Source organism: Stegostoma tigrinum, chromosome 8 (genome assembly GCF_030684315.1).
Source record: "Stegostoma tigrinum isolate sSteTig4 chromosome 8, sSteTig4.hap1, whole genome shotgun sequence".
Classification (NCBI taxonomy): Eukaryota; Metazoa; Chordata; class Chondrichthyes; order Orectolobiformes; family Stegostomatidae; genus Stegostoma; species Stegostoma tigrinum.
The window spans coordinates 2,510,136-2,582,224 of NC_081361.1; the positions used below are offsets into that span (position 1 = coordinate 2,510,136).

The 72,089-nt window shown below is 46.2% G+C and overlaps 1 long non-coding RNA gene across 3 annotated transcripts; it reads right to left on the reverse strand.

Annotated features, from left to right (window-relative positions):
- Positions 1-33,304: 33,304 nt before the first annotated feature.
- On the reverse strand, positions 33,305-45,370 carry LOC132209885 (uncharacterized). Of its 3 annotated transcripts, XR_009446026.1 has the most exons (4): positions 45,265-45,370; positions 44,741-45,129; positions 44,174-44,315; positions 33,305-40,265 (listed from the first exon to the last, which is right to left on the reverse strand). It is a non-coding gene; the product is annotated as an uncharacterized LOC132209885 (long non-coding RNA). The 3 variants fall into 3 exon arrangements; XR_009446024.1 differs by having other exon boundaries at positions 44,174-45,129; XR_009446025.1 differs by having other exon boundaries at positions 33,305-40,287; positions 44,174-45,129.
- Positions 45,371-72,089: the final 26,719 nt, after the last annotated feature.

Below are 72,089 nucleotides of genomic sequence, written 5' to 3' on the forward strand. Positions count from 1 at the left end.
TGGAAGGTATGTTTGGGCCCTTGGATACTGGGGAGGGAGGGGGTAAATGGGCAGGTGTAGCACCTTCACCGGTTACAGGGGAAGGGCCGTAGGGCTGTGGGGAATTGTTGGGGGTGAAGGAAGTGTGTAACAGGGTGTCCCGGAGAGAACAGTCCCTGCGGAAGGCAGGCCTGTAATGCTGCTTGGCCTGCTGTGTTCATCCAGCTTCACACTTTGTTATCAAGGGAGAGGTGGTCTGGTGGTGGCATCTCACTGAAAGTGGCAGAAGTGGCGTCTGATGATCTTCTGGATGTGGATGCTGTTGGGATGGTTGGTGAGGCTAAGGGGAACCCTATCACTGTTGCGGGAGGAAGGAGAAGGAGTGAGGGGAGAAGTGTGTGAGATGGATCAGACCTGGTTGAGGGCCCTGTCAACAAAGGAGCTGGGGAATCCTCAGTTGAGGAGGAAGGTGGACTTGTCGGAGGCTCTCTTGTTGAAGTTAGCCTCATCTGAACATATGTGCTGGAAACGGAGGAACTGAGAGAATGAGATGGAGGGAGTCTTTGCGAAAATAAAGACCGGAGTTTGTAGGCCTTCTGGAGCTGGGAGGGTCTTTCAAAACATGTCAGGGTTGTGTGGGGGTGCAGTGGGAATATCACTCACTGGGCTGTGGTGTGGCAGATTGTGTTTAATTTGCATAAATGCAAGACATTTACAGGATTTTACAGGAAGGAGGGTGTGAGGACATATAGCCCAGGTAGCTGTGGGAGACAGTGGATTTGTAATGAATATTAGTGGCCAGTCTATCCCAGAAATGGAAACAGAAATGTTGAAGAAGGGAAGGTCAGAGATAGACCAGGTGAAAGTTTGGGCAGGGTGGAAGTTGGAAGCAAAATATGTGAAGCTTTCCAATTCCAGACGAGAGAGAGAAGCAGTACTGATAATATCTCAGATTCTCCAGTATCTGCAGTTCCTACTATCTCCGATGATATCATTGATACAGTGGAGAAAGAGCTGTGGGTGGAGGAGGGTAGCAGAATAGGACTGGGAAAAGGAATGTTCCACGTACCCAATGAAGAGACAGGCATAACTAGGGCCCATCTGGGTGCCCATGGCAAACTCTCTACCCTGAAGAAAATGAATCTCCCCATCACAGGCTGGTCTGCAATCCACACTCCCACCACCACCACCCCACGCCTCCTGCTGCCCGCACAAGGCAAACCAAGCTCAGGGTCTTTGCGAAAATAAAGGCAGGAGTTTGAAGGCCTTCTGGAGATGGGAGGGTCTTTCAAAACATGTCAGGGTTGTGTGGGGGGTGGGAATATCTCTCACTGGGCTGTGGTGTGGCAGATTGTGTTTAATTTGCATAAATGCAAGACATTGCTTTTGGTAAAACAAACAAGGGCAGGGTTTATACAATTTAAATTAGGGCCTTTGGTAGTGTTGCAGAACAGAGACTCGGCTATCAGGTATAACTCTTCGAATTCTGTGTCACATACAGACAGGCTGGTTAAGAAGGTATTTCGTTCGTTACCTTCTTTGCTCAGGCCTTTGAGTTTGGGAGTTGGGATGTCATTTTCACATTGTACAGGATGTAGGTGAGGCATCTTCTGATGTACTGTGTCCAGTTCTGGTCGCACTGTTATAGTAAGGATAATATTAATCTGGAGAGGGAACAGCAGAGATTTACCAGGATGTCGGTGGGAATGGATGGTTTGAGATATAAGGATTAGATTAGATTCCCTACGGTGTGGAAACAGGCCCTTTGGCACAACAAGTCCACACCACCCCTTGAAGCATCACACCCAGACCCATCCCCCTATAACCCACACACTCCTGAACACTACGGGCAATTTAGCATGTCCAATCCAACTAGCCTGCACATCTTTGGACTGTGGGAGGAAACCGAAGCACCCGGAGGAAACCCACGCAGACACGGGGAGAGAGTGCAAACTCCACACAGACAGTTGCCCGAGGCTGGAATTGAACCCAGGTCCCTGGTGCTGTGAGGCTGCAGTGCTAACCACTGAGCCACTGTGCTGCCTGTGCCAGGACAAGGGGTGCCATGGGTGTCACTGCCAGAGAGAGATGGTCTGGAATCGGTTTAAATATGAACAAATGGGATGGGTTGGATATATAGATAGAGAGGGGCAGATAGAGACACAGTGCCATGGAAGGATGTGTTCGCAAGTTTCAGAATGCTGACATGTAGACATACTCCCTTACACCGAAAACACTGCATGGGTCCAACACTGTCGCCTGATTCAATCCGGATACATCACCACTTCAGAGTGTTTTCAGAGGCTGGATAGGCTGGGACTTTACGGACTTATGCACAGGGAGGATGAGGGGTGAAATGATTGAGGCTTCTAAATCATGAGGTGCACAAATAAGTTGAATGTCGGTTACCTTTTCTTGGGGATGGAGGATTTCAAGGCTGTGGGGATGTTTCAAATTTTGAGGATCAAACATTTTAAAAGAGACATGAGGGGCAATTATTTTACAGAGAGTGGTTCACGTATGGGATAAAATTCCACAGGAAATGGTGGAAGTGAGTGCAGTTACAGCGTTTAAAAGACATTTAGATAAGTACATGAGGAAGAAATCAGTTTGGATGGTGTCGTGCGCTGCTGCCCTCCCAGTCCCTCTCTGAACAAATCCCTGATGGTGCCCATCCCCTGCTGCTGCCTGTGCAGTGGCGTGTGGAGGCCAGCAGAGGGAGGCATTGCATCACATCAAACAGCACAGAGACTGTCAGAGATAATAAAATGTGAGGCTGGATGAACACAGCAGGACAAGCAGCATCTCAGGAGCATAAAAGCTGACGTTTCGGGCCTAGACCCTTGATCAGAGAGGGGGATGGGGTGAGGGTTCTGAAATAAATAGGGAGGGAGGGGGATGCGGACCGAAGATGGAGAGAAAAGAAGATAGGTGGAGAGGAGAGTTTTGGTGGGGAGGCATGGAGGGATTAGGTCAGTCCAGGGAAGATGGACAGGTCAAGGGGGTGGGATGAGGTTAGTAGGTAGGAGATGGAGGTGCGGCTTGGGGTGGGAGGAAGGGATGGGTGAGAGGAAGAACAGGTTAGGGAGGCAGAGACAGGTTGGACTGGTTTTGGGATGCAGTGGGTGGAGGGGAAGAGCTGGGCTGGTTGTGTGGTGCAGTGGCGGGAGGGGACGAACTGGGCTGGTTTTGGGATGCGGTGGGGAAAGGGGAGATTTTGAAGCTGGTGAAGTCCACATTGATACCATTGAGCTGCAGGGTTCCCAAGCAGAATATGAGTTGCTGTTCCTGCAACCTTCGGGTGGCATCATTGTGGCACTGCAGGAGGCCCATGATGGACATGTCATCTAAAGATTGGGAGGGGGAGTGGAAACGGTTCATGACTGGGAGGTGCAGTTGTTTATTGTGAACTGAGCGGACGTGTTCTGCAAAGCGGTCCCCATGCCCCCGCTTCGTTTCCCCAATGTAGAGGAAGCCGCACCGGGTACAGTGGATGCAGTATACCCCATTGGCAGATGTGCAGGTGAAGCTCTGCTTAATATGGAAAGTCATCTTGGGGACTGGGATATGGGTGAGGGAGGAGTTGTGGGGGCAAGCGTAGCATTTCCTGCAGTTGCAGGGGAAGGTGCTGGGTGTGTTGGGGTTGGAGGGGAGTGCGGAGCGAACAAGGGAGTCACAGAGAGAGTGGTCTCTCCAGAAAGCAGACAAGGGTCGGGATGGAAAAATGTCTTGGGTGGTGGGGTCGGATTGCAGATGGCGGAAGTGTCGGAGGATGATGCGTTGTATCCGGAGGTTGGCGGGGTGGTGTGTGAGAACGAGGGGGATCCTTGTTGGGCAGTTGTGGCGGGGGCGGGGTGTGAGGGATGTGTCCCGGGAAATGCAGGAGATGCGGTCAAGGGCGTTCTCAACCACTGTGGAGGGAAAGTTGCAGTCCTTGAAGAACTTGGACATCTGGGATGTGCGGGAGTGGAAAGCCTCATCGTGGGAGCAGATGCGGCGGTGGCGAAGGAATTGGGAATGGGGGATGGAATTTTTGCAGGAGGGTGAGTCGGAAGAGATGTATTCTAGGTAGCTGTGGGAGTCGGTGGGCTTGAAATGGACATCAGTTACAAGCTGAGATGGAGACTGAGAGGCCCAGGAAGGTGAGGGATGTGATGGAGATGGCCCAGGTGAACTAAAGGTTGGGGTGGAAGGTGTAGGTGAAATGGATGAACTGTTCGAGCTCCTCTGGGGAGCAAGAGGTGGCGCCGATACAGTCATCAATGTAACGCCGGAGGAAGAGGTGGGGTTTGGGGCCTGTGTAGGTGCGGAAGAGGGGCTGTTCCACGTAACCTACAAAGAGGCAGGCATAGCTGGGGCCCATGCGGGTGCCCATGGCCACCCACTTTGTCTGTCGGAAGTGGGAGGAATGGAAAGAGAAGTTGTTGAGGGTGAGGACGAGTTCAGCGAGGCCGATGAGGGTGTCGGTGGAGGGGGACTGGTCGGGCCTGCAGGACAGGAAGAAGCGGAGGGCCTTGAGTCCATCTGCATGCAGAATACAGGTGTAGACGGAGTGGACATCCATGGTGAAAATGAAGTGTTTGGTGCCAGGGAATTGGAAGTTCTGAAGGAGGTAGAGGGCATGGGTAGTGTCACGGACGCAGGTAGGGAGTTCCTGGACCAAAGGGGAGAAAATGGATTCCAGATAGGTGGCGATGAGTTTGGTGGGGCAGGAACAGGCTGAGACAATGTGTCGACCAGGGCAGGCAAGTTTGTGGATTGTTTGGACATAGAGCAGTTTTTCCACCGCCTTCGCCTCCACGCTTACTTCTTCAACCGGGAACCTAACCCTCCCTCCACTGATCCCTTCACCCGCTTCCAACACAAGTCCTCCTCCTGAACACCACCCCTAGGCCTCCTGCACTCCCTTGACCTCTTCGTCTCCAACTGCCATCGAGACATGAACCGCCTCAACCTCTCCACCCCTCTCACACACTCCAACCTCTCCCCTACAGAACGGGCAGCCCTCCGCTCCCTCTGCTCCAACCCCAACCTCGCCATCAAACCCGCAGACAAGGGTGGCGCAGTGGTAGTATGGCGCACTGACCTCTACGTCGCCAAGGCCGAACGCCAACTCTCCAACACCTCCTAAAACCGCCCCCTTCATCATGACCCCACCAACGAGCAACAAACCATCATCTCCAACACCATTCATGACCTCATCACCTCAGGGGACCTCCCACCCACAGCCTCCAACCTTATTATTCCCCAACCCCGCATGGGCCATTTCTATCTCCTTCCCAAAGTCCACAAACCTGCTTGTAACTGATGTCCATTTCAAGCCCATCGACTCCCACAGCTACCTAGAATACACCTCCTCCCACCCACCCTCCTGCAAAAATTCCATCCCCTTTTCCCAATTCCTCCACCTCCGCTGCATCTGCTCCCACGATGAGGCATTCCACTCCCACACATCCCAAATGTCCCAGTTCTTCAAGGACCACAACTTTCCCCCCACAGTGTTCGAGAACGCCCTTGACCGTGTCTCCTGCACTTCCCACAACACATCCCTCACAACCTGTCCCCGCCACAACCGCCCAACGAGGATCCCCCTCGTTCTCACACACCACCCCACCAACCGCCGGATACAACGCATCATCCTCCGACACTTCCGCCATCTACAATCCGACCCCACCAGCCAAGGCATTTTTCCATCCCCACCCTTGTCTGCTTTCCGGAGAGACCACTCTCTCCGTGACTCCCTTGTTCGCTCCACACTGCCCTCCAACCCGACCACACCCAGCACCTTCCCCTGCAACAGCAGGAAATGCTACACTTTGCCCCCAGACCTCCTCCCTCACCCCTATCCCAGGCCCCAAGATGACGTTCGATATAACCTCCCCACCGATAGTCTCCTCTCCACCTATCTTCTTTTCTCTACATCTTCGGTCCGCCTCCCCCTCTCTCCCTATTTATTCCAGAACCCTCTCCCCATCCCCGTCTCTGATGAAGGGTCTAGGCCCGAAACGTCAGCTTTTGTGCTCCTGAGATGCTGCTTGGCCTGCTGTGTTCATGCAGCTTCATACTTTATTATCTTGGATTCTCCAGCATCTGCAGTTCCCATTATCTCAGAGACTGTCAGACCTGCCCCACACAGAGACACACAGATACATACACAAATACACCGATACTTACACAAATAAGGGGAACCTATCAGAATTTCCCTGGTTCTGTGTTTTGCTAATAACTGCATTCATTCCATTTGGTGTGTGTTGGGATTACTGTTATTCCGTGGACAGCATTTCATTATTTGAGTCACTCCATGAGAGTACATCAGTTATTGCTCTCTCCAGTGAGTGTGACAGTGTTTCAGTTGTTCCATGGGGACTGTGACTCTGTGAGATTTTCAGTGCTTGATTATTGAAGATGTAAGGACAATTTGGGAGACTAGTAAATATTATAGGTTCGTTTCAGTATCTGAGCTGTCTGAAGGAGGAGGTGTAGGAGGGAGACTCCGTGCTCCCTTCCTGGGAGCTGGTGGAGACGATGTGCAGTGAGCTCACCCTCCTGCCCACCGAGACCATGGGAATTCCATTCGTACCGGCTCGATACAAAAGAGAGATGGCATCAGGGGCACGGTTTCTAAGCTGTGCCAGGTGGAAATGGAACTGACAGTGGGGTTAAAGTGAGAATTACCCTTCACTGAACATTGCTCCTTACTCGGTTGGTGGGACGTGTATATTTTGGAATCTCCACACGAGTCGTCCTGGTTCTCTCTGGCTCATTCCAGGGCCCTCCCCATGCGGCGGGGGAAGGTGGGTGAGGGAACTGATGTGGGGAACACCACTGCCCTGCTTGGCCTTTTCTGTCCTATTCCAGGCTGTTCCTCCTGGAATGAGGGAAAGGGAGGGAGGGAATGAAGGTGAATGTGCATGGCCCTGCTGTTAGTGATGGTGTAGGTGAGGGGGAAGTGGTGAGGTGTCCGGATTGAATCAGTCGACAATGTTGGATCGATGCAGTGTTTTCAGTGTTGGGGAGTATGTCTACATGTCAGCATTCTAAAGTTGTGAACACATCCTTCCATGACACAGTCTCTCAATCTCCCCGTCTCTGTCTGTTTATCCAACCCATCCCATTTGTTCGTATTTAAAGTGATTCCCCACCATCTCTCTCTGGCAGTGATTTTCACACCCATGGCACCCCTTGTCATGGCACATTGGAGATATGGAGCTGTAAATGGATGGGAGCCCCACATCCTGTCACTTCCAGCATGGGCTGCAAGTTTCCCCAGGCTGGGAGGTGATTTAACACAGCGTTACCAGGGACTGCACTGGGGTGGTCTGTACAGATCTACACACTGGGAGGGTAACTGCTCCAGGTTTGCAGATCAGTTCAGTGGTGTTCACCTCACTGTCCCCCGTGCTGGACAGATACCTGGTCCGGATTTATATATTAATGCACTGGTGTGGTCTGCACAGCTCCCCGTGCTGGACTGATATCTATTTGACTGGTGAGGCCTGCACAGTGTCCCACTCTGGACAGATTGCCGGGTTGTATTGAGCAGGACACTAGCCTGGTCTGCACAGTGCTCCATGCTGAACAGATATTCCATCTGGGTTTGTGGTGTCTGGGCTGGTTCTGTGAGGTGGATTGAGAATGTGAGATAACTGACCACTTCAGCTGATCTGGCAATGCCTTTAATTTGTGTTTGCCAGTTGTGTTGAGTTTGGGGAGAGATTTCCACCGCGAGGGTGTGTGGGTCTCACCAAAACTGATGGACAGAAGGGCCTTTGTGATGTGGATCTTTTATGACTCCATCACATTCTGTATCCGACATTCCCTGGAACATTCTGTCACCGACATTCCCCGGAACATTTTGTATCCGACATTATTTGTGAACATTTGGATGCCAGTTAATTGAACAAAAGATAAGACCCCGAGGGAAAAGATCCCATTCCAGAGAGAAGGAGACACTGTTGCAAATTCCCCTCAGGTAGTTAATGGGGTGAATACATTTTCCCTGTGTTCATGTTTCTTCACAAACAAAAATTGACCACAATGTGGACGAAAAGACTGAAATTTCCATCCTCCGTTTGTCTGCAGGGAACTGGGAGAGAATCCTTCAGGACAGCAACGTCTTCACCCTCTATATCAGGAACTGTAAGGAAATGACCTGTGCCTGCTGTCGAGTGAATGAGTCAGTGGGAATGTTCTAGAAGCCGTCTGTCCTTATGGATGTGTGTTTGTGTATTTCAGGAGGGAGAGTTTCTTGTATTTTATGTTAGTTTTTTTTGTAAAATAAAACAAATTGAGACATCACTACGGGTTATTTCAGCTTCTTTTTTTTCAATAAATCAGCGATACATTTGAAAATGTCACTGGGTCCTCAATCAAACTGGTAACTGTGCCTCCAGACTGATGTGTAATTTATTTGTTTTCTTTCCTCACAGTTAACGTAGTGACGATCTACGTCCTGCTTTATAAAGATTGTGGATTGTCTCCATGTGTCAGACGTTACCTGGGGGCCATGGCAGTGGCGGATCTACTGGTCATTATCCTCGACCTGATATTGAGACACATTCCCATTGTTTATCCAGAACAGTTTTATTTCCTGCAGTCCATCCCTGTGTGTAATATCCACGCCGTCCTGCTTTATGCAGCCACTGACTGTTCTGTCTGGTTCACCGTCACTTTCACCTTTGATCGATTTGTGGCCATTTGTTGCCAGAAGCTGAAAAGTGAATATTGCAGTGAGAAAACGGCGGCTGTGGTTCTGGGAACAGTGACTGTGCTGAGCTGTTTAAAGGACATTTTCTGGTATTTCATGCTCACAGCTCACTATTCGCTGGGGAACACCCCCTGGTTTTGTGGGCAAAGTATCGTTGTTCAATCATCTCGTGCCTGGACCACAATCGAGTTCCTCCACCACATTCTAACCCCGACTCTCCCATTTCTCCTGATTCTGCTGCTCAATGTTTTCACCGTCAGACACATTTTAGTGACCAGCAGAGCCCGCAGGAGACTCCGGGCTCACACCAATGGGGATGGTCAGTGTGACACAGAAATGAGAAATCGAAAAAAATCCATCATTTTACTGTTTGTGATCTCGGCCAATTTCATCCTGTTATGGTCAATGTTAATGGTGTATTCTCTGTGGTCCCGGATGTGCAATTTTGGGTATCAGTCTGTGTTCCTCGATTACTTTGTGCAGGAATTGGGCTTCATGCTGCAGCTCCTCAGTTGCTGCACAAACACCGCGATTTATGCCGTGACCCAGACTAAGTTCAGGCAGCAGCTGAAGAATGTGCTGAAATATCCCTTTACCCAAATTCATCAATCAATCAAATTCACTCATTAATCAATCCATCCAGGATTTTCTCATTTCAGTTCAATGTTTCAGCAATGAAGCAGCCTGTCGCTATGGTAACAGACTGAGGATAGTGCTGGTTTATCCAACCTTATCCAACAGGGGGTTACAGGGAAACATGTCAATGTTTCTCTCAACTCACAGGCCAAAGAGAAAAGGCACCATTCCACTGACTGCATCCATAACTTCAATATGCAATTAACGTTCATTAAAAAGTGCCAAACAGCTCAGCAAACTATATTGTTGTTTGTCTCTGTGTTGAAGAAGCTCACCTGGAGAGAGACAGACTCGGCCCCAAGGGAATGGGACAATTCTGGGACTGAGCTCAGGAGTTGGTATAAGTCACTCTGTCCTTGCGTTCACCTCTGGGATATCTCTGCCTCTTTCTCTCCAGTCCCTCCCCGCTCACTCCCTCTCCGGCCCACATTTCTCCCTACCCCCTTGTTCCCCATCCCTCTCTCCATTCCCCTCCTTCTCTTTTTCCACCTACCCTCCCCAAAACACCCTGTCTCCTTGAGTCCTGTCTCTCTCTCTCCCTCCTCTTCAAATGCCCACACCCCCTTCTCTCACCATCTGCAATGTGTAAGCCCCATCTCCCACTCAGTATTTTTCCCTCTGGCCCCACCTCTCCTCATCCCCGATCACACTCTTTCCCTCTCTCCGTCCCCATCCCCCTCTGTACCCTTTATCTGTCTCCTCCTCCCTCGCTCTCACCTCTCACTCTCGATCTTTGACCCACTTTCTCTCTCTCTCTGCCCCCTTCCTGATCCTCCTCTTTCCCTTCAAGTCCCTCACTTATCTCTGTAACCCCCTGGCTCCACGCCCTGTATCTGGCTGTCTGGGCCCCGTCTCCCTGTACCCTAGCCCCTTCCCCTGTTGCTCTCTCCCTCCGTCCCTGTCACTCCCTCCCTTCTTGTCGCTCACTCCATCGTTCCCACCCCATTGCTCCTTCATCGTCCTTTGCTCCAACCCCGTCCCTTGCTCTCTCGCCATTCCTCACACCCTCGCTACCTCCCCATTGCTCCCTCGCCGTCCCTCACCCCCTCCCCGTCCCTCACTCCCACCATGTCCCTCGCTCCCTGTCCCTCCCAGTCCATATCCCTCGCTCCCTCATCCCTTTCACCATCCCTGTCCCACACGCTCTCTCCCAATCACATGCTCCCTCCTTATCCCTCACTCCATCCACCTTTCCCTCACTCAATCGCCATCCTTCTGTCCCACCCCACTCCCCTCCCTCACTTCTTCACTCCCCGTCCCTTGTTCCCTCTCTCCCAGTCCCTCCCTCCCTGTCCTTCTCTCCTTTGCTCCCTCCCTGCCGGTCCCTCCCCATCCCTCACTCCCTCCCTGTCCCTCGCTACCTTGCTTCCTACACATCCCTGGCTGCCTCGTTCCCTCCCAGTTCCTCCCTGTCATTTGTTCCTTTCCTGTCCCCACCCATCTCGTTCCCTTGCTCCCTCCCTGTCCCTTGCTCCCTCCCTGTGCCACCCTGTCCCTCACTTCCTCTCTGTGCCACCCTGTCCCTGTCCCTTGCTTCCTCCCTGTGCCACCCTGTCCCTCGCTCCCTCCATGTGCCACCCTGTCCCTGTCCCTCGCTCCCTCCCTGTGCCACCCTGTCCCTCGCTCCCTCCCTGTGCCACCCTGTCCCTGTCCCTCGCTCTCTCCCTGTGCCACCCTGTCCCTGTCCCTCGCTCCCTCCCTGTGCCACACTGTCCCTGTCCCTCGCTCCCTCCCTGTGCCCACCACCCTGTGCCTGTCCCTCGCTCCCTCCCTGTGCCACCCTGTCCCTGTCCCTCGCTCCCTCCCTGTGCCACCCTGTCCCTGTGCTTTGCTCCCTCCCTGTGCCACCCTGTCCCTGTCCCTTGCTCCCTCCCTGTGCCACCCTGTCCCTGTGCTTTGCTCCCTCCCTGTGCCACCCTGTCCCTCGCTCCCTCCCTGTGCCACCCTGTCCCTGTCCCTCGCTCCCTCCTTGTGCCACCCTGTCCCTGTGCTTTGCTCCCTCCCTGCCGCTCGCTCCCTCTCTGTCTGTCCAACGTTGGCTACCTCCCTGTACCTCGCTCTCTCCCTGACTTTTCCGGTCCCCCTCCATGTCACTCACTCCCTATCCCTCACACCCTCCCAGTCCATCCCTCCCTGTTCTTTGCTCCCTTCCTGTCCCACCCCTGCCTCGACCATCCCTGTCCCTGTCCTTCGCTCCCTCCCTGTATCCCTCCCTATCCCCGCTCAGCCTCTCTCCTTCCCTGTCCCCTTCCCCCTCCCTCGATGTCCCTCAATCCCTCCCTGTCCCTCACTCCCACCTCATTCATTGCTCCCTTCCCTAGATTCCTCTCCCATCCCTCCTCCTGCCCCTCTCTCCCTCCCTCCCTGCCCTTGCTATGGTCCTTCCCTCCCTCACCCCCCTCTCTCGCTCCCTCGATGTCCATCACTCCCTACCTCACTCATTCCCTGCACCTCATTCCCTCCCTCCCTCCCTGCCCCTTGCTCACTCCCCATCCCTTAGTCCCTCCCTCCCTGCCCCTTGCTCTCTCGGTCCATCCCTCACTCCCTCACTTCCTCCACCCTCCCCGTCCCTCGCTTCCTTGTTGCTTCCCCATCCCTCACTCCCTCCCTGCCACTCGATCCCTCTGCCTCTCTTTCTCTCTGTCTCGTTCCCTCCCTCCCTCCCTCTCCATCCCTCGTTCCACCCCCACCCACTAACCATCCCTCACTCCCTCCCTTCCTCATCATCCCTTGCTCCCTGGCTCTGGCCATCACTCAATCGCTCCCTCCCCATCTCTCATTCTGTCCCCATCTATCACTCCCTCACTGCTCCTTGCTCCCTCCCTGTCCCTTGATCCTTCCCTCCCCATCCTTAACAGCCCCTTGCTCACTCGCTTCCTCCAAGTCCCTCACTCCCTTGCTCAATCAGTCCCTCACTCTCTCACCATCCCTTGTTCCCTTGCACCCCATCGCTTGCTCTCCCACTGCCTGTCCTTCAAACTCTCTCTCCCTCACCGTCCCTCGCTCCCTTACTCTGTCCCTGACTCCATCCCTCTCTCTGTCCCTCATTGCCTCTCTCAGTCTCTCGCTCACTCAATCCATCCTATGCTCACACACTCCCTCACTCCCTCCCCGTCCCTCACTCCCTCCCCGTCCCTTCCTGTCGGAACCTCACTCACTCACTCCCTGTCCCTCGCTCCGACCCATTGCTCCCTCCCTTGTTCCCTGTCCCTCGCTCCCTCTCTGTCCCTCGCTCCCTTGCTGTCCCTAACTCCCTCACTCTCTCAACGTCCCTTGCTCCCCTCACAGTCCCTTGCTCCCTCCCTTGCTTGGTCTCTGTCCCGCATTCCCTTCCTCAGTCCCCGTCCCTCACTCCATTGCTCCCTCCCGGTCCTTCACTCCCCGTCCCTCGCTCCCTCCCTCCCATCCCTTGCTCCTTTGCCATCCCTCTTTCACTCACTCTCTCCCTCCCTCCGTATCCCTCCCTCTTCTCCCTGTATCCCTCCCTATCCCTAGCTCTGTCCCTCTCCTTCCCTGTTCCCCTCCCTCTCCCTCTATGTCCCTCACTCCCTCCCCATCCCTTGCTCCCTTCCCTGGCTTCCTCCCTTGTCCCTCGTTCCTGTCCCTCTCTCCCTTGCTCCCAACCCTCGCTATGGCCCTTCCCGCCCTCACTCACTCTCTCGCTCCCTCGACATCCATTGCTCCCTACCTCACTCCTTCCCTGTCCCTTGCTGCCTCCCTCCCCATCCCTTACTCCCTTGCTCCCTCCATCCATGTCCTTGCTCACTCCTCATCCCTCACTCTCTCCCTCTCTGTCCCTCGCTCTCTCACACCATCCATCCCTCACTCGCTCCCTCACTCCCTCCCTTTACCTCACTCCTTCACCGTCCCTCAGTCCCTCCCTCACGCTCTCTCTCTGTCCCTATCTCCCTCCCTTTCTGTCCCTTGCTCTCTCCCTTCCTGTCCGTCCCTCCCTCCCTCCTGCCCCATCCCTCACTCCCTCCTTGCTCCCTCCCTCCCTGTCTCCCTTGCTTTTGCTCCCTCTCTGTCCCTATCTCCCTCCCTCTCTCCATCTCTGTCCCTCGCTCCCTGCCTCCACTTTCCTCATTCCCTTCCTTGCTCCCTCCCCATCCCTCGCTCATTTTCTCCTCTGTCCCTCGCTTCCCATCCCCCACTCCCTGTCTCTCCCTCCCCATTCCTTGATCCCCTGAATCCATCCCTGACTGGCCCACTCCCTGCCCTTGCTCATTCACTCCCTGTCTGTTCCTCCCCATCCCTCGCTCCCTCACTCTGTCCCTCACTCACTCACTCCCTCCCCATCCCTCACTCCGTTGCTGTCCCTCAATCCATCCCCACCAATTGCTCCCACCCTGTAGCTCAGTCCATCCCAATCCCTTGCTCCCTTGCTCACTCCCTCCCCATCCCTTGCACCCCATCCCTCGCACCCCAATCCCTTGCCCCCTTGCTTCACGAAGAAGTAAAAAATAAACTTTTTTTGTAGTAAATGGTTGACATAAGTAAGATGCTGTTCTGTAATTTCGACTTCCTCAGAGCTTATCTGTGACACAGCACATGCTCTCAGCACATGCCTTTCCTTTTAGGAGTAACACTTATGTGACTATCTTAAATTATACAGATGATTTCTGAAGCCGAAGTGCCTGCTGACTGTTCCCTGTTATGGATATAATATAAAATACCTGAGCTACAATAGTAATGTCCTTATTATAGATATATTTCACTCAGCCCTACCCTGTGTGATTTGTCCATGTGTATTTACTCCTGTATGGTATATACTACAGTGTCTCTCTCCATTACACTTATATTCCCCTTTTACACACTGCTGACTCCTTACCCTTCATCACCCTGACTGCATAATGCAGAAGTGGGAATGCTGGCTGATGATTTCATATCCCATTGACTTTATTTTCATTTATCTTCACTGAATTTTCCACTCTAACATCCTGGGGACGAGTGTTGGAGAGAAACAGAACTGGACCTGCCATGTAAATTTTGTTGCTACAAGTGAATCGAAATTTTGTGATTAAATCAAATTTTGACTCCCGGAAGCCTGTGTATCGCCTGCAACGCACAAGGCAGGAGTATAATGGGATACTGTCCATTTGCTTGGATGGGTTCAGCTCCAACAACACTCAAGAAACTTGACACAGTGCAGGAAAGGCAGCCCCCTTAACTGGCACCGCATTCAGTACTTTCAATATCAACTCCCTTCAACACCGAGGCACAGTGGCAATGGAATGCACCATCTACAAGATGCACTAGAGTAAGTCACGCAGCCCATGGACTGTACCGCCTGAATGGGCAAGAGCAGACAGTGCATTAGAACAACTCCATCTGTAAGTTCCCCTGTAAGGAACATTCCAGCCTGAGTTGGAGCAGTATAAGGGATGATCTCACTGAGTGGTGGAGTCGGCTTGATGGACCAAATGGCCTATTTCTGCCCTCCATCTTCTGCCTTATGATACTTTTTCCAGTTGTTTAGTGCAGTGACCAAACTTGTGTTCAGCCTCTAGATGGTCTCAAAAGAGCCAGTCCTCAAGCCCTCTCTCAAGCACCTGATCTTCCCATCCAACCACCTTCATGGATCTGTGAATGCCCACTCCAAGCTCTGTTCTTTACTTTAATCCACTCAGTGCCCTTACTGTTTTTGAGCACTCCCATAACTTACCCTTCCCAGTTTCATTACCAGCCACTTCCCTGGATTGAATTCCTTATTTTCTTCCTAATTATTTAATGTCCCCGTGCAGCCCACAGCTTGCTTCCTCATGGTTAACCATCTGACCAATTGTTGCATCATCTGCAAATATCGAAATCACAGCCACTACAGCTACACCTAAATCATTGATCTACACCAGAAACAACTGACAGAAGGCATGGATAGTAAGTTCACAAACGACACCAAAATTGGTGGCATAGTAGGCAGGAAAGAATGTTCTCTATTTGTTCATTTCCAGCCCCGTTTCTGGTTCCACCTCCCCTGCTGCGCCACTGTTTTGGTCTGATTCTGGGCCTGGGAACTGGGATTATATGGCCATCTGCAGCAGTGGTCACTTCCTTGTGTGAGGGAACTGGTGAAGTATCCGATGTTAAACTACATTGTTACTGAAATTACATTTCAATAATATCGTCTCAGTTAATGGATTCTGGAGGCATCGAAGTTAAAGATTCGGCTCGCTCTGAGTTCTCACATGTTAGTCCACTGTTCGCCAAGTATTCCCGTTGTATTTATGGAGCTGTTCCTGACACATCCTCAGCCATTGTACTTGTCACACTTTTCCAGAGTGTCTCCCTGTGTGGCCCTGCTTGTACAGTGATGAGTACTCTGAGTGGTGGCCGGAGCAACCTCAGTTCTGATCTGAGCCGTAGCAATGGGTGTTCTTCCCATGTTGCTCCTTGTGAATCATCCTTCGATAAGGAATTAATTGATTCGCATGAAAATATTCTCCCAGTTGATGAACTTATTCCCTCAAACACCCGCTCTCTCCCATGTCTGTGTTTGATGTATCAGAATACAAACCCATCTCTTCCCGCAGATTTTTCTCCCTCCCACAATCACTAACTCTCCTTTACGTCCCTTCTCCCACTTCGCTGAGGCACTGCACAATCTCTCACACACTGCCATATTCACACCATTTAGCCTCTGCTCTTGCGGTCATTGTTGCTGGGTGAGCGTGCCCCAGTCTCACCATGTGGACCTTCAAATCAGTCGATCCATTTAGTTGCCGCAGTTGGGAGTAGAATATCTTTTACAGACATGGACCAGTGATTGTTGGGACATCAGGTTCAGGAAAAAGACACAGGATACGTTTGAGCAAAAGAATCTTTATTGGAAAGGAACAGTTTCTGTAGCTGTTTGAATCATTTATTTCATTTGTTCATTCCTTTACAGCGACAGCATTGTGTGCAGTTCTGCAATTCTCCTCTTGGAGAGATGTGCTCCTATAGGGAACGGTGCAAAAGGGGTTTACAAGGATATTGCCCGGGCTGAAGAGTTTCAGTTACGAAGAGAGATTGGACAGACTGGGGTTGTTTTCTTAGAGCAGGGGTGATTGCGAGGGAAGGTGATCGAGATATGCAAACTAATGAGGCATACGAACAGGGGAGACTGAAGGTGCTGTTTCTCTTTGATCGATCACCATGGAGCCGTAGATTTAAGGTAAGAGGCAGGCCGGTTTGAATAGATACTCAGAAAGACTTGTTTCAGCCAGCAGATGCTGAGCCAAGTGATGGTAAATAGGATTGGGATAGTTCAGTGCTTGTTTTGTCCAGTGCAGCCGCAATAGACTGAAGGGCCTTATGCTGTGTGGAAGACAGCAGTAGTGGACTGGTTCGTATCCCTGCGTCTCACGTGGGAGAGCAGCGTTAAACTCCCCACAGGAGACCATCCTCATATTCCAGGGTGGTTCAGCATTGCCTCGTGGTGGCGGGAACACAGTTTCGACTGTAGTTTTGTGAGACTCTCTGTATGGAGTTTGCGCATTCTCCCCAAAGTTGTGCCGTTTCGGTAAATTGTCCTGTCATGGTTCGTCGTAGTAAATGTGGGTTTGTGGGGTTAGGGTGGAGAAGTGGAAAGCTCGAGTGGTGTTAGGTGCAGAAGCAGTGGGCTGAAAGATCTCCATCTGCATTGTAGGGATTCTGTGATCTCTGACTCTGAGTTGTGTCTCTCTTAGGAATTTGAAATTGCCCGCTCCGTTTACAGGTGTGGGTTATTACTATCTGTCCTTCCATTCTCGATGGGACATGTCAGAGGAAGGACGGTGCTGTCTGACTCAGTGCTGGGCAGGACTACATCCGGGGGAGACAGAGTGTCAGTGAAAGTGCCAACACATGCCTTCTGCAAGCTGCGCCTTTTGTCTGCGTTGAAATCAAAATGATTTGATAGATTTGTTCCAGAGTGAAGTGTTTACTGGAAGCAGAAATCCGAGGGAGGCACTGGATAAACCGATCCCGATTTGAGTGCAGTAACAGCAAATACCTTTCCTGCAGCGCTAATGAGATTGTACAGCACAGAGGAGAGTTTTGCTGCACTGCATTTGGGTTCGTGGGTCCCGCGTGCTTTCACTAAACTGGGTTACCGGGAATAAAGATATCAGAAAGGGCACAGATGGTGCTTACTGGGGTTCACGGTTGTAAAGATATCAGATATGACACAGACAGGGTTTACTAGGATCGTACAGTGTCTCAGTGGTTACACTGCTGTTGGATGGGCAGGTTCGGTGTATTGGCCTTGCTAAATTGCTCTGTGCTGTCAGGGATGTGTAGGTTAAACCATAGTTAATGCAGAGATAGGGCGACCGCTAGGTCTGGGTGGGATGTTCTTTCAAGGGTCGGGGCAGACTCGATCGGCACTTTCCACACTCTAGTGATTCTATTATTTGAAAAGGAAGGGCATGATGGAGCTTACTTGGGTGTTAAAACATTCCAGAGAACACCAATGGGGTTTACCGCGACAGGATTTTATTCACGAGGGATGTTAGAAAAGTTGGAAATGCTCACACTAACGAAAGGAATACCTCATGGACATTTTGCAGATGATTTGAGTTGTGGAGAGAGGAAAAAGGGGGAAGTTCCCTCTTTCAAGTGAACCAATAACTGGAAGTCAGACATTCAAAACCATTGACGAAAAATAAAAGATAGGAGCTGAATTCCTGTCACACCGAAAAACCGTTTCCAAAATATTTTGAAAGACTCGTTTGCAGTCGCACAAGGAGTGCATTCTCAGGGAGAGAGAGAGTCTGTGGGTGGTTGAGGGATTAGGGGTAGGGTGTGGTCAGGGAAAACGTTGAGAAACAATCTCTGACTTGAAATGTAACGAAATTTCGTGAACGTGTGCCGCTGTATAAGATTGAGTAAAACAGAAGCTCATGGCTTTGGAAGATCTGGCATAAATTTCCATGTGATCAATTCTGACTGCAACTGACCAAACTTGAGTTAAAATTGTACAGGAAAGATATTCCCGAATGAACAGTTGCTCGGAGATCCATTTCCAGCTTTAATCAAGTGCCTTAAAAATGCAACAGTAATCACTACCAAGATGTAGAATCCATTTAGTACTCAGTAATCTCCACCCAAGAAACACAGGAACAAGGCACGTTGGTTTTGCAGTTTAACTCTCTTCTTATCAGCAGCGCTTTCTTTAAGCTGAAATAAATGCGGGACAATGTTAAAAATTAGATAACTCTAATTCATTTTCGACTATTGCAATGAACTGTATGTGTGGGTGCAAAGTATAATGAGCAAAACAGCTTTGCCCTGAATTTAACCACGTTCAGGGCCAGCCATACGAGAAAGGTCGTGGCGCTCAAATGCCATCTTCATTCTTACCTCCATAGATGCTTCTTCGCGAGTTGAATATTTGCAGGGTTTTCCTTGACCACTGGGACAGTTCCCCAGGACCAGACATTTCTCAAACCCAGAAACCAATCTTTATCAAAAGAGGCTATTATGCTGAAAAATGCTCTTTATCCTTGTCCTGCTGGTCCGTGTCACTAAAAGCTGGCCCGGGTGAGGTTGGAGCTCACAGCCTGGGCATTTCACGCGCCTCTGTACCGTCAGAGAAGGACCGCGCGCTCACCGATTGCATCACTGGAGGCACAGAGTAGCTCCGTGCCCTCATTCAGTGTTCCTTCATCACAGTTTACTGTTTGATGAGTATTCCTGTTGAGGGTCTGATGGTGCTCCTTACAAACCCTCTATCACTGTACTTATTTCCTGCTCCCGCTCGTTTCATTATGTGGCACTGTGACAGTGTCGTGACCCGTTCTTTGTAATGTGGCAGCATGAGCTTCGGCTCGAGTCTGAGTCAAACCACTGACTGTTGTCCCCAATATTTCCTCTTAACATATCCTGAAGTGATACTGTAAGGGATCAGTTAATATTGCAATCAGACATGCAGAGACCGTGGTAGGAATTGCCGAGGTTGTGAGATGAAGTCTCATCCACACCATGTTTTGTTGACACAGATTATAAGTGTGAAGCTAGATGAACACAGCAGGCCAAGCAGCATCTCAGGAGCACAAAAGCTGACGTTTCGGGCCTAGACCCTTCATCAGAGAGGGGGATGGGTTGAGGGTTCTGGAATAAATAGGGAGAGAGGGGGAGGCGGACCGAAGCTGGAGAGAAAAGATAGGTGGAGAGGAGAGTACAGGTGGGGTGGTAGTGAGGGGACAGGTCAAGGAGGTGGGATGAGGTTAGTAGGTAGTAACTAGAGGTGTGGCTTGGGGTGGGAGGAAGGGATGGGTGAGAGGAAGAACAGGTTAGGGAGGCAGAGACAGGCTGGGCTGGTTTTGGGATGCAGAGGGTGGAGGGGAAGAGCTGGGCTGGTTGCATGGTGCAGTGGCGGGAGGAGTCGAAATGGGCTGGTTTTGGGATGCGGTGGGGGAAGGGGAGATTTTGAAGCTGGTGATGTCCACATTGATACCATTGGGCTGCAGGGTTCCCAAGCGCAATATGAGTTGCTGTTCCTGCAACCTTCGTGTGGCATCATTGTGGCACTGCAGGAGGCCCATGATGGACATGCATTCTAAAGAATGGGAGGGGGAGTTGAAATGGTTCGCGACTGGGAGGTGCAGTTGTTTATTGCGAATCGAGCGGAGGTGTTCTGCAAAGTGGTCCTCAAGCCTCCGCTTGGTTTCCCCAATGTACAGGAAGCCACACCGGGTACAATGGATACAGTATACCACATTGGCAGATGTGCAGGTGAACATCTGCTTAATATGGAAAGTCATCTTGAGGCTTGGGATAGGGGTGAGGGAGGAGGTGTGGGGGCAAGTGTAGCATTTCCTGCAGTTGCAGGGGAAGGTGCCGGGTGTGGTGGGGTTGGAGGGCAGTGTGGAGCGAGCAAGGGAGTCACGGAGAGAGTGGTCTCTCCGGAAAGCAGACAAGGGTGGGGATGGAAAAATGTCTTGGGTGGTGGGGTCGGATTGTAGGTGGCAGACGTGTCGGAGGATGATGCGTTGTATCCAGACGTTGGTGGGGTGGTGTGTGAGAACGAGGGGGATCCTCTTGGGGCGGTTGTGGCGGGGGCGGGGTGTGAGGGATGTGTTGTGGGAAATGCGGGAGACGCGGTCAAGGGCGTTCTCGACCACTTTGGGGGGAAAGTTGCGGTCCTTGAAGAACTTGGACATCTGGGATGTGCGGGTGTGGAATGTCTTATCGTGGGAGCAGATGCGGCGGGGGCGGAGGAATTGGGAATAGGGGATGGAATTTTTGCAGGAGGGTGGGTGGGAGGAGGTGTCTTCTAGGTAGCTGTGGGAGTCAGTAGGCTTGAAATGGACATCTGTTACTAGCTGGTTGCCTGAGATGGAGACTGAGAGGTCCAGGAAGGTGAGGGATGTGATTGAGATGGCCCAGGTGAACTGAAGGTTGGGGTGGAAGGTGTTGGTGAAGTGGATGAACTGTTCGAGCTCCTCTGGGGAGCAAGAGGCGGCGCCGATACAGTCATCAATGTACCGGATGAAGAGGTGGGGTTTGGGGCCTGTGTAGGTTCGGAAGAGGGACTGTTCCACGTAACCTACAAAGAGGCAGGCATAGCTGGGGCCCATGCGGGTGCCCATGGCCACCCACTTTGTCTGTAGGAAGTGGGAGGAATCGAAAGAGAAGTTGTTGAGGTTGAGGGCGAGTTTGGCTAGGCTGATGAAGGTGTCAGTCGAGGAGGACTGGTTGGGCCTGTGGGGCAGTAGAAGCGGAGGGCCTTGAGGCCATCTGCATGCGGAATACAGGTGTATAGGGACTGGACGGCCATGCTGAAAATGAGGTGTTGGGGGCCAGGGAATTGGAAGTTCTGGAGGAGGTGGAGGGCGTGGGTGGTGTCACAGATGTAGGGAGGGAGTTCCTCGACCAAAGGCGAAAAAATGGAGTCCAGATAGGTGGAGATGAGTTCGGTGGGGCAGGAACACGTTGAGTCAATGGGTCGACCACGGCATACAACGCATCATCCTCCGACACGTCCGCCATCTACAATCCAACCCCACCACCAGTATCACATTTTTCCATCCCCACCCTTGTCTGCATTCTGGAGAGACCACTCTCTCCATGACTCCCTTGTTCGCTCCACACGCCCCTCCAACCCCACCACACCCGGCACCTTCCGCTGCAACTACAGGAAATGCTACACTTGCCCCCACACCTCCTCCCTCACCCCTATCCCAGGCCCCAAGTTGACTTTCCATATTAAGCAGAGGTTCACCTGCACATCTGCCAATGTGGTATACTGCATCCACTGTACCCGGTGTGGCTACCTCTACATTGGGGAAACCAAGTGGAGGCTTGGAGACCGCTTTGCAGAACACCTCTGCTCAGTTCGCAACAAACTACTGCACCTCCCAGTCGCAAACCATTTCCACTCCCCCTCCCATTCTTTAGATGACATGTCCATCATGGGCCTCCTGCAGTGCCACAATGATGCCACCCGAAGGTTGCAGGAACAGCAACTCATATTCTGCCTGGGAACCCTGCAGCCTAATGGTTTCAATGTGGACTTCACCAGTTTCAAAATCTCCCCTTCCCCAACTGCATCCCCAAACCAGCCCAGTTCGTCCCCTCCCCCCACTGCACCACACAACCAGCCCAGCTCTTTCCCTCCACCCACTGCATCCCAAAACCAGTTCAGCCTGTCTCTGCCTCCCTAACCTGTTCTTCCTCTCACCCATCCCTTCCTCCCACCCCAAGCCGCACCCCCATCTACCTACTAACCTCATCCCACCTCCATGACTGTCCGTCTTCCCTGGACTGACTTATCCCCTCCCTACCTCCCCACCTATACTCTCTCCACCTATCTTCTTTTCTCTCCATCTTCGGCCCGCCTCCCCCTCTCTCCCTATTTATTCCAGAACCCTCTCCCCATCCCCCTCTCTGATGACGGGTCTAGGCCCGAAACGTCAGCTTTTGTGCTCCTGAGATGCTGCTTGTCCTGCTGTGTTCATCCAGCCTCACATTTTGTTATCTTGGATTCTCCAGCACCTGCAGTTCCCATTATCTCCGGGTCAAAGGCCTGTAGATTCATTTTTAGTTTTCATTGCCTTCCAGAGGTGTTTAGAAACCCCTCTCAGGCCACAGTGGTGTCCATCGCTCCCTTCGCACTTTCAATCTTTACTGACTGCGAATGTGACAAAAGAGCAGAGCATCTTCCCCCGTCGCCGTCACTCTCAGCGCATACATTCCAAAGAACTCAACGGCACGACGCCTGCGCAGTGCTCGCCTATAATGTTAATCAGGGACCTTTACCAGCGCGGGGACTGCTGGGTAACGGCCGTGACATTGAAAACCCTCAATCAATAAAAATTTTACTGTGATGCGGCAGTTGGAGAAGGGTGCAGTACAAAACAACAATACAGCACAGACGCAGGCACTTCAGCCCTCCAAGCTTCCGCTGACAGATTTTGCCCTTCCATATTAAAACTGTCTTCTCTACAAGATCTACATCCCTCTATTCCCTTCCTATTCATAGACAATGTATATATATTTACTTTTTCCATCTTTCAAGTCTGAATCTATAAATAAGACAATTTTGTTAACTTATTTTAAATAAGTCTCGAGCGGTACCCATCTAAAATTAAAATTGTAACTACATGGCAATGGGTAAATGGAAAGGAGGTGATGGGATAGTGCTAACGTGTAAGTGGTCAGTACTCCAGAACCCTCCCTCTGACACTTTCAGGCTGTAACTTACAGATAGTCACTCACCTCCTTTTGGAAGAATTTGTTTTCCCTCAAATCCACTTAAAACCTCCAACTACTTATTTTAAAAGTGTTTCCCCCGCCCCGGTTATTGATTTCTGTACTAGGGGGAGATGATTATCCCTATCTAAGCAATCTATGCCCTCCAGAGCTTTGTTCACTTCAATCAGGTCCCCACCCAGCCTCCTCTTCCACCAGGAAAACAACACAGCCTCTCTACTTTTTCTTCATAACCCCATCACTCCAGCCCAAGCAACATCCTGCTGGATCTCTGCACTTGTGCAGTCACATCATCCTTTGATGTCATTTATGTAAATGATTTGGATGTGAACATAGGAGGCATGGTTATTAAGTTTGTGGATGACACCAAAATTTCTGGTGCAGTGCGCAGTGAGAATGTTATCTCAGAGTACAGCAGGGCCTTTATCAGATTGGCCAACAGGCTGAGGAGTAACAGGTGGAGTTAAGTTTGGATAAATGTGAGGTGTTGCATTTTGGGAAGGCACACCAGGACAGGAGTCATGCACTTAATGGTAAGGTCCTGGAAAACATTGCTGAACAAAGACTTTGGGGTGCAGGTTCAAGAGTTCCTTTAAGGTGGAACCAGAGTTAGATAGGACAGTGAAGGAAGACTTTGGTATTCTTGCATTTGTTGGTCAATGCATTATAGGTGTTGAAGTGTCATATTGTGACTATACAGGATATTGGTTAGGCCAATTTTGGAATGTTGCTGTCAGTAAAGACACTTGAAGTGGTTCAGAAAAGATTTAAAAGGATTTCACTGGAGTTGGAGGGTTTGGGCTACAGGGAGAGGCTGAATAAGCTGGGGCTATTTTCCCTGAAATATTGGAGGCTGAGGGGTGGCCTTGTAAATGTTTATAAAATCGTGAGAGACGTGGCAAAGGTGAGTAGTCAACGTCATTTTCCCAGGCTAGAAGTCCAAAACTGGAGCACATAGCTTTAAGTTGATAGCAGAAAGATGTAAAAGGAACCTAAGGGGCATTTTCTTTTCATGTCGAGGGTGGTACATGTATGGAATGAGCTACCACAGGAAGTGGTAGAGGCTGGTACAATTACAACATTTAAAAGGTATCTAGATGGGTGCGTGAACAGGAAGAGTTTGCAGGGGTATGGGCCAAATGGTATTAAATGGGACCACATTAATTAGGATACCTGGTTAGCTTGGACGCATTGGACCAAAGATTCTGTTTCCATGCTGTACAACTCTGTGGCTCTAAGTTGGAGAGTGGCAGAGTTGCTTCTGAGACTAAGATCCTGAATTTAAAAAGAGGAAGCCGTGAATGGCATGGCACACAAGCTGGCCATAATAAATTGGGGAGCATAACTTAAGGAGATAGAATTGGATAGGCAAGTGAAAACACTTAAAGAAAATATTGGAGAACTGCAACAGTTGTTCATTCCTATCTGGCACAAAAATAAAATGAGAAATGTGGCCTATCCATGACTAGGAGGGAAATTAAGAATAGTGATCTAGAGTCTTAGAAAATAAGAACATGACGTGCTGGTGTTGGACTAGGGTGGACAAGGTCAGAAATCACACAACACCAGCTTATTAGTCCAACAGGTTTATTTGAAAAAACAAGCTTTCGGAGCCTCAGACCTTCTTCATGAACAGATTGCTCTTTCGCCCTTGAGACTGTTCTGCCATTCATGCTGATATTGCTGATCACCAACTCAGTACTTTCTCACTTTCAACACCCTTTGATCCCTTTATCCCTCTGAACAATAATCTAAACCTTCTTCACAACGTTCAATATTTTGCTAAACCACTTTCTTTGGTAGTTGAAGTCCACAGATTTACTCCTCTCTGAATGAAGAAACCCCCTTCCCGGAATCAGTCTGGTATATCTCCATAGCACTGTGACTACAAAGACAGACTATCATTCTTTAGATAAGGAGAACAATACTGAACGGAATACTCCGGGTGCAGTTGCCCTGGTGTCATGCAGTGTTGTTCAGTTCACTGGGTGTATGATATGTCGTGTCCGCCCCGGAACTATGACGCTTGGTATGAGTTTCAGCCAATGAGCGAGAGCTACATTTTTTCTTGCCCGTCATTCACTCCGATTGGTTAGACAATCGCCCGTGTTTTGTTGGTCACTCATATCTGCACCCCCCCCCCCCCCCCCGCCCCAACATTCACATTGACGGCAGCTCTAGGCCAATCACACAGGCCCAGTGCGCAGTGCAGGCATTGCAGCAGGCTGCAGGTGGTGCCAAGTTGGAGGAGGGGACTCAATTTGAGAAGCTCTCCAGGCTCAAGCAACAAAATCCCTGTCCTGCTCTCGAGGCAGGAGTTTGTGAGACGGGGTAGGAATGGAAACCGCGGGAGGTGATGGCCTGGGCAGTTTATAATCTCGTAGGGAAGGCCTGGGGCCCCCATGTATCAGGCCAAGGATTACTAACCGCCATCTTGGTTAGGTCGGGGACGGGAATTCTCCCCAGATACTTGGCCGCCATTTTCGGAAAGGGAAGCCGTGTCTCACTTGGGCAGAAATCGATGAGGCTGAAACTAAGAAGGAAATCCTAGAGGTGTATGGGGAGGATTCACCAAACAGCCACTGGAGACTCAAACCCCGAATCAGACTCACTGATTTGATTTTCAGTCAGCCGACTGGAGTTGGGAACTTGATCCAGAGAGAAGAGGACGGAGAAAGGGAGAAAACTGGAAGAGGAGGACAGAGATAGGGGGATAGATCTGGATTTTAGTTGAAAGAGGAAGGAGGGTAGCGCCAGGAGTTTACAGAATTGAGAAATAAGAGAGAAGAATAATGTTCCTTAGGATCTGGACATGTCTGTTCTGAATTTTTTCCTGCAATGACAGTAAATGACTTTTGTAAACTCCTTTTGCAGGATATTAGAAGAGAAGTATTTGCAGATATTAAACACAAATCAAATTTCCTGCTGTGAATGGTTGACTCATGCAATTTATGAGGAGCTGAGTCCCTTCAGCCTCTGAATGTGGAAGGAGAAATGTTTGACCTGTATGTAGGTGATACAGACAATATTCAGCTGACAATATTGCAGTGAGGAGACTGCATAAAAGATTTACCCTGTTACACATCCAATGTGGGAGCATTCCAGCATATTTCTTGTGGAGAGAAATTGAACCAATCAATCAAGAAGGTTGGGAAAACATTTACACCATTCGCAGTGGGGAGATACTCTGCTCGAGCAATGTGCTGTCAAGGCTTCAGTTGATCAACCATTCTGAAGTGATACAAAGGTGACAGTACTGTGCAGAAACCATGGAAATGTGAGAACTATAGTAAAAAGATTCAATTACCCATCCCAGCTGGAAATCCATCAATGAATTCACATCAGGAAGAAGCCACTTACCTGTTCTGTGTGTGGGAAGGAATTTAATCAAACAACCAAACTCATGTCACATCAGAGAATTCACACTGGGGAGAGACCGTTCACCTGTTCAGAGCGCGGGAAGAGATTTACAGACATCCTGGCTCATGTGACATCAGTGGATTTGCACCGAGGAGGGGAGAAGCCATTCAATTGTTCGGTGCATGGGAAGAAATTCCCTCATTCATCCAGCCTTCAATCACACCAGCAAATTCATACTGAGCAGAAACTATTTGGCTGCACCTCCTATGGAATGAAGTTCAGACACGCATCTGCCCTCATTGGACACCAGCGAGTTCACGCCAAGGCGGGGGGGGGGAGAAAACCATTCGCCTGCTCTGTATGTGGGAAGGGCTGCAGTCAATCATCCAGTTTGCTGAGACACCAGCGAGTTTATCCCAGAGAAAAGCTGTTCAGCTGCACTTCCTGTGGGAGTAGTTTCAGGTGTTCATCTTCGCTCTGCTCATCAGCAAGTTCACACGAGAGAAGGCCATTCACCTGCTCCATTTGTGGGAAGCGATTCACTCAGTCCTTCAACTAGAGATAAATAAGTGAACCTGAATACGTTTATACTGCAGTAGTTCAAGGAGGAAACTCACCAGCATCTTCTCCAGGGTGACTAATGATGGCCCAGCAAGAGATTTCCGTATTTTAAGAAAGAATTGAATTCTGCTACCAAAATTAAGTCTGACAATATTAGATCTGTTTCAACTGATGTAAACACAACTATAATTGGCTGCAGTTTGGTAATCTGGATATATTGCTGATGGTTTGGACAAGTGTCCCTTTTTAAAACCACCAACGGTCATTCTGAATTCAAGATTTGTGTTTGGAGAAAGAAGCAGATGCCTTGTGAAAGGGAAAACATAAAAATCAATTTATAGAAAGAAAGCTGACAAAGGAGATGACCAAACAAGTTTTGTTCATCAATGCTTGCAGGGCCAACTGCTCCTTTCACTGCCCTGTATTGTACAGATTAACAGCGTCACATCTGATAGGGCCAGGGTAAAGAATGAAGTGAAACTGGGCTATTGTCATAACCTTAACTTTGTTTCACATTTTCTTCTTCTTTCTCTTGGCCTTGACATTCCCCTCTGAAATGAAGAAGTTTACCTGTATACCTGGTCAGGCAGCAAGCCTGACTCTCAATCCAGACCGAAAACAAAGACAAAAATAAAGCTTGTCTTTAAGCCTCTACCCTACACTGATGACAGTGCACTGGTGCACTCAACTTTCTTCTTTACCACCTTATCCAACTGTGTTCAGGGAGCTATCTGGAATTAGGCCCCAAGATCCCCCTTTATACCAATGATCCTAATGGCCCTGCCATTTACTGTATACTTTCCTCTTGCATTTAGCCTCCCAAACTGCATTACCTCAATTTTCTCTGAATTAAAGTCCGTCTGCCATTTCTCCATCCAACTTTCCGATTGATCTACATCCTGCTGTGTCCTTAGACACCCTAACTCACTATCCTCAGCTGCACCAATTTTCACAGCATTAGCAAACCAACTTAGATTTTCATCCAAATCTTTTATAAAAATAACAAACCTTGTGGAACACCCCTGGTTACAGATCTCCAGTCAAAAAACACCATCGCCACCCACCCTCTGTCCTCTAACCCAATCCAATTTACCAACGCACCATGGATCAATCTCATGTGACTTAATCTACTGGAACCACCTACAATGAGGGAGCTTGTCAAATATTTCCGTAGAGTACATGCAGACAACATTCACTGCGCTGCCTTCAATCAGCCTCTTGACTTCAAAAAAAACAAAAAAAAACACAAGCCAGTTTGTGAGACATGACCTCTTCTGCAGGAAGCCACGTTGCATGTTATCCACATGAACTTTAGCAAGGCCTTTGACAAGGTTCCTCGTGGCAGGCTGATACAGAAGTCGAAGTGACCTTGGTTACACCATGAGTTGGGTACAGAACTGGCTTTGTCATAGAAGATGAAGAGTAGCTATAGATCTGAAACCAGTGCTTTTCTGTAGGAATCAGACCGCTGTCGTTAACATATTTATTATAAAAAATATTTGGAGGAGAACATAGGTGATCAAATTAGTAAATATGTGAATAACAGATCTGTGGAGCTGTGAGTAGTGAGGAGGAATGCTAGACGATACAGCAGGATATAGATTGACTGGAGGCTTGTATGGAAAAATGGCAGGTGGCATTTAATCCAGACAAATGTGAGGTGATACATTTTGGAAGGTCTAATGAAGGAGGGAAGTGCACAGTAAATGGTAGAATTCTGAGAAGCACAATCATAGAGCAGTATCTAGGTCTACAGGTTCACAGTTCCCTGAAAATGACAAGTCTAGTGGAGAAGATGGTCAGGGCAAAGTGTATAAAAACTGGTCATGTTGCAGCTCGCGAGAACTTCAGTGAGGCTACATCTGCAATGTTGTGTACAATTCTGCTCACCAAACCACCACAAGGATGATCAGCTTTGCAAAGGGTACAGAAACAGGTTACCAGGATGTCACTTTGTTTGGAGGATATTAGTTATGAGGAGATGTTGGATAAAATTGGTTTATTTTCTTTTGAACATCAGAGGCTGAGGGGCAACCCGGTAGAAATTTACAAAACTGGGAGAGACATGGATAGTTGGAGTCTAGAGTAGAAATGACAGTTTGTGTAGGGGACATAAGTTTAAAGTAATAGGGAAAAATGTAAAGGAAGTGTGAAAAGTAAGTTTTTACACACAGGACAGTATGTGCCTAGAATGCATTGCCAGAGGAAGTGGGATAAGCAGGTACAATCACAATGCTTAAAAGACATCTTGATGGATTTGTGAATTGGCAGGGAATAGAGAGATACAAACTGTGCAGGGGAAAGAAAGAGATTTCATGATTAGAAAATCATGCGTTAATGGAGGCTTGTGGGCTAAAGGGACTATTCCTGTTCTGTAGTGTTATTTGAGACCTCAGTTTTTCAAATACAGACTGGAATATTGGTAGAGTAAGAGGCAGCAAGGGTAAGTTTTCCTGGATTGTATGCACGATAAATTTCCGAAAACAGTGCATTCAGTTCAAAAAGAAAGAGCGCTCGTTTGGTCCTACTTCTTGGGAATGATGGGAGCCAAGTAGATCAAGTGTCAGTGTCAGACCATTCAGGAGACCATGATCACGTGTAGGAAGGTACAGAATAATGTCAGATAATAACCAGCATTAATTCAGAATGAGAAAACTCAATTGATGGAAAGTTGTCTTCAAGGGCAAGGTCAAAGCTGGACAGCAATGACTGGAGTGACAGGTTGATGGGACAAAGTATAAATAATAATAAGGGCTACTTTCAAAGAGAAGATGGCTCAAGTACACTCAAAAAGGAAAGGAAGTGCAAACATTCAGGGCTGCTTGTATGACAATTAGAATTTAAGATAAGATTTAAAAAAAACACTTATGATAGGTGTCAAGGAGAAAAGTCCAAATTGACAGTCACAAGGAATACAGAAGGTCCAGAAGTTGGGGCAAGCAGATGAAAAAGCACACAAGGAAGGGAGACAGTTAGGAGAAAAGGTTGGCAGCCAGTTGAGAGGCGCTGGTAACACACTGGCTGTAACAATGTAGGAGAGAAACATGCAGATTCTGGGCTCAGACACAGGGCAAAATTTAGGAGCCCCTTGGCCTTATCGGAAGCAGCAGAGGCAGTGGATCGATTGCCACCATGAGTGAGACAATGAAGCTCTTTGAGCTCCTCAGTTGTTGTTGTAGGTGAGGATGGAGGATACATGGGGGAGGGGGAAGAAATGTTCAATGAGAACAAACTTGTATTAGAGATATCATTAAAAAATAAACATACTGCAGGTCACACAGAAAGCTGATTTGGCTCTTATGCTAAATATAAAGACTGAGAACTGGAGTTATAAACCAGTGGAAACAGATTCCATTGAAATGGTTCAGTACTGACTGTGATTGAAAGCAAAATCCAAACATCCAATAGCTACCTACAAACTCACTTCTGTGTCAGCAAATGAGATAAATGAGTGAATCCCTTCCCACCCTCAGAGCAGACGAATGGCCTCTCTCCAGCGTGAACTCGCTGGCGTATACTGAGGCTAGTTGATCACCTGAACATATGTCTGCAAAAAACACACAAATAGTCTCTCAGCAGTGTGAACATATTGATGATTCATCAGTTGCCCAGAACATTTAAAGCACTTCCCACAGTTTGGACATTTAAAAGGTCTCTCGTCAGTGTGAGCAGCTTGTATGCCAGGACTGTGGTTCACCAAGTGAATCCCTCCCCACAATCAAGGCTTGCATTGTGCCAGTCCTGGTAATTAACTAAAACCGTGTCCACACACACAATACGTGTATGCTTTCTCCTTACATGTTCAAAATCTGATAATGTTCTGTTTACAATAAACTGAGGTGTCCATAAGACCCTGGGATTATGCCTGATGTCAGTTTCCCTTTGAGTACACTGTGAAATCAATTTAAAACAGAACAATGCAATGAAGAGAGAGTCCACACAAACACCAGGCTGCCTATGCAATCAGCTCGTAATGAATCTGGTAGTTTGATTAGATTAGACTCCCTACAGTGTGGAAACAGGCCCTTTGGCCCAACAAGCCCACACTGCCCCTTGAAGCATCGGACCCAGACCCATCCCCCTATCACCCACACACCCCTGAACACTCCGGGCAAATTAGCATGGCTAATCCACCAATCCACCTAGCCTGCACATCTTTGGACTGTGGGAGGAAACCGGAACACCTGGAGTAAACCCACACAGCCATGGGGAGAATGTGCAAACTCCGCTCAGACAGTTGCCCGAAGCTGGAATCGAACCCGGGTCCCTGGCACTGTGAGGCTGCAGTGCTAACTACTGAGCCACCGTGCCACCCCGTAGGATTAATGACACACTATTTAAAAAAAAGTGACCACAAAAGCCAGTGATTCACTAATGTCGATCAGGGAACAGAAGCTGCCACCTGGTCTGGACTTATACAAGACTCTGGCGTCTTTGTGAGTGGACAGACAAAGAATGTTGAGAAAGAGGTGAAATACAGGTATTGACTAAATCCACATCTCAATCAGGACTTTGACATCATGTCACAAACCCTTAATCTTCACTGTTGTGAATGTCCAGTGTGGAAGATCTATGGAACACCATCACGGTGAGGACCCCCTCCAAGTCACACATCATCCTGACTTGTTTGAATCCAGTGCAGGATGAACAGCAATTTCCTCCAATTAAACACTGAGACAGCTTCTACACTGACTGCAACCTTCTGTCTAGTAACTGTGTGAAGCTGAACCAGACTGTTCACAACTCTGATGAAATACTTCACACTAAGATGAGCTTTCTCCTGCATCATCACCAAACTAACTGTTTCTATCTCAGTAACATCACCTGACTCCATCCACATCTCAGCTCATCTGCTGCTGAAACCCTATCCATTCTTTGTTACTTCTAGATTTAACTACTCTAACACAGACCGGTCCCCCACATTCAACCTTCCTGTAATGTTGGAGTGATTCAAATCTCTGCTGTCTCATTTCTAGTGTTATTGGCCCAAAGTGCATCACAGGTGCTAAAAAGATACATCAACAGATCTGTTAAAAGACTATCCAATTTAGCATCGTGATAGTACCATACAGCATGATAAGTTTTTCTCAAAGTGAGAATGGGACCTACTTTCCACAGGACTGTACAGTAGTTACTCTCACCGAATGCTGTTCTGGATAAACGCTGAGGATGAGCTAACATAGGTTTTCCCCTCCCTCTCTCGCACTGTTCTTCCTCATCCCTGTTGTACCATTTTGTTTCTATGTCTCCTGTACACTCAAACATGTCTGTGTAGCTCCTTGAAAAGATAACTTTAATAAAACTTCAAGTATATATTTTTTTTCTTCATGCAGCAAGTCATATGTGTATTGTCTCCTCTTTTCTTGCACTCGCAAAATCCTGCTGAGAAGAAAATGCCAGTTGCTGAAGGAACATTCGCAACAGTGGGATTCAAACCCACATCAATGAAAAGACTGGAGTCTTAATTCAGCACCTTAAGACTGTTCAGCCACAGTAACTGACAAGTCGTGGTCATCCTTATTGTCTTCAATGATGATGTCGCTGCACCAAATTTTAGTCATGGAGCAGGAGAGGCCTCGAGACTGCATTACCATTTCTTAAATCTCTAACAACCTCAACCTCAACACCATTTTTGCCTCAAATCCCTGCAGAGTCTCCAATTTCTCTCAGGTTACCTCTCATGCTTTTCTCTTCTCAAGAAAAGAACTTCTTGCTGTTTAACAGAAAGTGTGAAAGAAACATAGGAGGTCTGGCAATGAGACAAGTGAAATCATGTTAGTTTCAAGATATTTGCACTATTTCTTTCTCTCCGCAGGAATGGCTTCACTAACATCCTACATAATTGTTAAAAATTGTAACAACTATGTAGCAATTAAAGCTAAAATTCGATCTTCTCTCTTAATCATTTGCAGCACCCGCAGAGGACTTTAGACCCATTTCTGTCCTTTTCCATACCCATCCTGAATCGAAAAGAGCGAAAATAACAGACCTGCTGAATTTATCCAGCACATTTTCTGGACATTTTGGGTTTCTAAATTAATTCCCTCAATGTGTCAAATGTCTTAAATGCTTGCTCACAAGGTCTTCGTATCTGCTATTTAAATAGTGCACTGTGAACACTTCAATCATCCATTTTATATGAAACAAGCACACAGTAACTGAACCGTCTTCACGCAAAAATACAAAAATGTATTTCCTTTCTCATCTTTTAAGCCCGTTTGGTTTTTTGTACCATTTAATATGAAGTCTTACAACTGCACCAGAAACCTCTGGTTAAAAAGATTCTGAAAATGTAGTCCGTAACATGAGAATTGGCAAAAGTTGTTGACACACAGAAGAAAGAAAATGTTGTGTGAGATTCAGCAAATAAAGGAACATTTCTTAGACTGTAGCTGAAAAAAATTGGTTTATTGAAACAGACTTTTTCACCATTCGACCGAGTGACTGGAGTTATACAGGGCACTTAAAGATGAGGGCAACAACATCACAAAATTAATTTTGAATGTTAAATCCTGGAGCAAGTACTGAAAATGGATTGCAATGTGAATGAGAAGAATACATTGGAACCTTGGGATTTTCTAAAGCAGTTACCTTTTACTTCCTTGGACTGCAGCGGCGTCAGTGAAAAACCCATTTGTCACCTTATAAAGCAGGATTTGAACATTGACTGTGGAAGGCCAAGTTAACTCAGTTGTTGGAACATACGCTGTTTAAGTGCAGAGTTGTGAGTATGAGCCCAACACTGGGCACCACCTGTTTATTTAGTATTTTCCCTTTGCAAATTCCCTTCCTCCAGCTATTCTTGATGACCCTTACATCCCATGAATCAGCTTAGCGAATCTCTTTTGCACCGCATTCAACGCCAGCATATCCTTTCTTAAATACGAGTAGCTAAACCAATATGGCTTCACCAACATCCAATACAGTTGTTACAAGATGTCCCGATCCTCAAAACACTAACACCTCGCAGTTAAGGCCAAAATTCCATTTACTTTCTTCATAACTTCAGCATCAGTTTAGGACTTTAGACCCATCCTTGTCCTTTTTCACACAAATCCTGAATCGAATAGTTATAATAACTACCTGCAAAATGCTATCCCACTGAAACTTCAACCACTTGCTCAACTTTGTAACCTAAAGTCAAGTCCAGGACCTTCCCCTTCCTTGTTGGGACTTCTACTTAGTGGCTGAAAAAATGCTCTCCTGGATGTATTTTAAAAATTCTGATAAATCCTTCACATTATGACGACTCCATTAATGTTGAGCAAGTTGAAAGTCTCTGCTACCATAATCCTGCTACTTCTACACTTTCTCAAAATCTGTCTCCTTATTTATTTAAAGGGGTTTTCAAAAATGTCACCTGTCCTTATTGCTATATAGATTCCTGAAGCAAAATAACAATATTTCCTCCTCCTTTACCACCTCCACTGCCTTGCATGAAGGCCCTGTATCCTGGAATACTGAGCTGCTAACCATGTCCAAGTGACAGCAATGGCTTTCTGACCCCACTAATTTGTATCCTCAAATCATCTGCCTTATTCATCTGACTCCAAGCATTAAATACCATTCACCCGTGGCAAACTCGCTTATATCTTAATTGCCCAATGACAATGCCTTCCAGACTCTCTTGTTTCTTCTCTTTTTGGCCATTATTATTTTTGAACATTCTCTGGATTTCAGCCCACTGCTAAACTTTTTACATGACCCCCAACAGTACTGGAAACCCATCCCCAGCTCCCACAAGGATGCAGTTCCCATTCCAGTTTAGGTGTAACCGCTGTGTGTAATTCTACTCTTCCTGCTGAAGGACGGATGTTGTAAAACTTCAAAAGGTTCAGAAAAGAATTGTAATGGTTATTATTGTAATAGTGTACCATTAGTACACTAAGTTTCAAGCATTTTGGGATGACTCGGTTCCCAGTTGCTCATATGAAATGTACTGACTGTCATTGAGTGAAAAATAAAAACCACAGGTTCCTCGCACTTGTTGGAGGTGAGGATAGAGGAGATAGGCTCTCCATCTCCCCTTTCAAAATAAATTAGTCTGCTTTTGAGATAAAGATCCAATGCACAGTAGTTTTAATAAAATTTATATCATTTTTTCTCCCAACAAGGTAACCAGACATGTGGTGTTTTCAAACATCATGAGAAACAAGCCCAGATAACATGACTTGAATACAGATAATACGAGCAACAAAAATTCCTACAGATTCTTGGGAACTCATTGGTGTTTAACCACAGTGGCTCAGCGGTTAGCACTGCTGCCTCACAGTGCCAGGGACCTGGATTTGATTCCACCCTTGGGCAACCGAGTGTGTGGTTGTTGGCATATTCTCCCTGTGGCTGCGTGGGTTTCCTCTAGGTGCTCTGGTTTCCTCCCACGTGCTGGTTAGTGGATTCGCCAAGCTAAATTGCCCAGAGTGTTCAGTGATGCGTACATTAGGTGGGCTACGGGGAGATGTGTCTGGGTGGGATGCTCTGAGGTTTTGTGTGGAATTCTTGGGCCGAAGGGCCTGTTTCCATACTGTAGGAATACTCCGAATTCTATGAAAACCCGTCCTAATGAACTAGGGAATCCCTTTTCACACACTGCGGGTGGATTGTCTTTACCCAGTGTGAATGTGTTGATCTACAGCAATAAAACGTTATCATTTTCAAAACCTACTCTACAGTTACGTATTTGTTATTGAGATTAATGCGAAAGGACTAATAAATTAAACGCCATTTATTTCAATGCCAGAGGCCTAACAGCTAAGGCAGAGGAACTCAGGGCAAGATTGGAAACATGAAACTGGGTTATCATTGCAATTACAGAGGCAAGGCTCAGAGGTGGACAGGGCTGCCAGCTTAATGTTCTAAGATATAGTTCCTATAGAAAGGATAGAAAGTCGAAGGGGGAGGGGGAAGCAAAGCAAGAGAGGAGGGAAAAGTGGCATTTTTGAGCAAGGATAACATTACGGCGTTACTTAGGCAGGATATATCTGAGAATACATCCAGGGAAGTTATTTGGGTGGAACTGAGAAATAAGAAAGGGATGATCACCTTATTGGGATTATACTATAGCCACCCCCATTAGTCAGCAGGAATCTGACAAATAATTTTGAAAGAAGTTATCTGGAAGAATAACAGGGTGGTGATGGAAGGGATTTTAACTTTCCAAACAGACTGGGAATTCCATGGTCTAAAAGGCTTGGATGGAGCGGAGTTTGCTGAGAGTGTAGAGGAAAATGTTCTGATTCAGTATGTGATGTACCGACTACAGAAGGTGCAAAACTTGACCTGCTGTTGGCAAATAAAGCAGGACAGGTGACTAGGGTATCAGCAGGGGAGGACTTTGGGGCCAGTGACCATAATTCTATTAGTTTTAAAATAGTGATGGAAAAGAGTAGACCGGATCTGAAAGTTAAAGCTCTATATTGGAGGAAGGCCAATTTTAATGGTATTACACAAGAGCTTTCAAAAGTTGATTGGGGCAGATGTTCGCAGGTAAAACAGAAAGTTAGAAAGTGGGAAGCCTTCAAAAAAAAAAGAGATAACGAGAGTTCAGGGACAGTATACTCCTGTTCGGGTGAAGGACAATGCTGGTAGGTATAGGGAATTCTGGATGACGAGAGAAATCAAGGTTTTGGTCAAGAAAAACGAGGAAGGACATGTCAGGTATAGACAGCAGAGATCGAGTGAATGCTTACAAGAGTATAATGACAATAGTATACTTAAGAGGGAAATTAGTAGGGCAAAAAGGGAACATGAGGTAACTTAGGCAAATAGTATTAAGGAAAATCCAGTGGGATTCTACAAATAGATTAAGAACAAAAAGGATAACGATGGAGAGACAGGGCCCCTTAAAAAGCAGCAATGCCTCCTATGTGTGGAATTGCAAGAAATGGGGAATATAATAAAACAAGTATTATGCATCAGTATTTACTACAGAAAAGGATATGGAAGATATGGACTGTGGGGAAATAAATAGCAACATCTTGAAAATTATCCATATTACAGAGGTAGTGATGCTTAAAACGTATAAAAGTGGATAAGTTCCTGGGACCTGATCAGGTGTATCCGAGAACTCGGAGGGAAGCTAGGCAAGTGATTGCTGGGCCCCTTGCTGAGATATTTGTATCATCGATAGTCACAGGTGAGGGACCAGAAGTTGGCTAATGTGGTGCCACTATTTAAGAAAGGTGGTAAGGAAAAGCCAGGGAACTATAGGCCAGTGAGCCTGATATTAGTGGTGGGAAAGTCGTTCTAGGAATCCTGAGGGATAGTACTTGAAATATTTGGAAAGGGAAGGACTGATTAGGGATAATCAACATGGCTGTGTGTGTGGGAAATCATGTCTCACTGACTTGATTTTTTTTGATGCAGGAACAAAGAGGATTGAGTAGCGCAAAGAGGTGGATGTGTTCTATATGGATGTCACTAAGGCGTTTGACAAGGTTCCTCATAGTAGACTGATTAGCAAGGTCAGATCACATGGAATACAGAGAGAACCAGTCATTTGGAAACAGATCTGACTTGAAGGTAGAAGACGGAGTGCTGGTGGAGGGTTGCTTTGTCGACTGGAGGCCTGTGACCAGTGGTGTGTCATTTATAAAGATGATTTGGATGTGAATGTAGGAGTTATAGTTACTAAGTACCAATCCTTGCAGCATACTGCAGGTCAAAGGCCTTTCCAAATGGCCAGCTCTCCCTGGATTCCATGTGATCTAACCTTGTTAATCAGTCGACCATGAGGAATATCGAAAACATCCACCGGTCTGCCATCAATCTTGTTTCTAACTTCTTCAAAAAAACTCAATCAAGTTAGTAAGGCATAATTTCCTATGGACAAAGCCATGTCAACTATTCCCCATTCAGTCCACGCTTTCCAAATATATGTAAATCCTATCCCTCAGAATTCCCTCCAACAACTTACCCACAACTGACGTCAGGCTCACTAAAAGTTTATTGTTCCCTGGTTTTATGTTACCACCTTTCTTAAACAATGGCACCAGATTAGCCAACCTCCAGTGTAACAGCTCACCTATGACTGTCAATGGTGCAAATATCTGAGCAAGGGGCCCAATCGCAAGCTTAGCTTCCCGCAAAGTTCGAGAATACACCTGAAGAGGTCCTGGGGATTTATCCACCTTTATGCTCTGTATGGCATCCAGCACCACCTCCTCTACAACATGGAGCTTTTCAAGATACACATTCATTTCTCGAAGTTCTTTAGCTTTTGTATCCTTTATCACAGTAAATACTGATGTAAAATACTTTTTTGTATCTCACCCATCTCGTGCATTCCCACACATAGGCGGTCTTACTGTGCTTTTAAGAAGCATAGTAGTGTCAAAATTGGCCTCATTTAAAACTTTGACTCTTCGACCAAAGTCTATCCTTTTCCATAATTATTTTAAAACTAATAGAGATATAATCATAGGCCCCAAAATATTGTCCCCCCTGCTGACCCCTCAGTCACCTGCCCTACCTTATTTCCCAAGAGAAGATCAAGTTTTGAGCAGGGACTAATGACACCAGTACAAACAGCCCAAAGATCAAAGTTCATTCCTTGATTTAAGGGCAAAATCCTTCAAATGTGGTTGTGGTGAACTTGCTGGTGTGTTAACAGTTGGGATGATTGAGTGAATCCCTTTCCACACATAGAACAAGTGAATGGTCTGTCCCCAGAGTGAACTCGCTGGTGTCTCAGCAGGTTGGTTGAGTGAGCAAATCCCTTCCCATACTCGGAACATGTGAACAGTCTCTCCCCACTGTGAACTCGTTGGTGTTTCAGCAGGTTGCTTGACTGAGTGAATCCCAGCCCACAATCAGAGCAAATGAACAGTTTCTCCCCAGTGTGACTGCGTTGGTGCATTTCCAGCTGGGATGGGTAAATAAATCCCTTCCCACAATCCCCACATTTCCACAGTCTCTCCCCAGTGTGACCGTGCTGGTGTTTGGGCATTTCAGATGAATCTTCACAGAATCTTCGACACACAGACAATACGCATTTCTCCCTGGTGTGAACAGTGCTTCTTCCTTTAATGTTCAAAATCCTGAGATAATTAGGTTACGACAAACAGATTGAGTGTCAGATCTGGATGTGGTTTTGTTTGATTTCTCTGAATGCAATCACAATTTCAAACTGAAGAAAAAAAAAGTAGAGAGAGAGAGAGAAACCAGAAGAACACACACAAAGATTGTCAAACTCAGAAATTAATCTGATCAATTGTGGATGCAACACTGAGGGGCACTGCTGGATTATCAGTAAAACTGAACTGGTTCATTAAATGTCCTTCAGGGAAGGGAAACAGTCAGCGTTTGCCCAAAACTACAAAAAGAGATAGAGTTTGGACAGACATGAAGGGCAGGCATTTTATTCATCTGAAAATGAATCCAATTCCTGTTTTCTCTCCATACCCTCTGATCCTTCTGAAGGACTAAGATGCAGAAAAATACCTGAAATCTGAAATAAAAACAGAAAATGATAGAGATACTCAGCAGATCTGGCAGCATCTGAAATGGTGATAGATGCAGGAACCATTGCAATCTTGAAGAAGTGTTGAGATGATCATCCACTGCACCAAAATACAGGTTACACACCGAGTGCCAGAAAACGGGCCTAGCTTCAATAGGTGCTTGGTGGCCAGCACCGATACAATGGGGACATTGTTGAACACAATGTTACCCGAGTGTCTGACCCCATTTAGTTCCGTGTTTCTCTCCTATTCTCTTTTCGGAAACAGGCAGCAGCAAGTAGTGAAGAATGCAAATGATATTTCGGCCTTCATTGTGAGAGGATTCGAGTACAGGAAGAGGGATATCTTTCTATAAGGGCCTTGGTGAGACCACACCTGGAGTCGTGTGCACCTTTGTTCTCCTTTCCAGAGGAAGGATGGCCTGGCTACTGAATGATCGGAAAGAAGGTTCACCAGGCCAATTCCTGGGATCACAGGACTGATGTATGAAAAGAGATTTGATCTTGATTAATCCTTCTTTCTTTTAATCTTTCAGCCACCGACAACATCATGAACTAATTTCAAATCCCATTTGCTGATTTGAGTCTTTTACTGCTAAAGCTATACTTGGGTTCCCATTCCCCTGTCATACGAGTTTAAATCCTCACCAGTGGAACTAGCAAAAGCATCAACAAGAATATCTGTCCCAGCTCTGCCCAGGACAATTGTTCAAGCTTGTGCATGTCCCACCTTCCCCAGAAACAAACAAACAGTCTCAATGCCTCAGGAATCCAAACCTTTTAAGTTATAGCTCCAGCCATGCACTCATCTCATCTGTCCTCTTATGCTTTTACTAGCACGTGCATTGTAGCAGCTCACACTGTTACGGGATTAGATCACAAAAGGTCCTGTGGGGGGTATAAAAGAGTCCTGTTGAGAAGGAACATTAGGGAATTTACTTGGGTTTCTGTAAACAGACAGTTCAAAACACATAAGCATTTTAACAAGAGGCAGTTTTTAAAGGCCTGGTTCAGCCACAATCACAAGTTTGTTACTTAATAAAAAGTAGAAGCAAAAGTCTGATCCTACAGCATTCTGAACTGTTTAGGTAATTGTAACCAGAAATGCAAACAACCAATTAACGTGAAAGGGTTAGCTGAATTCCTAGAGCAAATGTTTGTCAGCAATAAAAGCAGCTCACTGTATCATTATGGAAGGAAAAGCAATAAATGGTGTAAACACAACCTCGAAAAGACCAACAACATAGGAAGGGGCAAAGGAAGATTATAAAGAGAGAAGTCAGGGCTGCAGAGAGATAAAACAATTGAAATGTAGATACGGATAATTTGAATAAATTCTTACATCCAAAGATCAAGGGAAGAGTGACAAAGATAGATTACAAAATCCGAAATGAAGATATGGTTAGTGCCTTAGTTATTTGTGAAATCTGAACAAATTTTGTTTCATGGCTTGGTAAAGCTCTAAAGTGACTGAATTTCACACTCAGTGGAACTGGAATAGATGCTTTTTATTAAAACAAGAAAGTAATAATGGAAAGCGCTTAGAGTAGAAAATGAAACTTCAGTTTAAAAATCATTTACAGAATGCAAATCGTTGGGATTGTAAACTGCAGCAGCAAGTCAGAAACACTGTTTGATCTTTTAAGCTGAAGTAAGAGAGGGATTTTTCCACAATTTGTCAACTGTATTACAAATTGTAGTCACTTTATATCAGAGTTGAGTTTAAAAGACTTAATCACAATTCCTAACAATCCACACTACAGTTAGTAGAGAATTTGGAAAAGTTCTTAGTGATAAGATACCATTTTGGTTTTTGGCAAAAAAATGTGGTGCAGCTGGCAAATGTCTGAGGAGGAATATAACTGTCAAAAGCATTGTAAGGTCCCAAAGACAGACGAAGTAGTTTTCGAGCTAACCTCAGGAGATTATAGAAGGGTTTAGGACTGAACATAGTGTTGTCCACGATTGTTTGAACATACGACATAGAACATTACAGCACAGTACAGGCCCTTCGGCCCTTGATGTTGTGCCGACCTGTCATACCGATCTCAAGCCCGTCTAACCTACACTATTCCATGTACGTCCATATGCTTGTCCAATGACACCCTAAATGTACCTAAAGTTGGCAAATCTACTACCGTTGCAGGCAAAGCGTTCCATTCCCTTACTACTCTCTGAGTAAAGAAACTACCTCTGGCATCTGTCCTATATCTTTCACCCCTCAATTTAAAGCTATGCCCCCTCGTACTCGCCGTCACCATCCTAGGAAAATGGTTTGCTTACTGGATTGGGTATATTGATTTGGGGTGTGTGGCTAACAATGACAACAATATTGCATGTAAATAACACCTAGCGAATGGAATAAAAATATCACAATCAGCCAGGGAAAGTTTGAGTGTCACTGTCCACTCTTCCAATCTGAGCTGTATTTAAGAGGGGAATTAGGCCTCATGTGAAAGCCAGGTTTGGAGTGGACTCTGGCCTCTCCCACACATGCGGTAACAGAGCTCTGAATAAAGGTCACTTGTACAACTGAACACAACACAAACTTCTCCCGACAACAATGTGGCACTGGGTGTAAGCTTGACAATACTACATTTGAGATCTCGTATTTTAGTGTATCTCTTAACTTCCTATCTTCAGCTTTCAGGTCCTCCTCCCTTGGTTTTCCTATGTCACTGGTACAATCGGATGTTCACCCTCCCACTCCAGAATGTCCTGAAGCTGCTCCGTGTCATCGCTAATCCTGGCACCAGGGAGGCAACATACCATCCTGGATTCATGTCTCTCTCTATCCCTTACTATTGAATCCCCTGTCTCTACAGTCATATTTATCGTTTCCCTCCCCTTCTATGCAGCGGAGTTACTCCGAGTGCCATGAACCCGACTGACGCTGCTTCCCGAGTGGCCACCCCAACATCCCCCACCTCTCTCCCCCACCCCCGACCCCCCAACTGAACAGTACCCAAAACAGTATATCTATTTGAGGGAGATGACTCCAGCACTTCCTTTCTGAGCCTTTTACTTGTCTGATAGTCACCCATTCCCTTGCTGTCTGTGTAATCTTCACCTGCTGCGTGACCAGTCTGTTGAGAATGCGACCACAACCTTCTCAGTTACCATGGATGCTCCATACTGACTGCACCCACAGCTCAAGCTCTGAAAAGCAGTTAACCAGTAGCTGCAGATGGACACACTTCCTGCACAAATAGCCAATAGGGACACTGGTAATGTCCCAGAGTTTAATGCGGAAAACTGTGAGGTGATTCACATTGGAAGGAGTAACAGGAATACAGAGTACTGGGCTAATGGTAAGATTCTTGATAGTGTGGATGAGCAAAGAGATCTCGGTGTCCATGTACATAGATCCCTGAAAGTTTCCACAAGTTGATAGGGTTGTTAAGAAGGTGTACAATGTGTTCGTTTTTACTGATAGAGGGATTGCGTTTCAGAACCATGAGGTCATATTGCAGCGGTACGAAACTCTGGTGCGGCCGCACTCGGAGTTCTGGTCACCGCATTGCACGAAGGATGTGCAAGCATTGGAATGGGTGCACAGGAGATTTACCAGAATGTTGCCTGGTATCGAGGGAAGGTCTTATGAGGAAAGGTTGAGGGACTTTAGGCTGTTTTCGTCAGAGAGAAGAAGGTTCAGAGGTGACCTAATAGAGACATACAAGATGATATGAGGATTAGATAGGGTGGACACTGAGGTCCTTTTTCCTCAGATGGAGCTGGCTAGCACGAGGGGATATAGCTTTAGATTGACGGGTCATAGATATCGGACAGATGTCAGAGGTAGGTTCTTTACTCAGGGTAATAAGGGCGTGCAATGCCCTGCCTGCAACAGTAGTAGACTCGCCAAGTTTAAGGGCATTTAAGTGGTCTTTGGATAAACATATGGATGATAATGGAATAGTGTGGGTTAAATGGGCTTCAGTGTGGTTTCACAGGTCGACACAACATCAAGAGCCTATGTTCTATTGTGCAAGAGGAGCACATCACAGGTGTGATGTCTTCTGTTTTGACTTCTCTCCAGATTAAGCCAGTTTCTGCCTTAAAAAGAATTTAATTAAGCTAGGTCCTCCCCCTTCATTTCAAACATTACTATTATAAACCTAAAGCCCCTAACTTTATTTAAGCTAATATATACTTTAAAAACTGTAAGAAAATTCTTTACAGTATCAAATATCAATTGGCTGTTTCCATTAGGACTGAGAGACTTTCTGAACTGCCCAAACTGAGACTGAGCATCACACTCAATCTTTCAGTTTCACTTTCTGTTTCACCCAACTCCAAAGCACTCTCATTTAGCCAAGCAGCACTCACAGTGCAGCCTTTTCATTTTCATTGTATGCTCACACCCACTCTGATCTCAGCCTCCCATACTGTTTCAATGCAGCTCAATGGAAGCTCAGGGAACAGCATCTTCACGTTAAATGCAGTAATTTATAAACCTCAGGAATCAACACAGACTTCAGCAGTTTCAGGATCAATGGAGTTGTCAGGAAATGGAAGATTCCACCTGGAGGGGTGCTGGAATTTGTGCCCATCAGGAATTTTAAAAGGAAGTTTGCAGGTATTCAAGAATGAAAAATGTATAGACTAAAATCATGAAGTGGGCGATTGGGACTAAATATGACAGTTCTTTCAAAGAGACGAGGTGTTGTTTGGACAAATCTACCCCTCTCAGGCCAATATCTCCTTTCTCAGCTGCAGGGTATAGAACTGAACACTTATCCCAGAGGTGATCAAACCAAAAATTTGAATATCCTGCTTTCAAGTTACAAACTTACCAGGAGTATTCTCCCATGCATAGAATGGTTAAACCTCTTTCCTTTCACTGTTAAGTGTCAATGATACTCAGATCCTGATCACTCCGCTTAATGGAGAACTTGCATTGGGATCCTGGTTTGCAAATTATTCTCAATAAATATCCTGTAAAGCAAATCCACAAGAGACAAATAACGGTCAGGCCTGGACAGAAATCCAGAAAACACAAGATTGTCTGGAAAAGGCAAACATTTCTCTTGGTTTCTGTTAGTTATGTATAAATCCTCCTCTTAAAAGCACCCTGCTCCCCCACACAGAAAGATGCAGAGGTAAAATACACCCATTATTACAGACTGAGGAAGTCAGACATTAATAAATTTGACGAGGGAGCACAAGGGGACTCAGAGCACTTTCAGTGATTTGATCCCAATCATATGAATACTGGGCAAACGGATATGCTTTAATAGATCATAATATTTAAAGCAGGACTTCCTACAGTGAGAGTGCAACAGGTAACATGAAGTTCTAAGCAAGGATTAGCGGATCCGAAACGTTATTTTTTTTCCTTTCACAGATGCTACCAAACCTACTGAGCTTTTCCAGCAACTTTGTTTTTGAACATGCAGTTCTGAACACGTTTTCGGCATTTCTCCTCCATTAAATATCTAACGGATAACTTGCAGCAATTTATACTGCCTGAAGCCAGTACTCCGCCAGCGTCAAAGGTCCTTCCCAGGAAATACACGCCGTGTCTCACAGTCTGGGAAAGAAGTCCAGAAAAACAAAAACAAAAACAAACATTTCTCTTGTCTTAATCTCCCCTCCCAAGCAAGAAAGGCTGCGCTTGCGTTCCACTGCAGGTTGCCACCTATAAATATGGCGATCCGGCATGAGTCCCGAAGATCACTGCCCCTAATAAAGATGGTGGCAATTACCTCTGCCTATCGCAGCCTCAGGTCCGTGGCAGTTTTTCCGTTTGCTGCAAAACACGGGACCGGCATGTTAAAATTTGTTTTCTGACATGCATCAACGGCTAATAAAGCCTCTCAGTCAATACCGAAAGTATTTCCCTCCCGTTTTTTTGCAGCTTTCCTTTTTATCCCGTGTACTGTACCTTCCGAAAGCAGCTAACCCTCATTCGCAGAGATATTGCGCCCGCGGACAGAGGCGATCACATGATTTTCACACAGACAAACATCTCACTCGCTCTGATTGGCTGGAGGGTAGGCCGCTTCCATTGGCCCCGCCCCGTGCTCCGATTGAACCAAAGCTGACATCGCTCACAGGGAGATAGCAATAGCTGCAGGTGTTGGAGTCACAGATGACAGTGTGGAGCTGGAGGAACACAGCGAGCCAGGCACCATCAGAGGAGCAGGAAAGTTGATGGTTCAGGACCCTTCTTCAGAAATGGGGGAGGGGACGGGAACTGAAACATAAACAGAGTGGGGGCTGGGGAAGGTAGGTGGGAAGGTGATAGGTGAGTGCAGGTCGTCAGTGGTGAAGATTTTTCCTGCTGTTCATTAGCTCTGTGAGTGATGGTGAGGGTTCATCCCGAGATGGGGAAAAAAAGGGCCATTCCTGATTCTCCTAATGTACGGCAAAACAGCTTGTATTTTATGGAAACTTTTACTCTGTCATTTTCCTCGATGTTTTGGCTGTTTCAGAGACTTGGATAGAGCAGGGTCAGGAATGGATGTTGCAAGTTCCAGGGTTTAGATCTTTCATTAAGGTCAGGGAAGATGGTAAAAGAGGGTGAGGTGTGGCTTTGTTAGCCAAGGACAGTACAACGGTGGCTGAAAGAACTTTTGATGAGGTGGTATGGGCTGAGAGCAGAAACAGGAGAGGAGAGGTCGCACTGCTGGGAGTTTTTTATAGGCCCCTGCAAAGTTCCAGGGATGTGGAAGAGTGGATTGGCAAAATGATTCTGGGCAGGAGTGAAAAGAACAGGGTGGTCATTATGGCAGCTATTAACTTCCCTAACATTGAATGGAAATGCTATAACTCTAGTATGTCGGATGCATCAGTTTTTGTCCAATGTGTGCAGGAGGGTTTCCTGACTCGGTATGTCGAAGGGCCGACGAGAGGGGAGGCCACACTGGATCTGGTACTTGGTAATGAACCAGGCCAGGTGTTTGATTTAGTGGTAGGTGAGCACTTTGGACAGAGTGACCATAATTTGGTTATGTTTACTGTAGCAATGGAAAGGGTTAGGAATATGCCACAGGGCAAGAGTTATAGATGGGGGAAGGGCAATTATAATGTGATTAGGCAAGATTTAGGAGGCATAGAATGGGTTAGCAAAATGCAAGGGATGGGGACAATCAAAATGTGGAGCTGGTTTATGGAACAGATATTGCTGTCCTTAATAAGTATGTCCCTGTCAGGCAGGGAGGGAGCGATAAGGTAAGGGAACTGTGGTTTACAAAAGAAATTGTATCTCTTGTTAAGCAGAAGAGGGAGGCATATGTGACGATGAGACAAGATGATTCAGATGAGGCGATGGAGAGTTACAGATGAGCTAGTAAGGATTTAAAGAGAGAGTTAAGAAGAGCAAGGAAGGGACATGAGCAGACATTGGCAGGTAGAATAAAGGAGAACCCTAAAGCGTTCTATAGGTATGTGAAGAATAATACGATGTCTCGGGTAGGAATAGGGCCAGTCAAAGACAGAAGTGGGAAGTTGTGTGTGGACCCTGTGGAGATTGGAGAGGTGCTAAATGCTTATTTCTCATCTGTTTTCACTGAGGAACAGGAGAATATTGTAGAGGAGGTGACTGAGTTACGGGCTACTAGAATTGAAAGGATTAAGGTTAGTAAGGAGGAGGTGTGATCAATTCTAGAAGGTGTGAAGTTCGTAAATCCCCTGGGCCAGATGGGATTTTTCCGAGGATTGTCTGGGAAGCCAGATAGGAGGTGGCAGAGTCTTTGGCCTTGATCTTTGAGTCCTCATTATCTACAGGTTCAGTACCAGAGGTCTGGAGGATTGCAAATGTTGTGCCCTTGTTCAAGAAGGGCAGTGGGGCTGACCCAGGTAATTATAGACGTGTGAGCCTTACATCTGTTGTAGGAAACATTTTGGGAAGGATTATAAGAGATAGGATTTATTATCATCTAGCAAGCAACAATTTGATTGGAGATAGTCAGCATGGATTCGTCAAGGGCAGGTTGTGACTCCCAAAACTCATTGAGTTTTTTGAGAAGGTGACCAAGCATGTGGCTGAGGGAAGGGCAGTTGACGTGGTGTACATGGACTTCAGTAAAGCCTTTGATAAGGTTCCACATGGTAGGCTATTGAAGAGAATACAGAGACACGGGATTGAGGGAGAATTAGCAGTTTGGATTAGAAACTGGCGTTCCGTAAGAAGGCAACGAGTGGTGGTTGATGGAAAATATTCAGCCTGGAGTCCAGTTACTAGTGGTGTGCCTCAAGGATTTGTTTTGGGACCACTGCTGTTTGTCATTTTTATAGATGACTTGGACGCAGGCATAGGTGGATGGGTTAGTAAATTTGCAGATGACACTAAAGTCAGTGGAGTGGTGGACAGTGTGGAAGAATGTTGCAGGTTGCAGGGAGACTTGGATAAACTGCAGAATTGGGCTGGAAGGTGGCAAATGGAGTTTAATATGGATTAAATGTGAGGTGATTCACTTTGGCAAGAATAATAGGAAGGCAGAATACCGGGTCAATGGAAAGATTCTTGGTAGTGTGGCTGTGCAGAAGGATCTTGGTGCCCATGTACTAAGATCCCTGAAAGTTGCCACCCAGGTTGATAGTGCTGTTAAGAAGGCTTACGGTGTGTTAGGTTTTATTGGTAGAGGGACTGAGGTCCGGAGCCATGATGTCATGCTGCAACTGTAGAAAATGCTAGTGTGGCCTCATTTTGAATATTGCGTGCAATTCTGGTCGCCCCATTACAGGAAGAATGTGGAAGCATTGGAAAAGGTGCAGAGGAGATTTACCAGGATGTTGCCTGGTCTGGAGCGTAGGCCCTATGAAGAAAGGCTGAGGGACTTGGGTCTGTTCTCTCATTGGAGAGAAGGAGGCTAAGAGGGGATTTAATAGAGACATACAAGATGTTCAGAGGATTAAATAGGGTGGACAGTGAGAGCCTTTTTCCAAGGATGATGACTTCAGCTTGTACAAGGGGACATAGCTACAAATTGAGGGGTGTTAGATTTAAGACAGATGTCAGAGGCAGGTTCTTTACTCAGAGAGTGGTAAGGGCATGGAACACCCTGCCTGCCAGTGTAGTTAACTCAGCCACATTAGGGACATTCAAACAGTCCTTGGATAAGCATATGGATAATGATGGGGTAGTATAGGGCAAGGGGCTTAGATTAGTTCACAAGTCGGCGCAACATCGAGGGCCGAAAGGTCTGTTCTGTGCTGCATTGTTCTACGTTCTATGTTCGAGGTGCTTCACAGATGAGCAAAACATCGATTAAAGATATCAATTTTACGATGTATCATAAAGAATAAGAGAGAGGTTCAGGGAGGAAATTCCATAGTTTGGGTTGTCAGCAGCTCTAACCCTGGAGTGTTGTAAGTGGGGTGGGTCAGAAAAATATCTGGAAAGGGGAATTGCAGGAGTGCAAAAAACACATATGGCCTTCATGACGGCAAAGGTTTCAGAGACTGTCATTAGAGAGTACGGATGTCGCATGGAGCTTAAGGCATTACTCTGCACTCAATCCATTACAAGTCATGACCACAAAGGTACAGAAGATTTCTGATGCCTTAATCAGGCTGATCAATATTTGTATCGATGGGCTTGCAAAATGTCAGTAATCGCCTCTACCTCAGAGTCATGGTATTGTTGGGATGCTGCTACAGAAGAGGAGACAGGGAGCAAGGAATGTCACATAAAACGCTCTCCTCTTCTCACTATTTTCACTGCAAAACCAAGGGAGCACCTAACATACCACCTCTATCTCCCATCACAACACTTTGCCCCACAATAACTCTGTCTGCCCCTGCACAAGGAGAAGTGGGATTCTTTTCCAGGACCATGTGGTGCCCTGAAACTCTGAGTGAAGACCAAAAGCATCTGAGCGATGAGAGCAAAGATTTGAGAAGACTGTCTGCACCTTTGCTGAAACTTACAGGAGCACCAGGTCAAAGCAATAGGCAGCATGTGGAGTACAAACTGGAATTGAGTAAGTGTGCGTCCGTACAAATTTGGACAGGCCGGGGGTTTGGGACACTTGACAAAATTTTCAGTTTCCTTTTTGAATAGTCACCTGAAATGCCTTTTTAGAACCACTTCTAACCCTTATCCATGCTCAGATCTGGAGGGCCAGGTCACTCTTGCACTGGTTTCATCCTGCAATTTTATGAAGTCAGCAACAAGATGAGTTTCAACATTGACTTTGAAGATTATTGAAAGCTATCATCGATTGCCATTAGAATGTTTTGATTTTGATTTATGTTGTCTCGTGTACTGAAGTACAGTGAAGTGTTTTTGAGAGTGGTGCAGGCAGATCATAGCAAACAATGATTTACAGATCAAAGTGTGTGCTTAGACAGAGCAAGGCATGCAAGGTTATGCCTGCATAGGAGGTGTGCAAAGCAAGATCAACACTATTTGGAGTTACAGAGTCCATTCATCAGTCGAATAATGGCAGAGAAGAAGCTGTTCTTGAACCCCTTGATGGGTGTGTTCAATCTTCTGCCCAATGGAAGAAGTTGGATGAGAGCATTACCGAGATGGGACGGGTCATTGATGATGTTGGCAGCCTTTCTGCGGCAAAGAGAAGTGTAAATGAAGTCCATGGATAGGAGGCTGTTGCCGTTGTGGCCTCCTCTACATTGGGGAAACCAAGCGGAGGCTTAGGGACTGTTTTGCAGAACACTTACGCTTGGTTCGCACTTTACAACTGCACCTTCCAGTTGCAAACCATTTTAACTCCCCCTCCCATTCCTCAGACGACATGTCCATCCTGGGCCTCCCGCAGTGCCACAACGATGCCACCCGAAGGTTGCAGGAACAGCAACTCATATTCCGCTTGGGAACCCTGCAGCCCAAAACGTATCAATGTGGACTTCACCAGCTTCAAAATCTCCCCACCCTCCACTGCATCCCAAAACCAGCCCAGCTCGTCCCTGCCTCCCTAACCTGTCCTTCCTCCCACCTATCCCCTCCTCCCACCTCAAGCCCCACCCCCATCTCCTCCATACTAACCTCATCCTGCCCCCTTGCCCTGTCCATCCTCCCTGGACTGACTTATCTCCTCCCTATCTCCCCACCTATACTCACCTTTACAGGCTCCATCCCCACCTCTTTGACCTGTCTCCTCTCCACCTATCATCTCCTCTATCCATCTTCAATCCGCCTCCCCCTCTCTCCCTATTTATTTCAGAACGCCCTTTCCCTCCCCCATTTCTGAAGAAGGGTCTAGACCCGAAATGTCAGCTTTCCTGCTCGTATGATGCTGCTTGGCCTGCTGTGTTCATCCAGCTCTACACCTTGTATTCTCTGGATAAGAGTTTGGCTTCTGTGATGATTCGTGCTGTGCACACAACTTTCTGCAGTTTCTTATGGCCTTGGGCTGAGCAGTCGTTGCACCAGGCCATTATGCACCCAGATAGGATGCTTTCTATGGTGCATCTGTAAAGGTTGGTGAGGTCTTCATGGACATGCAGTACAGTAGATAAACAAAACATAAAAAGTAAAAGTTCAAAAAGATGCCAAGTTAGACATGCTGAGACTTTGTCAGATTTGAAACTGTTTTGTGTAGGTAACAGTTAAAGAAAGCTCTTGCAGTTCTTTTGTCAGTGAGTACAGAAGTGCTGGTGAAATAAAGGATTATAGATGTAGCAGCCCTGAGTTAAGAGGAAAACAGCACAGGCATAAATATGCAGAAGATCACGAGGTTGACTAAGGTCAGTGTTGCTTATATGAACTGTGACTGGGCACAGTGGGGAGTTAATCAGATAAGAACAAGGATAAAATAGATCTGTGTCTGTGCAGTGGAGACCAACCAGAGTCAGAAGATGAAGGCCCAAGACAGACACTTTGAAGATCAAGGCTGCAAAAACTATCAGAAGTCCTTTTAACACTGTTGTTTAGCCACTGACAGGAACAGTACAACTGTTTGAGTGTAAGTTGTTGTCTGCATTTATCACTGCAGTTTGCCTGACAGCAGATCACCTTCTACTGACTCTGTCTCAATAAAGTTGATTGTTGCTTTACAGCCCAGCTCTGCTGCCAAGCCTGCTCCTGCCTGACAAGTGTAATCACAAAAGAAGATAATGCTTATTGCCAGTCCAGGCAGGCTGTGATTGTGGATGAGTGGGGAGGATGTTCGACAGAATGGGAAATGTTCATTCTGAAGAGATTGACCTGAAACAGTGACCATTAGTCTACTACTTTGCTGCTATGCCATTTCCCATTTTAATATGCCAATTCAAACTGTGCTGGTTTTGCTGAGTGTTCAGATCACAAGACCATAATGCATCCGAACAGAATTGTGCCATTCTGTCATGACTGAATGGTGTGCAGTTCTGGTCTCACTGCTATAGGAAGGATGTAGTGAAAGGGCTGAGGATTGACAAGGATGTTGCCAGAGTTGGAGGGTTAGTGACTCGCTTGTCAAATTGACTTTATTTCTGTGTATTACAATTGTTGTTCTGCTCCAGTTCTTATTTTAATCAGATGTTGATAATAATGCCCAGACATACAAGGCAGAAAATGATCTATCTCCATCAGCAGGGTATCAACCACCTAATATTTTGAATAATTTTTTTATCTCATCTGCTGTCTGGTTGCATATCTCTTTCTGTTTTCTTTTTGTTTTCTTTTTCGCCACTTTGTCACTTTACAGCCTGGAGGAACATTGAAATCTATAACTAAACTGACCACATGATATCTGTTCTCCTTCTGTCTTCCACCTTCCACGCACCTTCCTTCCATTGATAATAAAATGTGAGGCTGGATGAACACAGCAGGCCAAGCAGCATCTCAGGAGCACAAAAGCTGATGTTTCGGGCCTAGACCCTTCATCAGAGAGGGGGATGGGGTGAGGGTTCTGGAATAAATAGGGAGAGAGGGGGAGGCGGACCAAAGATGGAAAGAAAAGAAGATAGGTGGAGAGGAGAGTATAGGTGGGGAGGTGGGGAGGGGATAGGTCAGTCCAGGGAAGACGGACAGGTCAAGGAGGTGGGATGAGGTTAGTAGGTAGAAAGGGGTGCGGCTTGGGGTGGGAGGAAGGGATGGGTGAGAGGAAGAACAGGTTAGGGAGGCAGAGACAGGTTGGACTGGTTTTGGGATGCAGTGGGTGGAGGGGAAGAGCTGGGCTGGTTGTGTGGTGCAGTGGGGGGAGGGGACGAACTGGGCTGGTTTAGGGATGCGGTGGGGGAAGGGGAGATTTTGAAACTGGTGAAGTCCACATTGATACCATTAGGGTTCCCAGGCGGAATATGAGTTGCTGTTCCTGCAATCTTCAGGTGGCATCATTGTGGCACTGCAGGAGGCCCATGATGGACATGTCATCTGAAGAATGGGAGGGGGAGTGGAAATGGTTTGCGACTGGGAGGTGCAGTTGTTTGTTGCGAACTGAGCGGAGGTATTCTGCAAAGCGGTCCCCAAGCCTCCGCTTGGTTTCCCCAATGTAGAGGTAGCCACACCGGGTACAGTGGATGCAGTATACCACATTGGCAGATGTACAGTGGATGCAGTCCTTCCATTGATGTTTTGTGAGGATTTCATCAGTGCCAGCAGCCGTGATCGAATCGGAGGAACAGGTTACATTGCAATTACATTTAAATCCTCCCCCAACTGAAAAATCCCTCGAAAATTGAACACAATTTCAAGGAAGCTATAAAACACATATGGAGCAATGAATTGAATTGTTAATAATGTTTAATCCGTGTGATAGGATTATAGAACGAAAAAACACTGCTGATGGTTCGAAGCTGAAAGACTAACAGTGAAATGCAAGAGACACTCAGCAAGGCGGGACACAGTCTGACACACACACTACAAGATAACCAGGGGAATGGGGAGGGAATTTGTTGGTTATCCCGGGATACAGGGTCAACAGCGAAAAGTGGGAGACACTGGATTGGGAATCGCGGGATAAAGACACGTAACTGGGTCAGAGAATGGGGACAGCACAGCGAGGCTCCCTGTGGTACTCGCCTTGGACCGCCCCGCTTTTGGGCAGGTCTGAGTTCAGTTTCCGGAAACTGCAAGTTCTGTGAAGTGGGCGGGACTAAATTTGTGATTGACAGGTAGGGGGTGTTTTTCAGTCCAGAAACAGCCTCTGCTCCGCCTTTTCTTGGTGAATGTTTCCCTGCAGTCGAGTTGGTGAGTGTTTAGAACTCTGTCGGTTTCCCGGTAATGTAGGTGAACTGGAGCTCACTGTGTGTTAGATCATATCGCCAACCCTCTCTCATCCCCTTTCTCCCAATCCCCAGTTACACGCTGCTGGCTCAGTGAGTTCTGGCGGATGCGGGGCTGTGGTCAATCTCGGCGCTGGTTTCGGTTCACAGAAGACGGTTTAGTATTTGAGGTAATGACAGATCATTCTGCCCAGCAGGACAGATTCTAATGTTGTCAGCAGGGACCATACAGCCCTCACAGACTGGGGTTAGTTTCTTTCCAGCAGAACAGACCGAGGAAGGGTCATCGGACCCGAAACGCTATCTCTTCTTCCCAGATGCTGCCAGACCTGCTGAACTTTTCCAGCAACTTCCGTTTTGTTGTAGACGAAGGGGGGACATGATTGAAATGTATAAATTTATGAGGGAAATAGAGAAAACAAGAACAAATCTTTCTGCTTAGTGGTGGAATCAGTATCGGGCGACATGGATTGATGGTAAGCGGCGGGAAGTTTTGATGAGTTGAGCGGATTTTTTTCACTCAGATAATGGGGGGAAACTGAAACTCACTGCCTGGCAGCCTAGTCGAGCTACAAATGTTCATAACACTTCCGGAACTATTGAGATGTATAAAATAAACACGGAAAGAACTGGGATGCTGTAAATCAGAAACAAAAAAGAAATTGTTGACAACATTCTGCAGATCTGGCAGCATCTTGGAGAGAAATCAGAGCTCAAGTTTCGGATCGAGTTTTTGAAGCCAGGATGTAGAACCCCCCAATGAGGAAAGAGGGGACCTAACTTCAGACAACCAACGCGGACAAGTGCTTGAAGTATTAGCGGGGAGAATTTTGCAGGCAGTTATCAGAACTCTTTTGAAAAGATTTGGGATTGTTATGGAAAAGGACAAGGATGGACCTGTAATCAAAGTTCTAACTTGGTTGATTTTAATAAGATATGATTTGGCCATAGTGCACAGGAAGCAGATACTTTCAGGTACATGTGCAAGAGGGAACATAAATGGAGAGATAAGGAGAGCGCTAAGGGAAATATGAATTGATACTGCCAAGTGAAATGAAGCAAAATGCTCTGTTGATTTACAGGTAGACATATGGTTAAAGGATAAGGGGGAATGTGTAAGGCCCATTAAGGACCACAGAGGTATCTGTGCGTAGAACTAGAGAGTGTTGGCCTGGGTCGAAATGAATACTTTGTGTCAGTGCTCACTAGTGAAATAGATGAATCAGGGAGAAGGTCTGTGATAGAATGTAAAGAAACTATCACAGAGAGAGAAAGGAAGTACTAAGCAGTCTGGAAGGTTTAAATGCAGATCAGTATCCAAGGTCAAGTGAAATGTCTCCTGTGATGTTAGGATGAAATAGCAGGGTGCTTGCAAGGTTCTTAATTCCCCACTAACCACAAAGGGACCCTTCTGAAGGGCCACCGGACTCAAAACGTTAACTCTGTTTTCTCCTTCGCGGTTGCTGCCAGAAGTGCTGAGCTTTTCCAGCAACTTTGTTTTTGTTCCCAATACTTTTATTTAATCTCTTTGACATCAGCAAGACTTTTGGGAGACTGAAAGCAAAGCTAAGTGCGCATAGAATCCATTGAAATTTGGCAAATTGGATCCACAATTGGCTGAGGTTCAGGAAGCAGAGAGGTGGGTTTTGTTTTGTTTCTAACCGCAAATCTGTGCACATTGGTGTGGCAGAGTGGCCAATGTTGGGCCCTTATTTTTGTTTTAGGTAAATGCCTTAGATTTGAATGTATGAAGGTTGATCAGTTAGTTCAGATGATGCAAAAGTAATAGATGGTAAATAATGAGATGGATAGCCTTAGTTTACAGACCGGCTGATCAGTGGTAAATGGAATTTGATCTAGATTAGTGAATAGCAATACATGGACGAGTTATCCAGTCCTTGAATTCATTTGTTAATCAAACAGTTTGTGATTAGTTGACTAGCCAGGGGAGGAAGGCTATTTCCTTTTCCCATCAACATACACCATGACATAGTCCTGGATTGTAAATGGGGATTTTGGCTGTAAGACAATTTTGCTACATGTTGCTCACTCCATAGTCAGACCTCAAATGAGAGTCTCTAATGTATGGTGCTGCAAATTGTGAGGAACGAAAATCACATTTTGGCTTTTATTGCTAATCAATTTGCTGTCCCCTAAATCTTGATCATCTCTAACAGAAATCATGCAAACATGAACATGAGGAAAGAGGCCACCATTTTAGCAGGAAAACAAATGTGTAAAGCTAAGAGAGCAAATGATGACAGTAAATTTAAGAGACGTACCAGAACCAACATTTGCAGAGTAGGCACCCTCCCTGGATTCAATCCCTCTCCCTTCCTTTGCTGCAAGTGAACAGTTTCCCGACCCTACCACCCAGAAAGACTAAAGAAATGGAAAGGGAGGAGACATTGCTTTGCTCCCAGATGTTGCACAGAGGAGGAGGTTTCACTGGAAAGACAACATCTGCATTGTGAGCCCAGGACTGAAGCAGCCAATAGGAATTGCTGTGCTCCGTGGTGATGCCTCAGGTTTCAGGCACGTGGACACGGGAGCGCCGCCCCCACCTATTGTTCCCCTCCTGCTGCCAGGGTTGCCGGGGCAACCAGCGGGCGGCTCGAATCAGAGCGAGAAGCTGCTCGGGATCTGCCCCTCCCCCTCCCTCCGGCGGCAATTGCTGAATCAGAAGGTGACCATGATCAGCCTCTGACTGTTCTGTCTGTTTATGGTTTGCCTGTTCTGTCTGTGGGGAAAGGTATGGACCATGTGGAAACAAAAAGGAAAGACCATGGAGAAATTTGAAAATAAGGATGGGTCTGAACAGCGGGCCTTAGATTGTTTGTTATGAAATGTTTGTTGGTGAGATGTGGCCAGTGCTGCCTGGAGCAGCATTTATTGCCCATCTCAGGTGCTGTGGAGAACGAGCTGCCATGGGCCATGTCTATAATCTTTGACTGCCTATTATGCTGGGGACCAGGCAAGTCAGCGTTTCGACTGGACCTGAAGCCTGTCAATTTCGGATGGGTAAATCATGTCAGACAAATCTACAAAAGTTTTTTTTTGAAAATGTAACTGATAGAACCCGGTGGATGGGGTCATTTGGATTTTCTCAAAGCTGCTGATCAAGTTCCGCTTAAGAGGTTAGTGTGCAAAATCAAAGTTCATAAGATTGTTGGGAATTTACTGGTGTAGATTGTGAATTGGTTGGCAGACAGGAAACAGTAGAAATAAATGATCTTTTTTCAGTGTCTAAGGCTTTGACAATTGGGACGCCACAAAGACCCTTGGACCTCATGTGTTCAAAGTGTACATCAATGATTTGTATGTGCGAATCCAATGTACTATTTCTAGGTTTGTTGACACAAAAGAAGAGGGATTGTGAGTGAACGGGACATAAAGAGACTTCAGAGTAATTTAGATGATTTGAGTGAGTAGCAAATGCATAGCAGATGCAGTATCAGTGTGAAGTTATCCACTTTGGTACCAAATTCAGAATGGCAGAGTATAATTCAAGTGGTGGTCGATTTGGAAATGTTCATGTACAAAGGGACCTGGGTGTGCTTGTACACCAGTCATTCAATACAAGCTTGTAGGTGCAGCAAGCAGTTAGGAAGGCAAATGGAACTTTCTCCTTCATTTCAAAAAGGTTTGAGTATGGCAGCAAGGTGCTCTTACAGCAGCTGTGTTGGGTTTTGTGAGGCCGCATTGAAATCTATGAGCAAGTTTGGTCTCCAAAACAAAGAAACATTATTCTTGCTGCAGGCAAACAGCAATTTCTTGTGTTGCTGAGTGAGGGACAAAAGTTATCACTGACCATGAATCAAGAAGAAGCTCCAGTTGTTGTCTTGGTTTCAAGTCAGATTTGGAGATGATGTCACTTGTTGACAACACTTTAAAGCATTTCCCAAAGCGGGAAGTGGGTGATGTTCCCTCACTTTTGCTTCATTTCCCTCTTGCAAAACAAGACAGAGTCTGAGGCACTGTTTGGTTTAGGCATACCCACTGCAGGGCCCTGCTCCCCACACCACCACCTCCCCCTGCTACACACACTAAGAAAGGAATGATGTGGATAAAGTAATCCAAAAGGTGTGGTGGGAAATACAAGACAAAATAGAGAGAGGTAGTGTTAGAGGAGCTGGAATCATTGAAAGTGGATGAGTCACCAGGCCCAGATAGATAGTTCCCTGGCGTGTTGAAGGAAATAGCAGATGTTGTGAGGATTAATTTTCAATCTTCACTTGACTCAGGTGAGGTGCCAAGGGGCTGGAGGAATGCAAATGTGCTGTTGTTGTTTAAAACAAGTACAAAGGAAATGCCATACAACTATAGGCCAGTCAATCTTACTTTGGTGGTGGGCAAACTGTAAGAATCAATCCTGAGAGATCAGAGAAAATGTCAATTAGAAATGCATGAACTTGTCCGGGATAGTCAGCATTGCTTTGATGAGGGAAGGTCATACTTAAGCAATTTGACTGAATTCTTTGAGAAATTGGTAAGGAGTCTCAGTGTGGGTAGTGAAGTGGATATTGTTTTCATAGATTTTGTTAGGATATTTGACAAAATCCCACACGGCAAACTGGTCAAAAGTAAAAACCCATGGATAACAGGGTAATGTGTTGAATTAGATCCTCTGTTTACAGTGCTCTGACATATTTCCAGTCGCAAGTTCCAGCAGGAGACTGTAATATAGGAAGCAGTGAAATTGTTTCAGAGCTGAGCATTATGGACTATTCAGCAAATTTTGAGCTGGTACTGCTGTGTTCTGTTATCTGTGAGAGATTGCATGGTCCAGGGCTGATGTGACTCCTTTAATCTGGCTCTGAATTCATGTTCACCATTGCTGTATTTCATCTCTACCCTCCTAGATCTTCTCTCTGCGATTGTCTAACTTCTGTCCCTGCATTTTAGCTCTGTTTTGTGTTTTACTGTTACATCTGCTAATTGTGCCTAAATTAGACTTCCACCACTGCCTATCCCCTGACCGTGTGCTTTTGCTTTACCAACTTGACATTCTCACAGAATTGTTAACAGTCAGAAATTGTTTTTAGTGCTCTGCTATCAACTTCTACTCTGCAAATTACAAGATTCATCCAGTTCACATTTTATAACCTACCATTTTGATTTTTTGGTTTCTGTCTCACTCTCCTTGTTTCGTCCAAATCAGCTGAACACGGTTTTCAGAAGAGGAGATTTTGCAGTTAACAAACTGAAACCAACCGTCACTCAGGATCTGAGAGAGTTACCAAACGTATCACAACCTGAATACAACAGAATATTGGACATGGAAGGAGAAAGCACTGTTCCCAGTGGGGAGAAACTGGTTCTGTTTTTGGGTAAGGCTTCAATCAATCAGCTGGCTTATCAGAATGTAAACACACTCATAATGATTAGAAGCCATGGAGATGAGGGGATTGTGGTAAAGACTTCTTTCATCCATCAATACTGAAAAATCATCAGTGTCGTTACACCAGGAAGAGGCCATTCACCTGTTCTGAGTGTGGAGAGAGACTCACTCAAATCATCCACCCTGCTGACACACCAGAGTGTGGCAAGAGGCTGTTCACCCCCACAGAGTGTGGAAAGAGATTTATCAATTCTTCAAACCTGGTGACACACCGGCAAGTTCACACTGATGAGTGACCTTTTAAATGCCCAGTCTGCAGGAAGTGCTATGAAAGGTCTGGGGAACTAATGCTCCATCAATGTGCTCACACTGAAAGAGACTGTTTGGGTGTTCTGACTGTGGGACAGCATTTCAGTGATCATCTCGGCTCACTGTATACCATTATGTTCACATTAGGGAGAAGCCCTTTACCTGCTCTGACCGTGGGAGGGAAGTCAGTCAGTCACCCCATCTGCTGAGGCACCAGCACATTCACACTGTGCAGTGACCATTCACCTGCCCCAGCTGTGGGAAGGGAATCACACAGGTGTCATATCTGCTGAGTGACCAGAGAGTTCACAAGAAACTGCAGTGATTGGGCTTTACTATTAACCGCGTTCAGGAATTAACCAGGTTCATTGTGATCTGTTTCTGCTGATATTAATAACCACCTGTTCAGGTATATGTTAATGTAGATACGTATCAAATAAACCAGTTTTGTGTAAAACACAGTGTTTCATCTTCTTATTGTCTCTAACACAGGGGATTCCCTTTCAATTGCTGTCCCACTCCCCTCCATCCTCACCTTTAACAAGAAGTATGAAAGCTCCATTGTCACTGAGATGAAGACCATCTGATCAGTTGCCTCTGCCCAGACTGGGAAAATTGCTCTGGAAAATGGGTCTGATTTTCGGCCAATGTATTTACTCACAGAGGAAAGACCATTCAGGTGCTCTTATTGCAGGACTGGCCTCAGGCAATCGTCTGTCTCACTGTGCATCAGTGTGTTCACAGAATAGGGAAGCTGTTCACTTGGTCTGAGCATGAGAAGATTCACTCAGACCTTCCACCTTCTGAGGCGCCAGTGAGTTCATTAGTGATTACAGGAGTTGGATTTCCTGTTAATCAGATGCTAGACACGTTCATTTTCTCATTTTGTCTTTTTTCTACTGGTGTTAATAAATTCCAGAAGTTTTAAATGCAAATATTCAGAATAAAAACACACATGAATTAGCTTAGTGTTAAACCCAGTGTGTTGAGTCTTTTTCGTAGCTCAAACACAAGTGAGTCCCTTTTGAAGGCTCTCCCTCTTTCTCCTCATGACGCGGGTGAGATGTTCAAGGAGCTGAGACCCCAGTACATTTGAGACAATCTGATTGCCTGCCTCTGCTGCTCCCCTCCCTTCCACGAGCTCATTGGATCAAACTGCTTGTCGAGTGCTTCTAGCTTGACCCCGGATTCCCAGCTTTCTCCAGTTTCTCTCCTGTCAGAGCTTGTCTTGCCCACGAGGCCCATGTTTGTTCCACTGACCTATTCTCACTAAATATATTTGCTAATAATGTTAAAGTTCACTGTCCCTTAAAATTTCATCTTCCCAATTTTTTTATTGAAAAGCCTGGATTTCATGGTATTTGCAAAGACTTGAACTTGGTGTTCACCAAAGAGCTGTTCTTGGTCCCTCCTATTTCTCACCTACACGCTGCTACTTTTTAACATCATCCAGAAGCATTTTGTTAGTTTTCACATGGTCACTGACAACTACCCGTTCTAACTCATCACCAGCCCTGTCCATTCCTCTATTGTTATTCAATGATCCCATACCTGATACTGGAAAAGCTGAAATGTCCTCCAGGGAAACATTTGGAAGAACAATCCATTGTCTTCAGTTACTGCTACACATTCCATTCTCAAACTCTGAACCTGTAACTCTTTCCTGAGAGTAAGGCTGAACTACACTGCTCATAGTCTCAGTCACAGATTTGACCTGAAGGTGAATTTTCAATCACAAAACCATACTTTCACTCACACCAGATCTTCTAATTTCCATAAAGTCAGCCATCTCCACCTCAGCCCAGCTCATCTGATCCTGAAATCCTTGTCTGTGCCCATGTTAAACTTGATAATTGCAATGCATTCCTGATCACCTTCTCACGTTCACCCCAGACCCGTGTGGAAATGTGAGGTCTCCCAAAATCTGTGTTCTGCCATTCCTGTTGACATTCCCGCTAAACTGTGTGAGTGCAGTCACTCCAACCTTAAGTGGTCTGACTGAGGCATTGACTTCCAGTTTTGGAAGTCATGAGCGTGCACCATCCCTGGAGGCCTGCACAACCGGAATGAAAATGAGAGGGAATTCTGGTCCTGTTCACCCAACACCCTCTTTGTTCCCTGAGAGTGTTGCTGCTCATTTCCCTTGCTGTGTTGAACTCTTAGGTCTGCCTGCAGCAGCAGCAGTGTTTGCTCGTGGGACCTTGGTGCTCTGCTGGATCTTTTTTAAACCTGTTCTTGTAGTGAATCTGTTAATCTTGGCCCTCGTTGGCTGAAATCTAAATATTAGAGCATTTATACAATTTCATTTCTCCACTCCAGTCTCTTCCTTCCCTCTCCCTTGTCTGCTTTGAATTCTCCACACATTGTGTGCAGGAACAGATTTATTATCTTGGAATCTCCAGCGTCTGCAGTTCCCATTATCTCTGAAATCAATGAGATAATGTTTTTAGTGGGGCCATGAGAACCATGAAGAATGTAGAAGAATTAACTGAATTACTGTTCATTTTCAACCCATTTAAAATAACCTTTCTTCAGTTTAAATGTGTTGAATATGGAAGGAATGCTTTAAAGTTTCAAAATTTGTACATGTGAAGGAAGAAAAATTGAATAAGTCCTTTTGCACTCTTGAAATGTCAGAACTGTCTGTCTCCTTGTTTGTTTGTGGTGCTGTGTGACCAAGTTAATCCCATTCTATAATTATTTGGCGGATTTCCTCCCCTGGTTTAATTACACCCATAATAAATAAGAAGAACATAAGTATATGCAGTAAATTTTACTTATTTTAAATAAAATAATTAGTTTTTAAAGCCCAATCAGGTGGTGGGGAAGGTGATGTGTTGTGACTTCAGGATGTGGGAACTCCTGGAGACTGGTGTGATCCCAGACTGATATATCTTCAATAAGTGTCTGCGGCTAGAGGAACCTCAGCCCATAATCATTGAATTAGATGTTATAATACAAACGCTGCAAAATATCAGGGAGAAAGTTACCTGGACAGTTTGTTCCAGGTGATAGTCACAGCTCATAGGTATTCTCATCTTAATTGGTCCATGGTTAGGGGCATGAAAATACATAAGGCAGGTTTGGGGATTTTCTTACATTTCTAAGAACAGCATTTGAAATCTAAATGCAGGTAAGTGTGACAATATGGAGAAACTGGGTTTGACTGTAGCAGTATACTGGCAGACCTTCAAGAAGACATTTACCAAATCTTCGCAACAATGTATCCCAGTCAGAAAGTGACTAAATAATGAAGTTAAGAATACTTCCAAATTTAAAGAAACACTGCACCCATTTACAAAGGTCAGTGGTAGGTCAGAAGATTGTACAAATTTGAGTGAACAAAGAATGATACTAAAGAACAGGAAGAAAGAGTGTTATTAAACTAGGGAGGGTTCAGAAGAGATTTACCAGGATGTTGCTAGCATGGAATGTCAGTTACAGAGGAAGACTGGATACGCTGGGAATGCTTTCTCTGGCGCATTGGATGTTGAGGGGTGACCTTATTGGGTTTATAAAATCAGGATTAATGGTAGGTGCCATTTTCCAAGGATGGGGGTTTCAAGACAAGCGGGCATATTTTAAGGTGAGAGGAGACAAATTTCAAAAAAACACGTTTTCTAACATATGGAATGAACTTTCTGAGGAAGGAGTGGATGTCAGCACAGTTACACTGTTTAAAAGACACTTAGAAATGTATTTCCACAGGATGAGGGTGTCGCTGACTCGGCAGCATTTATTGTCCCCCTCCATCCGTAAACAGTTCAGAGTCAACCACATTGCAGTGGGTCTGGAGTCATATGTAGGCCAGACCAGGAAGGATGGCAGTTTCCTTCCTAAAAGGACAGTAGTGAACCAGATGGGTTTTCCTGACAGTTGGCTCTGGATTCACTGTCATCATTCTCCTCTTAATTCCAGATATTTATTGAATTCAAATTCCACCATGGGCCACAGTGGGAATCAAACCCAGGCCCCAAAACATTCTCAGAGTCACTGGGTTAACAGTCCAGCGATAATACCACTAGGCCATCACCTCCCCATTTGGGGGGTAGTGCACTGACTCTCAATCCCCAGGATTCCCCGGGTCACCACCGTCTAATCAGAGCACACAATATGCCTGATAGCAAAGTGTGGAGCTGGATGAACACAGCAGGCAAGCAGCATCTCAGGAGCACAAAAGCTGACATTTCGGGCCGAGACCCTTCATCAGACAATATGCCTGACTTTGCTGTCTGTTGAATGAAATTAACAGAAAATACAACCAAGTTCTGTCCTTAACAAGCTCTCCTGTATATTACAAATACGAGAACAGAGTTAGTTCTCATATCAGTTTTCTCACGATGCTCAAGCGAAGGTGAGATTTGAATTCCTGATATGCAGAAACAAGAATCCTTTCAATGTCTCAGATAAGTAAATATCATCAAGAATGCCAGAGTCAACGTCCCAGCAGCCTCAGAGAAAGGGAAGTTGACATCAACTCATAAGCTGCTCATGTGCAACTTGCAATTCCCAACACCCAACTTCAGGACTCTGATGTTCTCAGTGGCATTTCCTGATGGGAAAGCTGCAAACTGCACTCAAGCCAGGTAGGTGTTGAACCTACAAACCTAAGATCTGCAGTCAGATGTGTTACTCATTACACCATTGACCTGCTAGTGCTCACATGCTGCAGAGTTGTGGTGTTAACAGGAACATCACCATCACTGCTGCACTTCAGTGGCCCCCACTTTGAGATTAGGTGAATTTCACTGGCAAAAAAGAAACACATTTGTTCTCAGGTATAATGGGAACTGCAGATGCTGGAGAATTCCAAGATAATAAAATGTGAGGCTGGATGAACACAGCAGGCCAAGCAGCATCTCAGGAGCACAAAAGCTGACGTTTCGGGCCTAGACCCTTCATCAGAGAGGGGGATGGGGACAGTTCCCTCTCCCCATCCCCCTCTCTGATGAAGGGTCTAGGCCCGAAACGTCAGCTTTTGTGCTCCTGAGATGCTGCTTGGCCTGCTGTGTTCATCCAGCCTCACATTTTATGATTTTTGTTCTCAGGTAGTTGCTTCAGTATGCCCTTCTATCTGTGCTGGAACTTTCTGTTATTTTACTCACCATCAGCCACTCCAGTGAAATGTATTTTCAGGCTTTGAGTCATGGTTTGTTCAATTAGATTATGGATGATCTGGTAATTCTCAACACCGTTGTCCTGACTTTCCCCACTAGAGTCTCTTACTGATTAGAAATCTGACTTAATGTGCCAGTCTCGACAGCTCTCTGCAGTCAAGAATTCCACAGATTCATAACTCTCAGAGAGAAGAAATTCCTCCTCAGCTCTGTCTGAAATGTGTGAACCTAGTTCTGAAATTCTATTTTCTGTTCTAAGATTGTCCCAGAAGGGGAAACAACTTTGACCAGAATCTGTCAAGCTCCTAAGAATCTTGTGTGTTTCAGGAAGGAGCAGGGCTTATGTAGTCCTGTGACCAGTATTTAGGAGCAGCTAAATACTCAGGAGTGGACAAAAATGTGATTTGTTCCCGGCCCAGCGTGTTGATTTCATCTCTGATGTAAAACCTGCAGTGATTCAGATAGAGTTACACTGTTTATGCTGTTGTCACTGTGAGGAATTCCTGGGCATTTATCAGTTTGTACAAGAACAACAAATCCCTGAATGAGGACTGACCCTGGGAAAGGGCTGTGAGAGCACCAAATCCTAACCACTAGACTACCAGGGAACATCACATTAATTAGCCCCTCAAGGCCATGGGGAATGGAATTGGGGCTGTGAAAGAAACAAAAGATGTGGCTGGGGCAGGTATGCAGCTGATAAAGAAACAAATTGAAACAAACAAAGAGAACAGAATAGGGGGCAGCATTCACACACTAATTGTTAGTCTCGATGGTGAATCCAGAAAACTGAAGTGCTGAATTGAAAGGTGTGCTGCTTTCTTGGAGCTGACATTTAGCGTCATTGGAAGAGTGCATTGAGCTGATGACAGAAATACCAGTGTGACATCAATATGGAGAATTAAAATGTAGAACTTGCTCCAACAGGTTTTGGATACTGAGGACCAATTATACATTTTAAAACTGCAGTGTTAGATTTTTGTTAAAAGCTTCGAGCAATTTGGAATAAGGATCAGGATGAACACAGCAGGCCAAACAGCATCTCAGGAGCACAAGAGCTGACGTTTCAGGCCTAGACCGTTCATCAGAGAAGGGTCTGATGAAGGGTCTAGGCCCGAAACGTCAGCTTTTGTGCTCCTGAAATGCTGTTTGGCCTGCTGTGTTCATCCAGCTTCACACTTTGTTATCTTGGATTCTCCAGCATCTGCAGTTCCCATTATCTCTGGAATAAGGATCAGCCCTGTTTGCATTGAATGGTGGAGGGATCGAAAGGGATTAAATTCAATCTTTTTGCTGATGGAGATTCCAGTGAAAGGAAAGTTTAGGTAAGAGTAATAACGAGAAAGCTTCTCTTGGAGATTTTTGTGTCTTTATCTATGAATATTTCAATAAAACTGCATTTGATAGCCTGGCCACTGCTGGAGGTATTGGGACTAATAGGGGAAATAAGCAGATGTCTTCAGATACCAGTAAGATGGCTTGGGTAATGAATTTCAATCGAACTTGATCAAGAGCAGGGATGTGTTGTTGCAGTTATACAGGCATTGGTGAGGCTGCACCTAGAATGTTCAGTGCAGTTTTGGTCTCCTTTTCTGAGGAAGGGTTCTCTTGCTCTCAATGGAGTGCAATGAAGGTTTACCAGGCCAACTGACATATGAGGCGATATTGACTAGGTTAGGATTGTTTTCGCTGAAGCTCAGATGAATGAGGGGCGATTTCATGGAGACCTATAAATTTCTAACAGGACTGGACAGTATAACTGCAGGGAGTGTGTTCCTGATGGTAGGTGTGTTCAATCAGGGGCCATAGTCTGAGGATTCTCCTATGTCTTATGGTCTTATGACGTTAGATGCCTTCAAGGGAGAGATCGACAAATTCTTGATTTCACGAGAAGTCGAGGACTGTGGGGAGAGTACAGGGAAGTGGAGTTGAAATGCCCATCAGCCATGATTTAAATGGCGGAGTGGACTTGATGGGCCGAATGGCCTTACTTCCACTCCTATGTCTTCTGGTCTTATGAATGCGGGGTAGACAATTTAGGACGGAGATGGGGAGACATTTCTTCACCCAAAAAGTCGTGAGCCTGCGGAATTCGTTGCCACAGGAAGTAGTTGATGCTAAAACATTGAACGGATTCAAGAGGCAGCTAGATATAGCACTAGGTGTAAATGGCAGCAAAAGTTCTGGGGAGAAAGCAGTATTAGGCTATTGATTGGAATGATCAGCCATGCTTGTAATGAATGGTGGAGCAAGCTCAAAGTGCCAAATGCCCTCCTCATGCTCCTATCTTCTATGTTTCTATCTTCTGAATAGTTACAATTTATTTTGACTGAAGTAAGGTGATAAAATTAATTATGTGCCTAACATTTAATTGAAGGTGGCATCCTGCAATTAATCAAATGTGTTAGTTAGTCCCCAATTTGAAACAGATGATTAAACAATGAGGCTTGCAAATTTGGCCTACAACAGTCAAAGACATGATGCATTTCCAAGTCAGAATGGTGTCTGGCTTGTAGGGGAAATTGTAGACACCATTATTTCCCAAGTATCTGGTGCCCTTGACTTTCTGGGTGATCAAATTATGGTTTTGGAATGTGCTGTCTCAGCACCCTTGGTCAGCTGCTTTGCTGCATTAAGCTGATGGTGTTGTACTGCTGGTCCTGGGTACCAGGTGACAAAGTCCTTACTGCCAACCTGCAAACATACATACTAGGAAAAGTAGGCCACTCAGCCCCTTGAGCCTGCTCTGCCATTCAATAAGATCATGTCTGCTCCTGTATACTCCAAATAACCCTTGATTCCATTCACAAAAATCTCTGATCCCTGCAGTTGACAATTCTAAGGTGACCTCAGATTACTTCTGCTTCACAGCAATGACTGTGATCAACATGGGATGATCAATGACATGGCTAAGGTTGTTTGTGGCCAGGAATTGAATCACACACTGTTAATCGCTGCATGGGTTTCACATACAGGACACATGATTACAGATTTCTTTAACCCAGTCTCTGAGTGTCTGATTAGTGTAGTTTGACCCCAGAAGGCTCTCACATTACTCACTGAGCCTGTGTCCTCAGACATGAACAACCAGTTACTCTGCCCACTCCAAGTTTGGGAGAAACTGTTTCCTCAATTGCAGTTTGAGTCATATCTCAGCCCTTTAATCAAGATGATTCTCCCAAACCTTCATTCCTTTTTGTTTCTTGTGATCTCTGTTGACCCTATCAGTTCTGAGCTTCCACTCATTCCCACCCAGTTCTTTCTGTATACTCCATATTGAAGTGGTGAACTGTTCTCTAAGTGAACCAGGGATGTGCCAGGAGATGATGGGAGGCCCGTGTATTTCCAATGTCAACCTCAGAAGAAGGAAGATGCAGGAAATCACTGCTCATGGAGCATGAACCCTGAGATGTTGGGGAACGCTGCCGAGATGGAGGATGCAGAAGCAGGCGAGGATGACTAATTACCTGGTCAGACTTTCATGCTGGAAATCATCAGCACCAAGTTTCTCACTGCCACACGGGAGAATATCAAATTGCAAATAAATCAGGTGGGAATAGATAATAATGAGGTGTAAGTGCATGCAAACAGGAGTCTCACTACTTACCACCAAGCTCTTTGTCTCTGTTAAAATCTTGGGTGGAAAATTTGACTTTTCAGTCTTTGACATTGAGAATTTCATTTTTGAGGTCTCACCATATTTTCCCAACAGACCCACCATTGTCCACGGCGTACAGGGACTGGGAAGATTCTCATCTGTGCACTAAAAACAAGACTGGTTTACGTGATGTTTGCTGTGGGACACATATGAGGTCTTGATGCTGAAAGTGACGGAAAGATTGGGTTTGGTTTTTAAGTGATCACAGGACCTTTGCTGGATACCAAGAGGAAGAGAGACACTCTCTTGTCCACAGGAGTAACCGAAGTATGGGAACAGAAAGAATCCCGAGTTAGAAAAGAGAAGAGGCCTAAACATGCAGCAGTCATCAACAGGACATCATTTATTCTCATCGTATCTTCCAGAAAGTGAGGATACACTGTTTCAAATTACATTCATACATTTTGATTCAATAGAGTACGTAAGTTCCAGTCCAGATTTGGGATTAACAACATCAACATAAATAAAACACAACTTTCAGCATGAACTCTGTTGTAATTAACAGCAGCAACAGCACAATCCATCCCCTGCAGTTGCTTGTGAACTCACTGACATGTCTGTAAGTGACATGACTGAGTGAGTTGCTTCCCATTCATGAAGCAAATGAACACCCTCTTCCCCGATGTGACTTTGCTGGTGTCTCAGCAGTGTCCTCTGCTTTTACATTCAGAATATATTCAGAACATTCAAAATGGCTGTTATCCGTGTGAAAAGGCTGATATGAATTCAGGTCAGATTAGCGAATGAATGCTTTCGTACGCAGGGAGCATGGAAGCGGCCTCTCCCCAGTGAGAATTTAATGATATTTAATCAGGATCCATGAGTGTCTAAATGTCCTCCAGCAGTGAGAGCACAAAGCTGTTTCTCGGTGTGAACAAGCTGGTGTTTGACCCAGTTTATCTTTTAAAGCTCTTTTCACAATCAGAGCAGTTAAATAGCCTGTCATCAATGTGAGACCTAAACCCAACCTCTTCTTCCGCAACATTGATGACTGTATCGGCACAGCCTTGTGCTCCCATGAGGAGCTCAAACAGTTCATCCACTTCACCAGCACCTTACACCCCAAACTTAAGCTCATCTGGACCATCTCTGACACCTCTCTCTCCTTCCTGGACCTCTCTGTTTTCATCTCTGGCAACCAGCTGGAAACCAATTTCCATTTCAAGCCCACTGACTCCCACAGCTACCGAGAATATACCTCCTCCCACTCACCCTCCCACAAAAACGCCATCTCTAATTCCCAATTCCTTCAGCTCCAATGCTTCTGCTCCCAGGATGAGGCATTCCACTCCCGTACATCTCAGATGTCCTTGTTTTTCAAGGACCTCAACTTCCCCCCTTCAGTGGTGGGGAATGCCCTCGACTGTGTCTCCCTCATTTCCTGCAACTCATCCCTCACATCCCCTCCCGGCAATAACAATCAAAACAGAATCCCCCTCGTCCTCACGTACCACCCCACCAACCTCCAATCCAACGCATCATCCTCCGACACTTCCGCCATCTGCAATCTGACCCCACCACCAAAGACATATTTCCCTCCTCACCCTTATCTGCTTTCCAGAGGGACCACTCTCTCCGGGACCGCCCTGTCCACTCCACACTCCCCTCCAGCTCCGCCACAGCCAGCACTTTTCCCTGCAACAGCAGGAAGTGCTACCCCTGTCCTTACACTTCCCCCATCACCTCCATCCCAGGCCCAAAGAAGACTTTCCACCTCAATCAGATGTTCACCTGCACATCTGCTAACGTGGTATACTGTATCCGCTGTTCCCGTTGTGGCCTCCTCTACATCAGGGAAACCAAGCGGAGGCTTGGGGACCGCTTTGCAGAACACCTATGCTCGGTTCACACTAAACAACTGCACCTCCCAGTCGCGAACCATTTCAACTCCCCCTCCCATTCCTCAGATGACATGTCCATCCTGGGCCTCCTGCAGTGCCAGAATGATGCCACCCGAAGGTTGCAGGAACAGCACTTCATATTCTGCTTGGGAACCCTGCAACCCAATTGTATTAATGTGGATTTCACAAGCTTCAAAACCTCCCTTCTCCATACTGCATTCCAAAACCAGCCCAGCTCTCTAACCTGTCCTTCCTCCCACCCATCCCCTCCTCCCACCTCAAGCCACACCTCCATTTCCTTCCTACTAACCTCATCCTGCCCCCTTGACCTGTCTGTCCTCCCCAGACTGACCTATCTCCTTCCTACCTCCCCACCTACATTCACCGCTACTGTCTCCATCCCGGCCTCTTTAACTATTTATTTCAGATCCCCCTTCCCCTCCCCCATTTCTGAAGAAGGGTCTCAGCCCGAAACATTAGCCTTCCTGCTCCTCTGAAGCTGCTTGGCCTGCTGTGTTCATCCAGCTCTTTGCCTTGTTATCTCTCATCAATGTGAACCAGCTCGTGCCCCAGCAGCTGGGACAGAGAATTAATCCCTTTCCCACTCACAGAGCAGGTTCATGGCTTCTCCCCAGTGTGAGGCCTTTGATGGGAATGTAACATTGAATGTAATGTAAATCCCTTCCCAAACATAGGGCAGCGGAACAGCTTCTCCCCGGTGTGACCTCATCAGTGAATCTCCAATTGAGATGGGGAATTGAGTCCCTTCCCACATTTCCCACAATTCCACTGTTTCTCCATGGTGACCATGTCCTTGTCTTTCTCCACGTTGAGCAATCACTTTACACCTTGTCTACACACAGAACACATCTGAGTTCACCGACTGGAGCACTGTCATTCAGGCACAGTGACTGGATAAAGCTCTCTGATGAAGGGTCTAGGCCCGAAACGTCAGCTTTTGTGCTCCTGAGATGCTGCTTGGCCTGCTGTGTTCATCCAGCCTCACATTTTATTATCTTGGAATTCTCCAGCATCTTCAGTTCCCATTATCTCAAAAGCTCTTTTCATCATCAGTTTACTGTCTCCCATTCATGTTGCATCTGTCCCAGTGCTTTCCCAGTTATTTCGCTTTCCACATTCCACAGATGATACACAGGTCCTGATAAATTGAGAAATCCTGTCAGATTTTGAAGTGATGATTGGCTTGATTTGCCATTTAGAAATTTTCCCCAAAAAGTCTCCTTCAGAAAGAAAAGCCGTCCTGCAGCCAGCACAAACTCCTGTTACACCCCTTCCTGACCAATAAATGTTACACGGTTATTGAAAATGAAAATTAACATTTTTGAACCCTTCCTGTATACTCACTGTCAGTGAAGTATAATTTCTAACCCAGGCCCTTCTCTCACGTCACCCTGGTGCATTCTGTGTGGTTACAACAGAGGCAGAGACAGGCTGCTCATACCCCTGCTCCCACTGCTCATGTGCTTTTGATCTCCATGTTGTATGTTTACCCAGTACTGTTTTATCTTTACCAGTGTAGCAGAAACACAAACCTGCAGATTCACTTCCAGTCAGGAACAGATCATTGATTTATGCTAATCTCTGATTTGAAGCACATTTCCAGCATTCACCGTTGTACTTCCTCTGACACTAAACCCAGTTGGAAACGAGATTCTGTTCCGTGTCAAGGAGCTGTGAGCCATGGAAGACAGTAGCTGGGACACATTTCTTACACACAGCAGGATTAACCCACACCGTGGCTTGGCTGTCAGTGAAGAGAGACGTGAAAGAGTGAATTGCCATCTGGCCCCCTCAGTGAGACCCTGAAGGATGTGTCCCGGCTGAAGTTCTGTTGCTGCCATTCGATTGCCCCCCTCACCCTCCCTCCCTCACCCTGAGATTGTCCTTTCTGACCTCCGGGTGCTGTTCAACCCTCAGGACAAATACAACAAGCTACAGTGATGTGTTTGAAGCAAACCTGATTTATTTTACATTTCCCTAGAATGTTAAACTTTAGCCCAATTTGAGAGGTTATAAACATTGTCAAAAACAAACTCCAAATTTCAGAACAAAAGTATCAGAAAATTCCAGCGCAGACCAAGACCATTTTTTAAAATTTATTTGTGAGATGTGGGTGTCGCTGGCTGGCCAGTATTATTTGGCCCATCATGTTTGTGTTCGTTGAGATTGAAACACACAGGTTTACAGCTTTCTGGATTCACCATTGAGAAGAGCAATTTCAGGCTGTGAACTCTGCCCCTATTTGTTTGCATTTCTTGTTTCAATTTGTTTCTGTGTCTTCTACACACCCGGATCCAGGCATATCTTCTG